Source organism: Notolepis coatsorum (genome assembly GCF_963971535.1).
Source record: "Notolepis coatsorum genome assembly, chromosome: 12".
Classification (NCBI taxonomy): Eukaryota; Metazoa; Chordata; class Actinopteri; order Aulopiformes; family Paralepididae; genus Notolepis; species Notolepis coatsorum.
This window is the reverse complement of record NC_140176.1, coordinates 60,963,929-61,036,017: the sequence shown is the minus strand read 5'-3', so window position 1 is coordinate 61,036,017 and position 72,089 is coordinate 60,963,929. Positions and strand designations below refer to the sequence as shown.

At 44.7% G+C, this 72,089-nt stretch overlaps 1 protein-coding gene across 1 annotated transcript; it reads right to left on the bottom strand.

The window, feature by feature from the left end:
- Positions 1-48,572: 48,572 nt before the first annotated feature.
- LOC311237868 (zinc finger CCHC domain-containing protein 12-like) lies at positions 48,573-49,646 on the bottom strand (the record flags this gene model as incomplete). The annotated part of the gene is made up of 1 exon (XM_084325845.1): positions 48,573-49,646. The coding sequence occupies one exon, from the start codon at positions 49,644-49,646 to the stop codon at positions 48,573-48,575; it is 1,074 nt and encodes a 357-aa protein (XP_084181971.1).
- Positions 49,647-72,089: the final 22,443 nt, after the last annotated feature.

The window sequence follows — 72,089 nt, the reverse complement described above, 5'->3', positions numbered from 1 at the left end:
AGATACCAAGAACATGCAAATTGACCTTGCAGAAGTGGAGCAATCTTCCATTTACTTAGGCATGTACCTTTAGGGCGAAAACGGTCTACAGATTAACAGGTTAAAGGGAAAGTTCAGATTTTTGGTAACCGAGTCATTCTACAGAAACACACACTTTTGGAATAGCAACATTTCTTAAAATGTAGTTAATTTTCCTACATTTAAACTTAAGTTACAATATTGGTTAACCCTTTGACTTTATGAATCCACATAAATGAGAGCTTAATGATTAAAAAATATATATTTACTTTGACTTAAAGAATGCTTGTGCCATCTTTTTGTCACTGGTGTTACCTCATGCCTTTAACAATATTAAAGTATTTTTAGAAATGTTTTTTCACAATCTATTCTGCACATATAGTCAGAGGCAGAGTAGGATAATGATAATGCAAAAAAATTGGAGATTATGTATTTATTTATTTTAATCAGGTTTGTGAAAAGTGTGATTGTGTGACGTTTGCTTATTAACACCATCATATCTTTGCTATAATAATAACAATATTTGAAGGACAGTCATACAAATGTAATGATAGTATCCTTAACATCCTAACTCTTGAATGAAGAAAAGGTCAATTGATATAAAATAATTTACAAGTCAAATGTGACACTTTTGATTTCATATGACCCAAAAAAAAACACAGTGACACCAGTGACACAATAAAACACCAGTGACACAAAGAACACTAAAGATTGTTTTATTCAATATCAATTACTTATTTGAGATATACAATGGTGTATTTAGTACAAAACCAAAGATTATCACTGACATTAAGTCAAATAACTTTAGTTATTTATATATATTTATATATTTATTTTATATATATATTATATATATATTTATTTATATAATTTATATTTATATTTAGTTGTGATCATGAAATGGGTACTAATGTGTTACTGTATATTGTATGCATAACAACTTATTTAAAATATTTTACTAAAGCTTATTTACACAAGATAGTCACTGGTGTTACTGGTCGTCACTGGTGTTACCATGACATTTACATTTACATTTAGTCATTTAGCTGACGCTTTTATCCAAAGCGACTTACAAGTTCTGTACGACAAGCCATCAGGAAGAGCACAACTCTATCAGCTGAGTAACAATGTTCATCAAAGTGTTGAGTGCTACAGTGTAGGTTAGTTTATTAGGACAAGTGCATGACAGTATGGTTAGTTAGGGTTAGATTTTTTTTTTTTTTTTTTTTTTTTTGAAGAGCAGTAACACCAGTGACGGTAACACCAGTGACCATTTTCATGAAATCTGTATTTTACAAAATGGCAGCTACAGTACCTCAAACCACATGTTGCTAATCATGCTAAACTCACTAAAATATGTAATTTTATCTATTTGTATTAATTATTGAGTATTGATATCTTCTTAAAAAATATGCCATACCAGTGACTCTAGCTAAATGTCTCGTATGAAATTATGAGATAAATGAGAACATTTCCAACATTTGAAAAAAGACAGCAGACTGACAATGTACCTTTCTTCACAGTTCTTCAGGAAGTAGGACATAGGAAGTAGGAAGTGATGTCACAAGTCTTTGGATTTTTTCAGAATAGGGATTTTTGTTAAGCGGTAACACCAGTGACATGACACCAGGGGACAGCTATTGCCATTGTATTATTTATAATATTTAGTTGGTATTTAATTTTTTTATGTTAGCCACTTCATACATGTGATAGTGGTGTATACATTCTTGCATTTAAAATGGGAGAGAAATATATTTGTAAACTCTAAATATGCCCGTAAACCTCAATACATGACATTGGGGACAAGCTCTTTTCTTGTACTTTGGAATTTCATATAATTGATAAAAACAAATATTGCCCAATTCTTGCCTCAAATAGGTATAATTGTTCAAAGAACATTTTACATTATTCAAATATATAAATTAAATGTGACTACAAAGTCTGTTTAAAGTGTATGCTTTCTGCAAAGGCTGGGGACAGAAAAGTGTGCGTTTCTGTAGAATGACTCAACCCTGGCCCAATTTCCTACTTACCGATGGTGTTGTCGATTGTTACAGTCCTTTCTCAGCAACGATGCTGTTCTTCATCCCGGATACCCAGCAGCTCCACTTAGTTAGCCACAGGCTAATGCAAAGTCAATGGGGCCAAGGTTCTGATTCTGACTGAATGTAAACAAAATCTACTTTGTGTTGCTCCACAATGGTGGAATGAACTTCCCACCACAGTCAGAACAGCCGAAACCCGCCCAATCTTCCGTTGTCGACTAAAAACACAAACTCCTAACCATTGTACTGTCTTTTACTACTATGCACTCTACTAAGGAATCGACCTTGCCTATATTACTACGTACTATGCTAAAATGTCTATATTACTATGCACTCAAGTCTATAGCATGTCTATAGAGTTGTACCCTTCCTGCTGACTTGTTGTACAGAACTTGTAAGTCGCTTTGGATAAAAGTGTCAGCTAAATGACTAAATGTAAATGTAATGTAAATGTGTGCAATCTGGAGAAGGTTTCGGTTCTGTCCAGTGAGCTTTCATTTGTGGCTAACTAAGCGGAGATGTGGGTATCCAATACAAAGAACCGCATCGATCGTGCTGAGAGAGGAACATCGCTGGGAAAATGGGGCGAGCGTTCCCAAAAAACTATCCCTTTATGGGAATCTCTGCTCCATTTCTGCTCTTACAATCATAGTCCCGCGACCCGGGATTTAAAATGATACCACAACAGCCTCGTATGTCTTGATTAGCCTGAGACTGTTGCTATTTCCCAGAGTCCATGATTGCATGAAGAAATTCTCGTGCAATCAGAAAATGGTCCATCAGGGGATATTGCACCTGGATACAGAATATTCATATTTCAGTGAGTAATTCCAGTCACAGTAAACACCTTTAGACCTCAGGCATCCATACTGTAAGTAGTTTCAAATGTATGTAAAACAGTTCTCTATCCTAGGCAAATACCATGCATATACAGTATTCTATATTGATTATATGCAAAAAGCACATCTATAATAGGTGAAATATTCAAACCTAAGATGCCATTTTTTTCATGGAGCAGCAAAAAAAAAGGGAAGAAAATAAAAGAACATCATCCTAAAAATGTTGCTGTTTTAATTCCTATTGTCAACATGTCCCAGTTAGGTCGCCTGTTGGATATTGTGGGGAACCTTAACTATAATTTAAAGATGGAACATATGGGGAAAGCCTGGCTATGTTAATCACATATTACCCTGCGTCGACATTAGACAGACTTGAAAGAGCTCGCTGATGAGACTGCAGAGAAAACACTTGAAACACTTCCAAGCTGTTAGGAAAAAGCAACGGGCAATGTACTTAACGTCGCTAAGGTCTATTCAGCATTCTGGTCTCAGTCCTAAGTCCTTGTCACCACACGGACGCAGTTCATGGACTATAACATTACTGTAGTATTACTGTTTCATGTAATCTCTATATAGCCTATATTCCAATTTATAAAACACCAGCATATTAGATTAGATTAGATTCAAATGTATTGTCATCATACAGCACACGTACAGTACAATGAAAAGAAGTTTGGCATCCAACCGGAGTGCCAACAGTAAGGTGCAACAGCAATATCATTTACATTTACATATACAACGTACAGGTGATTAAACTGGGTACAAAATATACAAATTAGTACTACTGAGTGTAGTGCTAATCAGATGTATGTACAGAGTTGTAGTGTAATATATACAGTGATACAGGTATAAAGACAGTATGGTAGTATCCATACTGGCTGGCAGCATAACTAGTAACTAGTATCTCAAACCTACCGAAGTCAGCCCATGTCACCCCACTTCTTAGGGACCTGCACCGGCTCCCCATTGCCGCACAAATCCGCGTCAAGGCCCTCGACCTGGCATGTCGTGCGGCGAAGGGAACGGCTCCCGCCTACCTCCCGTCATTTGTCTCTAACTACACACCCTCAAGGCATCTTCTGGCCGCCTCAGACCTACTCCTATCTAAGCTCCGGGAGTGTCATCAAAGAGAATCCACCTATTCTCAGTCCTTGCCCTACAATGGTGGAACAAACTTCCCTCCACAGTCAGGACAGCTGAAACACGTCCAATATTTTGCCGGCGACTAAAAACACACTTCTTCAACCAATATCTAAAAAAAAAAAAAAAAAAAAAAAAAAAAAACGAACCCTAACTAACCTTACTGTCATGCACTCGTCCTAATAAAACTAACCTACACTGTAGCACGCAACACTTTGATGAACATTGTTACTCAGCTGATAGAGTTGTGCCCTTCCTGATGACTTGTACAGGACTTGTAAGTCGCTTTGGATAAAAGCGTCAGCTAAATGACTAAATGTAAATGTAAATGTAGTAAGAGAAGGATATGTAGTACACATATAAATATAGTATTTACAGTCATGTAAAATGATTATGTGCAGGTAAGTACAGACAGGTGTGGATAGATATATATATACAGTGAGAATAAATACAGCATTATTGTACGCTATCATACAGAGCTATGGGTTATATGCAGGTGTATATAAGTATAAAGAGGGGTTATATGCAGGGATATTCAGACAAATATGTATACATTTATGTGTGTGTGTATGTGGTATACAACATATAAACATCGGAAAGGTGAGGTTTCCAGAGCCTATGGTATGTATTCCATCCATGTCTCACAACCGAGAGAGAAATGGCACGGATAACAAGCCAATGATGAAATTTGTTAACATTGAATTGGAACATGGAATTTCAACATTCGCCCCGAGGCCATGTTCTTCATACTAGTCGATTCTATTAGGACAGGTTAAGATTGGAACTACAATTTCCCTGTGAAGAGTGTGGGGCTTTCTAGTAGTGTGGCTAGAGGACCTCTTCACCGTTTGTTGGTTTGCCTTTGATGTTAATTTATACTGTTGGATATCTGTCTCCACTGAGCCGCAGTAATGGATTTGGAGCTGGAGATGGGATCACCACTGTGAGTTCCTTCTCCTGCCTTCCAGTGAGTAATCCGTGTGTATCTCGGGAAGTCGGCGTTTGGACAGACCGCTCGGTCACGTTATAAAAGTCAACACTTTAGTTGGATTCTCTACAAACTTGGAGAAGAAATCAGTGGAGAGAATTCATGCCTCGTTAAAGTGTGAGAAACACACATGCTGTGTGTTTATCTCTCAAGGTGGTAGATAAGTGATGTCACAAACAGGTAATTTATGACAAATAGGGAGTCCACACGTGATAACAATTTAACAAATAATGATTTATTTAAACCTATCTAACCACACAAAAACATAAGCACATGAACACTGGAATGTTTTGTATTAGAATCAGTGGTGAGTGCAGTGTGTGGATGAGTGAGTAGATATGCTGTGGTGTGTGTTTGGTGTAAGTATCAGTGTTACAATATGTTAAAGGATGCAGCTTGGGTGTTGGTACAACCTGTGCCTGGGAGTGGAGAAAGCAGACAGAGAGGGAATTAGACAGAGACACATATATTGAGGTGCAGGCAGCTCTGCACAGGTGAGTCTCATACAGTTAACGAGCCACCCACTCCATCATGCTTCCTGGTGAGTCAGACTCTCCATTTAGCAGGTAGATTGGGGGTCGTCACACCCTCCCCCTAAAGAAAAGGGTTCTTCCCTATTAACAAATTACATTTTTATATACAAGTGACTAACCAAACTAAATCCATACATAAACTCAAGTAACACAATATTTTGTCCCCTATATTCAAATAAAAAATAAACATTGTTTTACCCTTCACCCATTCCCCAAACCTGAAACAAGAGAAATGTTATGCACAGGAACAGGGAACACAGACATCCCCATCCCTCGAATCAAGATAACATCCCCTGTGTCAGAATCAACTGAAAAAGGCAACACCGACTCACACACAAACAAATCGATTGAGCCAGTGTCCCGCAGTATCTTGACCGGCACCCTAACGTCACTGCCCTGTAAAGACACAAAACCATCAGAAAGAAACGCACCATACTCTTCCAGGCACGTCTGTCCTCTGGTCTTAGCAGACGGTACCGATGGTGACACCATCCTTTGGGTGAGGGAATTGGCCAGCAGAGCAGGTTTTACTTGCGCTTTAAACCCACCCCTCGAGCCAAGAAGTGGGCACTCATCCTTCCAATGTCCAGAACGTTTACAGTAGTTACATGTTTTGACAGACGCCGGTGGCTGTCTATACCGTGTGTCAGACGCAGGTGGCTGTCCATACCGTGTGTCAGATGCAGGTGGCTGTCTATACCGTGTGTCAGATGCAGGTGGCTGTCTATACCGTGTGTCACAATCACCCCTCCTCTCCGATCCAAACTTTGGACGAGGAGAAAAAGTTTCTCTGCTATGAGCCTTTTCTATAGCTAAACCACCGAAGTTACCCTTGTGAATCAACACATACTCATCTGCCAATGCTGCAGCCTCCCCCGGCGTCACCGCACCCTGCTGTGTAATGTAAGTTGCCACATTTACAGGAACAGAGTTTTTAAACTGTTCTAACACCAGCAGATCAGAGAGTTGGTCAAAGGTATAGACACCAGACGCTACACACCAACGGGTAAACTGGGTACTTAAATCCCGTGAAAATTCAAGATGAGACTGTTTGTCCCTTTTCTTCCACGTACGGAACCGCTGTCTGTACGCCTCAGGTACAAGTTCGTACACCTTAAGCACTGCCGATTTCACCCGCACATAAACCTTACAGTCCGTGGGACTCAATGCAGAGTACGCTTCCTGGGCTCTACCAGTGAGAACACACTGTAACATCATACAACTATCCTCACTACTCCAGTGCCTTGCATCTGCCAAACGTTCAAACAATGAAAAAAAAACATCGGGGTCCTTTTCATTAAACTGAGGAAGCAAACGCAGTTCACGTAAAACGTCAAATTTACCCCCCTGAGACGGATCCCCAGTACCATCAGTAACATCAGAACCGAGCCACTTTCCTTCCCCGACCAAATCTAGCTTTCTATTCTGCACCTGAGCTTGCACCTCTACTTTGGCAAGCTCAGTCTTTTGCTTAATTTCCTCCAAAGCCAACTCCTGTCTGTGCTTACCAAGCTGCACCTTTGTATTGACCTCTGCCTGCAGTAGCAGAAGTTCCTTCTGCTGCTCAAAACGGAGAAGCGGTACCGCAGCTGGCTTGAGAACACCTTTCTCCACCAACTCTGCCTTTAAAGTGGCCTTGACTGCCACCTTTGACAGTCTAACAGGTATCTCAATATCATAATTCTCAGCAATCGCTAACAACTGCTCCTTAGTACACTGATCAATCAGTTCTACTGATGGTGACTGCGCAAATTCCTGCACAACAGAGGCCATAATGTACTGTACCAGTGGCTACAAACAAACCAAACTTATGTCGGGACCATGAAGCGTGAACACCAATAATAAGACAGTCTGATCCAATGAACCTCCCCACCCTGACTAACTACAGGTCCTAACTAACTAACTACCTCAAAACCTCAATCTTCGTGCCACTACTTGTAGGGGGTACTGATGCACTAGAACTCTCTGGGCAGAAAAAGTACCTGTTATACAGCCACTCCTCTGAGCCAGAGACGTGCTCCCGAGAGGACAAAAGCGCCCATGCCAGTGCCTGTCTCTGCCTACGTTTTTGCGGCCGCCTAAAAAAGAAAATACCAAGACAAGTCCCCCTATTGGAAACCTGCCCTCTTCGCCTACCCGGGGATTTTTGGTTCCCAAAACACACAGACTGGGGGAGCTCCAGTAGCTCACCACGTACCGCGAGTGCTATTTCAGCGCCGTGGACAACCGTGCTCGTCACGGATCTGGGGCTGAGCGCGTTCGAATCCCGGACGGCAGCCGTGCCTTTCCCAGAGTGTCTTCCCCCCCATCTGAACCCTTTCAGCCTGCTTCTGTCGGTCGAACTTGACCAAGTATGAATGCGATGAAAAAGCGATAAACGCTAAAAAGAACCAGCTGACTGGTCAAAGTAAAAAAAAAAAAACACACAGACTGTATTATTTAAGGCATCAAACCCCAAAGCCACAACACAAGCAATAACAAACAAACAAACTGTAACCAAAACAAAACAATAAAACAAAATAACAAATCTCTACTACAAGAAATCTGCACAAACAAACTGCTACTCTCTCCCAAATCCCACACAACAAACACCCCCAAGAACAAATCACGTGCTAACTCCCCAACACTGGCATACAAATAATTAGGCTACAAACAAACACTAGCCAACAGGCTACAAATACTAGCTGCAAACCTACAGGTCACAGACACTAGCCAAATTAAGCAGCCTAATCACCTTTCAAAATAGCCCTCCTGTACTCAAGACAGAGCCCAAACAAATTGTCCCATAGGAACCTAAACACAAATGCCAGCCAAATTACACAATACCAAATGCTAACCAAACTACAAATACCAAATGCTAGCATGAATCCAACCAAAATTCAACCACACTAGGCCAAATACAAACAAATGCACCAACTCCTACAAAAAGGCCCTACAAACGGACTGAGCCCCCAATTTGTCACAAACAGGTAATTTATGACAAATAGGGAGTCCACACGTGATAACAATTTAACAAAGAATGATTTATTTAAACCTATCTAACCACACAAAAACATAAGCACATGAACACTGGAATGTTTTGTATTAGAATCAGTGGTGAGTGCAGTGTGTGGATGAGTGAGTAGATATGCTGTGGTGTGTGTTTGGTGTAAGTATGAGTGTTACAATATGTTAAAGGATGCAGCTTGGGTGTTGGTACAACCTGTGCCTGGGAGTGGAGAAAGCAGACAGAGAGGGAATTAGACAGAGACACATATATTGAGGTGCAGGCATCTCTGCTCTGCACAGGTGAGTCTCATACAGTTAACGAGCCACCCACTCCACCATGCTTCCTGTAGCCTACTCATTGGCTACAAACCTGTGCAAAGATCTTCGAGATCGCCAAATGATTGACAAAGCTAGAGCCCCGGGAGTCAGGGGTGGTCATGTGTACTTTTGCGTACTTTGTGGCACGCCTCACATATTGGCATGTAACTCAAGAACCGCTGAACGGATTTTGTCAACTGAAAGGCCAATCGACATGCAACAAATAGGGCTTTAATTCTATCCATATATTGTATTAAAGGAAATGCACACCCGAGCCACTAGAGGTCGGCAAAGAATCGTCCACATGTGGGCCCTTGGATGTTAAGAGGTCAATGTTTTTAACACTTTCTTTGCCAGGCTTATGTACATCATTATACCCCTCTCTGCCAGCTCTATTTGTCTATGGAGAAGTTCCCCTTCTTTGCAGGGCTATAACTTTTTAAATTGTATTGCTAAATTGACATTACTATGGCCCATTCAACGTCAATTATCTATCGTTCAGGACGTAGGAACGTTATACTTTTTCATTCACATATTCATACTAAAATACGGTCTAAAGTATAAATATGTTTTTATCGTTTTCTGCAGCTTTCTCCAGAATGTGATTTATAGCCCTAAATGCATTATTTTGATGATCAAATACAGCAATCTGCGCGAGATAAAAAATGTCAAATGGACGTGCTTCTAGAAGTTACTACTTATCATCTGATGTTGACCGGATGGGGGGGGGGGTCGTTTATAATTCCGTGGCAAACGTTAGATGATTCATCTAGTGTGGGTGATATGATCATTAGAGCAGTTAGTATCGAACACGTTAAAAAAAAATGCTGAAACTCACCGTAGCTTCCTCGTAGCGTTGGGCGATGAGCGTGGAGCAAAAATATTCCTATTATGGGATGTTGAAATATGCCATCCATCTCCAGGTTGTATAATAGTATATACGTCCAAATCATGTTGTTTATCGAGTTATTGGTCACGGGTTGCTATCCATTGTGTCTAGCTCGAGTCCCGGGACTATTAGCGAGTGATCGGACCGAATTGGAATGAGCACCAGCTTCCGTTTCCGGTTTCCGGTTTGGGTGATCCGCCGATCGGCCATCAGATGGCGCTCTTGAACCGTTGGAGAGTTGAGAGGGGATCAACAGTAGATCTCAAGTCTCCGGGGGAGAAATATGATTGCGATCACAGATTTTTGAAATATTGATCTCAATGAGTCATTGGCATGCGTCATTGGCAGAATTAGCATGGCGGGGAATGACGAGTTTAGGCGTCCTTGGCAGAGAAAGTGTTAAAAAAAAATTGTAGCCAAGAGTAAAGACCATAACCCTATCAAAAACAGTAGTCAAAGTGTATATTTTCATTTTTACCGATGTTTTATACGATTTATCGGAAATACAAATTTATCGGAAAATACTAATTATTGTAAAAACCGCAAGGAAATTACTAAATCCAGATTCAACCCTCCCATTGGAAAGAGGAGCATTTTCCCTATCCATAGATGTATGATTTGGCCATAATAAGGTCAAGGTCAAGGTCAAGGTCAAATATGAATTTATAATTAAAATCGATTATCATTAATTACTGTATACAAATCCTTCTGTTTAATCATCTTCCCGCGGTTCATTTGCTTAGATCTCAATAAGGTGGTGAATGAGCTCAGTGAGCATTTTCTCCTACCCGTATACATTTTTGATCAAAGATGCAAAAATCATAAATCATAATTTATATTCTCCTTTTCTTCATTACAATTTACTCAAGCCTAGTAACAGACACAATATTTCTGACACTGGAAATACATACCCCCAGGCATGGCCGCCTAGTTATAGTTGAAAGTGGGGGTGCAAATTTTTTATTTTTTTCCTTTTCTTTTTAATTTTTTTTCTTTTCTTTTTAATTTTTTTTTTTTTTTTTAATTTTTTTTTGACAGGCAAGGGGTGGTTTGGAGGGGTTCCGGCATGACCCCCTTCATGGCAGATTTTTTTTTTAATTTAATGAACCTGTACGTGCAATTTCCTGCAATATAGAGCCTTCAATCTTGACCAATAAAGCTGCTCTTTTCACTATAAAACTCAGTTTATATTGCAGTATGATAGCCAATTACTATAATAATAATAATATATTAATATATATATATACTGTATATACACTGTATATTGATTTTTCGCTCATTCATTTTTATTAAATCAATCTCCATTCAAATAGGCCAAGTTTTTAATAAGAAAGAGAAAAAAGATATATTTCCATTACCTGTAAATCTTGTGTCTCTTTCTCTCCTTCTCTGCCTCCTCCCTGAGTCTGCAGTGCACAATCATGACATCGATCTCAAAAAAAAAAAAAAAAGGAAAAAACAAAAAAAAATGGAGGCCCCTCGTCACTATAGGCCCACGGGCCGTGGCCGTCGTTAATACGGCCCTGCTCGTCTGCCATATAGATAGCGTTAACGTTTGCAAATGAAGTCAACGTCATCCAGCTCACAGTGCCTCACACCACATATCTAGATAACGTTAGCTAGCGGCTAGCACTAAAGCTAACGCCAACCAGAGAGGGACACGTTATTATTATTTATTCGAGGAAACCGTATGACCAGATAGCAATTCGGGACCGTGAAACACTTTTATTGTATTGCGTGGTAGAACCGTAGTCCGTAGAAGTTCTACTACCACTCAATAGTAACTTATGTCTAACATAATCCTTTTATTTGAACAACTTACTGGAAAAGCCTGCCTGCCACCAATATTATGACACACTCTGTGGGCTTTGATTTACACTCACAGCCTACCCGCTGCAGCCGTGCAGCCAGACTGCAGCGCTGTGTGCTGAAGGTCTACGCGCTGGAGATGGGAGGTACTGGATCAAACCATAATGGGGCAGGGGGGGTGTTCGCAATCTTTGGAAACTTAAAAACTTGTTATTAAGTGTCATTGCGTATTATTAATTTGATTGAAATTACGTAGTTATGGTTAGATTTATATATATATTATATTATATATCATATTTCATATGATCAAAAAGTGGTGGAGCAAGATCATAACCTTGCTCCCCCAAGTTCAATAGTGGGAGAGCAGCCGCTCCCGGTGCTCAATGGGCCAGGCGCCTATGCCCCCAGGTCCCTAGATGTTCCTAGATACCAAGAACATGCAAATTGACCTTGCAGAAGTGGAGCAATCTTCCATTTACTTAGGCATGTACCTTTAGGCGAAATACGGCTTACAGCTTGGTTAAATAATGTTAAATAAATAATGAATAAAAAAACAACAACATGAACAATGAATCCCTCCCGACCTCCCCTTATACATCAAGTATTACCATTATGTGTCTGAAAGTATACAAAAATCACCATGAATTGGTTTAACATTAAATGGAAAATAATTGTATTGGTGAGTAGGCTACATTACTTAAGGTTATTATTATTATAATTGTTTTTCTTTTTTACAAATTAATGAATTAATTGTATTTGTTTAGCGCTTTTCCAAACAAAGTTACAAAGTGTTTTACAGACATGTTAAAAACAGCAAACAGCTAACATCAGCAAAGGCGAAGAAATTCAATAGAAAATAAAACAAGAGAAAAAGAGACAAAAAACCTTTCAAACAGGATGTGTAGGCAGATTGATAAAACAGTTTATGCAATCAGAGCTGACCTAAACCCATAACCTTAGGAAAAACATTTAAAAAACAGATGATGTTCTGATTCTGTATTACATTGCACAAAATGTGGGACCCTCTCGAAAGCGAGATACTGTATCTCAATGTGGTTTTCCCAATAAAGAATTTCAATATATGTGTTTTTAAAAGTGACTTAAAAGAGGACACTGCCTCTGCTAGCCTAAGATCCAAGGGTTCCAGAGCATGGGTCCCCCCGGGTGATCAGGCTAGTTTTGTAAGGAACCAGGAGGGCCTTACCTGCGGATCTGAGGCAGCGTTCCGGAACATGGGGTTCCAACAAGTCCACAATGTAGCTGGGGGCCAGTCCATGTAGGGCTTTAAAAGTAATCAATACAATCTTTAAATCAATTCTGTAGCTCACAGGCAGCCAGTGTAAAGCAGCCAGGATGGGTGTTATATGGTCACGTTTCCTTGTGTTGGTGAGAAGTCATGCCGCAGAGTTCTGCACCATCTGGAGACGTGATTTGGCTTTTTTGTTGATGCCTGCATAGAGGTTGTTACAGTAATCTAATCGCAAAGAAATTAAAGCATGTATGACCATTACAAGGTCTGCAGAGGACAAAAATTATTTTTACTTAAACTTAATGCCCCACCAGCCTGGTGAACTGGTGATTCCAGAGATGTGTGGCTGCCAGCCTGCCCCAGAAGTTCAAGACCAATCAAATCACATTAAAAGCTAAACATCATCGCCTTCGTTCTAGTAGCTAGCCCGTTGAACAAATCAACAACAATGAAAGGTGATGGAGATCTCGAGTATCTGATAGTAAAGCGAGTGAAATTAGTTAGCTGGAGAGTATTTTGTTTGACAAAGGTGAGTCTTTTATGACAGAGTTATTGACTGGTTTGCCAACATGAAAGAGAGAATGATTTTATACCTCTACAAATAGGATGGGGTGAGTGATTCCCTTTTTAATTTAAAACACACACACACACACACACACCTGTTGAGCCATCTTCGCTCATGCAAGATGATAATATTGTGTTGTGTTCTCATCAAGATGATAATATTGTGTTGTGTGCCTGAATGTCAACAATATTTATTCTAGCTAGCTATTAGCTATGCTAACGTTAGCAATCTATTATAAGTTAGTTCACTGCCAGCCATAGCAAGCTAGCAAGAGTTAGCTACCTTCGTAGTAAAAATTATTTCATTTTACAGCAATGCAAAGGGTGAAAAACAGCCAACATGGCTAGATTTGGTAATGGATGAATGACAGTAGAGCTAACGTTACGTTAGTCGACCAAAATCAGACAATCACCGGTGCTAGCTGGCTAACTAGCTAACGTTAGTTAGCTCCTGTCAAAATGAATGGTTTGGTATGACCGTCAAGTTATTTATATTTGACATTAGCTATTTATGGGTAGAATATTCTGATTTTAGCTCACTAGATTGATCAGTCACATTAAACTGTTTACTTTTTATAGCTTGCAGCAGTAGTTAACATTACTGTTACAAGGGAATGGGGCCCGCATTTTAGTGTCCATTATGTATCCTAACATTGTGAACAATTTTGTCTCTAAGACCAATAAAGTCCACCTGTAGAAGTGTGGTAATAATAGCACAGACGGAGTCGCTTTCCGATACAAAACAAAACAAATGTATTACACACTCTACTGTCACACTAACGTAAGGTTATGTATATAACCAAGTTCTATGAATTATGGTGACGCTCAGCATCATTCTGCACTGTACTTCACTTTGTGCACGAGCACTGAATAAAAAATTCCACCATGTACCTTTACATCCCAACATTCGTCTGGCCACACCCCCATCCGCTTACCTTCATAAGCAGGTGTGTGGTCACCTACTCGCCTCCTTCCCAAACTTTCACCACAAGGCGAGATCAAGGGCCGCAGCGGCGTCTGATGCTGAGCGTCACCATAATTCATAGAACTTGGTTATATACATAACCTTACGTTCTATTTCATTATGGCTTATGCTCAGCATCATTCTGCACAAGAGGAGCTGAGCGGGAGCCATAGCTCGACAAATGTACCCCTCTGAGGCCCCCCACAACCATCAGACCGGGGAGGACCGAGCCCCCCGACCCTCCCTAATGGAGGATACCCCCCCTATTGGAGGCTTACGGGAGGGAGACGGATCCGACCGTGCGAAGAGGAACTCAAGCAACCCAACGCACAGGGTGAGCAGACCGTGGCTTGACCCCACGACTACGCACACGCACAACCCGCATGCCACCAGGGAACGAACGCAAACGAACAACCCTCGTTACTGCCCCCAAAATCACGGGATCAAGAGCAAACCCAACCCCGTGGCAAGGCCGTAGCAGCGGAGCGCGAAGGAAGACCCAGACCCACTGAAGGGACTGGATCCCCTGGAAAAAGGGGGCCCGGAGAGGTCAAATGACGCCAGGCATCAAGACCCGACCAGGCGGTCACTTAGTGACACCGCCCCCCACATCGCCAGCGTATTCGGATAGGGCCCTTTCCCCCGAATAGCACACCGCCTGGCACACTGACCCTGCAGAACAGGTAGTCAGCGTGGCCGTAGGCACTCAAAAAGTCCAACCAACGGAAGCAGACAGCGCACCGGGGAAACCAGGCAGCAGGCTGTAACCTGAGCCTGGAGCACTGCGGACGAGACAGGCGCCAAAGGAGTCAACTGAAAACAGCCCCCCCCGGCGGAAGGGGCGTATGCTGGCGTTGTTGAGCACCATGACAAAGCCTCCATTAAAAAAAACCCACCCAGAGGGGTCGAGGCAGAGAAGGCTGACACGATTGGCAGACGTCATGAATGTGCAGGGGCACACTCAACCGGGTAACCCGGGAGTTGACTCTGCTCCAACATACCAGGGAATCAACCACCCTCTCGGTACACAGACGGTGGTTGTTCCTATAACCCCTCAAGAAAAAACTCCAAAACACACCTGCGGGTATTACACCAGCTATACCGCAGTACAAGTGTTTCAGTTTCCAAAAAAGGGTTATACCAGGCCTACGGTATTAACGAAACTTTACTTCAAGTTTCAAGTTTCTTTAATAGTTGTCATACAGAAGTACAGAATACTTTTATACAAAATGCTTCTTACTGTTACGCTCCAGAGACTGTGCTAGACAAGATAAGTGTGAAATAAAATAGTATAGCATGTAAAATAGAAGTAAAAATAGAGGTCACAGTGTTCAGTATAGACATATGTACAATGTTCGATGCAGAATAGAAGTAACTGAGTTACCATACAATATACAATATACTATGCAATGTACTAATATACAATACTATATAGTGCAAAGCAGAAATGGGATGAGGTACAATTCAGGTACAATTTACAGTAAGGTGTACGAGTTGTAGTGCAAATCCTTTACCAATAAATATAAAGTGTGTTTAGGTGATCTAAAGTGTGGAGAGTGGGTGCTGCAGTGTGTTGTTTGTTTAAAGTGAGTGTGTGCGTGTGGGTGTGTGTGCTGTGTGCATTTGATGGTTGTTGCATAGTGTTTATTGTCGTTGAGCAGCCTGATGGCCTGGGGATAGAAGCTTCTTCTGAGTCTTTCTGTGCTCGCCTTGCGACTCCGGTATCGCTTGCCTGACCGCAGCAGTTCAAAGAGGCAGTTGTTCGGGTGGCTGGAGTCCCTGATGATTCTCTTAGCCTTACCCCTGCACCGCTTGTTGTAAATGTTCTGGAGGGTGGGAAGCCCCCCTCCAATTGTGCGTTCGGCTGAACGTGTCACTCTTTGTAGTCTGCTACGGTCTTGTGCAGTGCTATTCCCAAACCAGGAGGTGATGTTGCCAGTCAGGATGCTCTCTATTGTACATGAGTAGAAGTTCTTAAGGATCTTCTGACTGACTTGGAACTTCCTTAGGCGCCTGAGGAAGTAGAGGCGTTGTCGTGCCTTCTTCACAACACTGTCAATGTGTGTGGTCCATGTCAAGTCCTCGGATATGTGGGCTCCGAGGTACTTGAAACTGTTCACTCTCTCAACCGGTGCCCCGTCGATGCTGAGGGGGCTGTAGTCATTGACCCCCGACCTCCTGAAGTCCACAATCATCTCTTTTGTTTTGCTGACGTTCAGGGAGAGGCAGTTCTCCTGACACCACTGTGACAGATTCTCTACCTCTTCCAGGTAGGCCCTCTCGTCGTTGGCAGAGATCAGGCCCACCACTACTGTGTCATCAGCAAATTTGATGATTGTGTTGTTGTTCCGCTGTGCCACGCAGTCATGTGTGTACAGGGAGTAGAGGAGGGGGCTCAGAACACAGCCCTGGGGGGCCCCTATGTTGAGCGTGATGGATGAGGAGGTGCAGTTGCCTGCTCTTACCACCTGGGGTCTGCCTGTCAGGAAGTCCAAGACCCACTGGCAGAGGTCATAGTTCAAGCCCAGGTCCCTGAGCTTGGCTATGAGTTTGGAGGGGACTATGGTATTGAATGCTGAGCTGTAGTCGATGAACAGCATTCTCACATAGTTCCCCTGCCTCTTGTCCAGCTGTGATGCTGCTGTGCGCAGCACATGGGCTATGGCGTCCTCCGTGGACCTGTTAGGGCGGTATGCAAATTGCAGGGGGTCCAGGTTGATGGGGAGGGAGGAACAGATGTAGCCCTTCACTAGCTTCTCAAAGCACTTCATTGCTATGGAGGTGAGAGCTACAGGGCGGTAGTCGTTGAGGCAGTGGGCGTAGATTTTTTTGGGTACAGGGATGATGGTGGACTTCTTCAGACAGGTGGGGATGACAGCCTGTTCTAAGGACAGGTTAAAGATGTCAGTGAATACCGGGGCCAGTTGGTCGGCACAGACTTTTAGGACGCGGCCGGGGATGCCGTCCGGTCCTGCTGCCTTCCTGATATTCACTTTCTTAAAGGTCCTCCTCACCTCATGTTCTGTTATTCTGAACACTGAATCTCCCTCAGCAGACCCCCCCCCCTCCCCATTGCCGTGGCTTGTAGGCTGGTGTTGTTATTCACAGCCTCAAACCTCGCATAGAAGGTATTGAGATAATTTGCTAAGGAGATGTCACTGTTCAGTTTGAGGGAGGTGCCTTTGTAATCTGTCATCGTTCGGAGGCCCTGCCACATACCTCTAGAGTCAACCTGTTCAAACTGAAGTTCAACTTTATCCCTATAACGCCGTTTTGCCTCTATTACTGCTCTCCTGACGTTGTATCTTGCCATCTTGTGTTCATCCATGTTGCCTGTCACAAGCCCGGTGTTGTAGGCTGAGGTGCGCACTTTCAGAGCCTCACGGACGGATTTATCTACCCAGGGCTTTTGATTTGGGTAAATTCTAATTGTGGTAGAGGGGATTGTTTCTTCTACCAGAGTACAGACAAAGTCAAGCACCGTTTCAGTGTATTCCTTAATATTGGCTATGTTATCACGTAATACATTCCAGTCTGTGCATTCCAGCGCAGCCTGAAGCGTCTCCTCTGACGTCACAGTCCAACGCTTAACCTCTCGCGATACTACCGGCGTTCGCTTAAGACTCTGTTTATATTTTGGCAAAAGAAAGATGGCGGCGTGATCGGACTTACCGAATGGACTAAGAGCCTGTGACTTGTACCCATTCTTAAATTGCGAGTATACATGGTCTAATATGTTCTCGCCTCTGGTGGGACATGTCACATGCTGATAGAAATTCGGCAACACCTTTTTAAGACACGCGCTGTTGAAATCACCCCGAACCAAAATGGCAGCGTCAACGTTAGCTAACTGTAGTTTGTTTACCTCGTCGTGTAGCTTTGAAAGTGCGGCCCCAGTGTTCGCTTGTGGTGGGATGTACACTCCGATCATGATGATGGACGTTAACTCCCTCGGGAGAAAGAAGGGTCGGCATTTGATGGTGATATACTCCAGGTCTGGGGAGCAGTGGTTAGACAATTCCTTTGCGTTGCCTATATCGCACCACTCCTTGTTTACCATGAAAGCTATGCCGCCTCCTCTCGTCTTTAGTGATTCTTCTGCCGTTCGGTCCTTGCGGAGAACGAAGAAGTGATCTGCCGGTTCTATTGCATGGTTTGGGACGTCTGGACTCAGCCAAGTCTCGGTGAAACAGAGGACGTTGCAGTCCCGAATGTCCCTCTGGAATTGGATCCGTGCTCTGATGTCGTCCAGTTTGTTTCCTATCGATTGCACATTGGCCAACAATATGCTGGGCAATGTGGTTCTGTGTCCCCTGGATCTCAATCTGTTTTGGATCCCAGCTCTCTTTCCACGTCGTCGCGCCTTTTCCTTGCTTCGGCCGCAACAAAGGATCTCCGCTGGCCACTGTTGTTGTTCAGCAATCCGATCAAGAGAGCAATCCAGTCGGTACGTTTTCCTTAATCCAATGTCAATGAGTGACTGACGGTCATACACATATAATGCACCAACAGTTGGTGCAAATAAAACTCTTAAAACTATAAGGGAAGCACACAGGATTACCAGAGGGGGTCCAGAAGACCACCCCAACAGCCCCCTCTTCGCCATGCGTGAGAGAGGAGCGAAAGAAGGAGAACCAGCCCCTTACAATAGTGCCAGGTACAAAAGAGTACCCAACAAAGGGTCTCCATAACGCCTAACCCTGTGACATCCGGGCCAACCCGGCATTTTCCCCCCTGAAAAAAGCCCAAGTCCCTCAGGGTACCAGAACCGCAGATCTGCATCCCCGGCGGACAAACGGGTTAACTGACCTGGACCAGCGTGACCAGAACCAGTCCTGTGCCCTAACCACGCCGACATGCCTACTCCAGGAGAAGGGGCAGATATGCGTGTTGATCTAAAACATGAAAAGAGGGCGCCACCCAGACGGGCCGGTTTGAACCGTGCTCGGTGGCCCACCCCAAGGGCGTGAGACCCCTCTACCTATGTTCTGATCTATTCCGTTAACATCCCCCAGATATGAACTAGAATCCGTCGAGACCCAGTAACAGGCTCTCGGAAGAGGGAAAAAAACCCATCCCAGTTGCTTTATAAAAACGCTGTTTTAATAACAAGTAACCAAGGCATACTAGCCACCCGCATGATTCTTATCAGAAACACCCCGAGCCAGCACTATGTATGCGTCGGGACACAAAACACATCAATGGACAGTCTAACCAGACCCCACATCGATCCCTCAAGGCGCCTGGGAGAACGACAAGAAGGGTGTGGTGCTTCATATTCTCCACACTCTTTTATTAAAAAAGAAAGAAACACCGACTGACATGAATCCCACTTGACGCAGCCGAGGATAAAAACTGTTTACATTTTTATATCCCGTCATCCCTACCACAGAGGATAGACGGAACTCCCCAGAGAGACTTCCCACGTGAGCCATAGATTGAAAAGCCACGGTAACATTGAGTCATGTGACCAACCGACTCAAGTTATGCGTATATCGAGCGTAGTGGAACCTTAATTCCTACGCTCTATCCCGACACTTGACAATAACAGACCCTACATATGGGTCTAACTCACGGAAGCCATCGTCCAATTGACTGGTCGCTCCAATATGCCAATGATTTCCCTTGGGGAACCGGCTTCCGTAACGGCTCCCACACCACCTCCGGACAAAGGAGCGCCGCCATCGGCCTATCAAGCCGTGGCACGCCCTCCTTCATACCGTTGACCAAACCCGCCACCCGCGTGACTCGCACGTAGGCAGGAGTAAGGCCTATGATGTGGGAGACCACCTGGCCCTGACGGACATATAGCCGCCATTGAGGGGAAAAATGGGTAGACAACGTCCACCCCTCTCACCGGGCGACGTTGCCATAGATGACCTATGAGATCATCAGGGACAGGAACAGGCAGTGGCTGCGGCAGCGGCACGCCGTTTGCGACTGCCGCCGCCGCTGCCATGAGCTCGGGAAACAAAGCATGCAGTTCCCCCTGCATACTTTACCGCGTCCCTCACATGCAGCAGGCTACTGGTCAAGGAGCCACATTCTGATGTGGCTGATAGCAGGACATCCCGCCGACGAGTCAGAGGTTCTACCCCAACATCTTCGAACGAGGAACCCCAAGGAGACATCTCACCCCCCTCCAGTGTTACCTGGACAGGCAGGGAAGATGTCTCCACCGGGCCTTCAAACAAGAACCCGTCCGCCTCTATCATGTAGTCCTCTGTCTCCATCGGGCATGTAGAGACCGACGCATCCTCATCTGGCTCCAGCAACTCACCAAAACCAGGCCGTTTTGCGACGGGAGCGAGCTGACGCAAAAAGTTTGCGTCTCAAATCCCCCGCAACCAAGGGAACCGGCCACCCAACAGCGGACGAATCCCCGGAAGCAGAGGAACCAGAGCCGGAACCAGGCCATCGCACAGGAGACGGCACTGGTGCACCAGCTCCTTGGAGAGGCAAACTACCCATCGGACGCCTACCGGGCGTGGCTGCCGACCACGAGAGAGGACTCTGCCCCGCTCCAAGAAGCACGACGGAGGCGGCAATGGAGAACTGCTGGTGAAGAGTGGCGTTGCGAGCGCGACCCTCCGAAGTAGACATTATGACTTAGTTATTTTCTGTCGAATATATGAGAGAAGAAAAAAACAAGCAACAATGTAAACACGTCTCAACTTTCTTCAGCTAACAACCTAGTCAAGTGTGGGATCTACCGAAGGCACTTCCTTGTGGTGAAAGTGAAGAAGGAGGCGAGTAGGTGACCACACACCTGCTTATGAAGGTAAGCGGATGGGGGTGTGGCCAGACGAATGTTGGGATGTAAAGGTACATTGTGGAATTTTTTATTCAGTGCTCGTGCACGAAGTGAAGTACAGTGCAGAATGATGCTGAGCGTAAGCCATAATGAAATAGAACAACGCTTCCATTCCTCTTTTATTCGTCTCTCTTAACTCATTGACTGCCAGTTATTAGCCTTATCCTGTAGTAGCTACTGCCACCGCTGTAAACGATGGGAGTCGCTCACCTTGTTTGCAGGGCTATAACTATATAAATATTATAGCTATGGATGCAATACTATGGCTCATTTGACGTCAGTATCTATCGTTCAAGATGTGAAAAAGGAATCTTTTTTCCATCCATACATTCCCGTTTTATACCGTGGTGAATATAAGTATGGTTTTAAAGCGGTTTAGGGTAATTCCTGAGAGGCTAGTAATAGGCCGCAACGCATATTATACTTAATCCATTGGCATTTAGTCCCTATACACGCTACAATAAGAAATTCAAATGCATATGATTGGTATATTATGTTCCATCATGAATGCATGAAAAAGGGGGGGGGGTCGTTTCTGATTAATTGATTGTCAATAACGGCATTTGTTAGTACAACAGCATACTCTGATCAGGGCGATGGCTATGAAAACAATGCACAACCAAGCTGAAATTGACGTTAAATTGCTCTTACCTGTGGCCAGTGAGATTCCAAAAAGAATATTCCAATTATTTGATTGCCATCTGCTAGATCGTATGTCCATTTGGGCCACGACATAACCCATCCCAGCATAATGAATCGGGCGTCCCGAACTATTCAATGCGATAGGGTAGAGCCCTCGGTCCAGGCTACTCGAAAACTCCGCCCGGATGAATTTCATAGACACACAGAGAGATACACAGTCTCAAAGGGAGTGCAACATCGGCCGCATACCACCAGGTGGCGGTATTGGACCTTTGCGATCTCAGACTCATTCCCTATGGTTACATAGCCTTCCTGGATGGATTATGAATGGAAATAGCGAATAAAAGAAATAACGATCAAATAACGAGTATACTCGTTGTTGGCGTCCAACGATTATGACTCATTAGCCACTACACACCTATAATTTATTTCCCACCATTTTTAATGTTTTGAAAAAGGTCCATAAACCACAAGTCTAAATGCAGCAAGATTATCAGGATATGTCCTTCTTTAAAATATTTGACAAAAAGCCATGTTATTTGCCGCTAAATCCTTAACACTTTCAGTGCCGAGCAAGGGGCGCACGATTTAGTGCTTGAATGCCCAGCATCCACTTCAATGTTACCGTTAATATCGCCTAATCTATGTTTTAAATTATGGCTATGTGTCTAATCTGCCCGTCGCTTATCAATGACTAATTGTCCAGTCAACATTGTCGAAGCGGATTGTTTTTTTATCGGTTCATTTCCGTTTTATAGCATCTTGAAAAGCCCTCGTTTTCAAGGAAAATAAAAATATTCCATAATAAACGGAATATTCTAGAATACACAAAAAACGTTCAAATTTTTCGGCTTATTTATGAATCGTTTTCAAATAAACGCTAGATTATCGATAGTATATGTGTACGTATGCACGCTATACAGGCGATCTGATATCTGCTCTGATATATTTCCTGATCGCTCGCACAGCCAAACAGCCATATCAAACATAGGGGAAAAGCTTATATCTCCGTGAAAACAGGTCTGATTATCCTAAGACTGGTAAAATAGATTTCTTACCTGAGATCAGATGGTATCCAAAAAGATTATTCCAATTCCTGATTGCCATTCCAAAAATCGATCCTTTTATTGATCCAATGCTAGATACTGTAAAGACATATTACACGCTGTTCTGAGGCTCCACAATGACTGGGATCATCTCCGGTTACATGCGTGAGAAGTAAAATGTGGATTCCGGAGTTTTTTTTTCTCATCCATTTTCATTGAGTCGATTCCAAAAGGGTGCATTACCATCTGGGAGATGATAGGGGGCGCTTTTTTAACATCTGAGCTCCTGATGAGGCTGGTTTCCCAACGGTACACTCGGTTGATGAAATATGAATTCAGATAGCTAATAAAGAAAAATTCACGCAAATTGTCGTGCTGGGCATTCAGGCGGCGGGCTATTAACACGTGTTATGTCGTGGCTGGCATTCAAAGTGTTAAAATGTTGTAAAATGTTTTTAAGTGATGCCACTTTAAATGTGTCAGTGCCATCAGAAACAGGGTTCAGGTTTCAACCTTTTGAGGCATTATGACAATAGCAAACACTCCATTTCCCATAATGCCTTGCAAAAAAGGTGCAGAATAGACCTCTCATGCATATCATATTTCTGCCCAAACAAGGCAGGGTTGAAACTGCAACATCCGGTAATTTAGTGTTGGCAATGTGGCCGTTAAAATTTGACTACTTAGCAAAACATACAATCCTTTTCACTTTACCGTACCTCTCACCCATAGGCAGTCTTAGGCACACAAATGACAGAGAACAAATCTAAAGTTGAAGAGCCTTTGGCTATGTGCAAATCCATGCACATCTTGACGTGTGCACTAGAGTGCTTTTTTTGCATTTTTTCCCCATCCCCCAATTTTGTCATTATGCCATGTCCCCCCTGGTCGTTGCGCTTCCATACTGTCAATCTGGGGAGGGTATAGACTACCAGATGCCTCCACATACACATGGACTTGCCAGCCGCTTCTTTTCATTTGACAGCTAGGAGTTCCCCCAGATCCCCTCCCTGCTGAACAGGCGCAACAACAAGGACTCATACAGGCCACTGGCTTCCCGCCCCGCGGACACTGACAATAGTGTTTGTAGGGACGACTGACCAAGCCGGAGGTGCTGCTGCTGGCAATTTAACCCGGGTCTCTGCGGTGGTAGGCGAGTGCTTAGACATCTTTATACAACGGCATGCAAATTTCTCGATTCTGATTGGCCATTCACACGTCTTTATTGGCAACAATCCACGGTCCTGGGCTCAGGACCCGCCCACAACCGAATCACATAACCCTCCCCGGCTCACTCCGGGAGAAAACAAGATCGCGGACAACAAATGGTTATGTTGAAAGCACCATAACGACTAAATATGAAGCGATTCTGTCAAGGGGAATGTGTTAGTCCTTTAAACAATGTTGGATGATGTAATTGATGGGTCTTGACTCAATCTAGAACAAAAGAAAAATCGCGGTTTGATTGATAGATTAATTGATTGATTTAAATGTCTTCCTTCCTACTTTCTACTGACTGCAGCGTTCTCTCTCACACTGTCCGACGCTGGCGTACCCACAAACACACACACACACATACACACACACACACACACACACACACACACACACACACATACACACACACACGCACGCACACACACACACACACTGTGACACACACACACACACACACACACGCACACACACACACACACACACACTCCTGTCTGCAACAGCGGGGGAGTCAGACTGAGAGAGAAGCAGCGCTGTTTTAAGTGAGCATGGTCTATTGAATTGATTGATTGGTTGATTGCTAATTTTATTACTGTACCCCTGGTTTCCAACTGGTTAAGTTTAGGCTAAAAGAAATAAATAAAAAAATAGGGCGAAGAAAACGTTTTTTTCCTATAGGGCAAAGAAAACGTTTTAATTTGTTTTACCTACTTTATATAGAAGCATCTAAGAATGAAGTTCTATGGAAAGTAGGTCTGCATTCCCTTAACAATTGTGTGTATTGAGCCGTACTGTATTGTACCCATTCTGCATCTGGTAATAAAATTTTCAATCAATCATTCCAATAATACACAGTTGGATGTGTTAGTTGGTTGGATGCACTTCAAGCTGCTTCCACATGAGGCAACTTCTCTCAATCATTCCAATAATACACAGTTGGATGTGTTAGTTTGGTTGGATGCACTTCAAGCTGCTTCCACATGGAGGCAACTTGTCTTTTTTGTAGTTGTGGGAACTACTTTTTCTGGCGGATGGTTTTTTCAATAAATCTTCGATTAATGTGTGTTTATTGTATAGAAATAAGGTTGGATGAATCTGGCAGTTGTATAAAAGCTTTACACCACGTGCAGTCGTGATTTGTGACCAATAAACCATGCCTAGGGGGGTCTAACGACCCTCGGCTGCGCCTCGGGCCTAACGACCACCCCTAGGCATGGTTTATTGGTCACAAACCACTCCTGCGTGTGATGTAATGCTTAAACACTACCCAGCCTCACTGGGGGCAGCTTGTTAGCATCGTGCAACCAGCGCAGAAGAAAGTTGCTAGAAGTGTGTACATGATATGTGCATGCGTTCGAATAAATGTCCCTCGCGGAACATCCATGAGTGAGAAACCACACTTGCCATGCAGAGCCCATGGCAGCCGTCCTGCTCGCCGTGGGGAAAAGGAACTGCAGCTTTTTTTTTAAATGACGAACACTTAATGGGTCTATTTGTTTTTCCCACAGGGGGGCGCTATAATAAGCAATACATTTTGGCGCAAGCAATACGCTCTGTCCATTTTGGCACACAGATGGACCATGCATAACCAGGACACAAAGAATTGCACTGATTGGTCCTTAGGGGGTGCGCTATAATAAGCACTCAAAGTCCGTTTGGAGAGAGAAAGTCGTTTGTCCTACAGAGGTGGAAATTGGTCCAGATGACCTAGATATATTGAATAATTTTGCCTCTAGGATCCGTTTTGTCCAAACCTTTTCATGCAGTCGAACCCGGTCAACGTTTTGGGAGGAAACACAGTCTTTATCACCAAGGATAGTAACACATTATTGTGTTAGGGGTTAGTGTGACCATGGGTAAAACAAAACAAGAGAGACAAAAGACCCCTGGTGGTTTAGACCACAGACACAGCAGACCGCTGGTGGTTTAGACCACAGACACAACAAACCCCTGGTGGTTTAGAGACAACATACCCTGGTGGTTTAGAGACAACATACCCTGGCGGTGTAGAGACAACATACCCTGGTGGTTTAGAGACAACATACCCTGGTGGTTTAGACAACATACCCTGGTTTAGAGACAACATACCCTGGTGGTTTAGAGACAACATACCCTGATGGTTTAGAGACAACATACCCTGGCAGTGTAGAGACAACATACCCTGGTGGTTTAGAGACAACATACCCTGGCGGTTTAGAGACAACAGACCCTGGTGGATTAGAGACAACAGACCCTGGTGGTTTAGAGACAACAGACCCTGGTGGTTTAGACCACAGAGACAACAGACCCTGGTGGTTTAGAGACAATAGACCCTGGTGGTTTAGAGACAACAGACCCCTGGTGGTTTAGACCACATAGACAACAGACCCTGGTGGTTTAGAGACAACAGACCCTGGTGGTTTAGACCACATAGACAACAGACCCGGGTGGTTTAGAGACAACAGACCCTGGTGGTTTAGACCACATAGACAACAGACCCTGGTCATTTCTCCAAAGTTGCCTACTGCAGCTTTAGTGTTCGCCAGTTTTCTCATAACATTGGGAAGATATCACAACTTTTCAAGTTAATGTTAAAAAATGTCATCAAACATTGCAAGGGATACAAAATTAGGAGGGTTCCAACGCTCGTCCGAGAGGACATACACTACCGCAATAATCGAAGAGAAACGTTGGTCGCATACAGCATTTTGTCGGGCGCACGCATCCTTTCCCTCGGCGTCGCATATATTTCATGGGATCCTATTCCACATTCTGATTTATGAATCCCAATTAAAAGCGATGGAATTCCTGAGTCACCAGTTTGCCTCTTAGGTCACTGCAAGCGAGCACGGTGGGTCACGGCCCACGTGCCGCACCGCTACAGGGCATAAATGTGTTAATTCCTGCTAGTATGGCAGATAAAAATAATGAAGCAAGCAAAGTGTCTCTCAGCCCTGGGTGTCCATCTAAATCATATTTTAATCAAGTGAGTGCTGTCCTCTAATAAACAGCCCTGCCGGGAAGTGGCAGATTGTGTGTGACCTTGTGTGGTGATGTATCCTTCATAATACCCTTATTTATGCACCCATCTTGTGATCAGGCGCCAATAAATCCCAGGTTAAACTTTAGAAGCACTCAATATCCAATGGACTAAACGGTCACCTGACAGGGGGGGGGGTGTTTATGAGCATGTGGAACAAACCCCTATAAATAGCCGTTCATTTCATCTCAATAGGATGGAGGAGGAGGCGTCAATATCGCTATTACGGTTCTCACCGGGCAAGAGCTGCCATGCTGACTGATAATAAATCAATAAACGGCCATATACTGGCAAAACCCTTCTAAATTATAATAAATATAGAACAATGCAACAAACCAAGCTACACAAATAACACTTTCTGCCTAAAGGTTTGTTACTAAGCGAGGACAAGATGTGTTCATATTACGTGTGTAAATGTCACGAGTGCTGAGAATCGGTACACAATATATCTTAAATGTCAGAGCAGGTATCACGAGAGTAAACAGCTTTATCTTTCCTGTGTCCCCTCTCCTAAGAGAGCCAACTCGCCAAGCTTTATGCAGACGGAAGACAAAGACGCTAAATTTAGATGTTTTAAACTTAGCATTTACATGTACAATCTATGTTGTAATAAAATAAAATAAAAACTAACACACTTAAATCATGAAAACATACAGTATGTAAGCGTATAACCATTCAGCTTGCCTTGTGCTGTTTGGTTGACATCTGATGGTAAAAAGAGTCATGGCTAGATGTAAGGAAACAAGATTGATTCAGATCAACAACCTTGTTAGAAAAAGCTCAAGGTCAGACTCATAGGCAAAGAGGTCCCGAATCAAGATCAGATGGATCTGACTCATAACCTTTGCAGTCATTTTGGGACTACATTCTGTCATTGAATGCAAAATATTGCACGGGTGGCAGCTGCCAGTCCACCTGGAATAATACATTATTGAAGGAGATCAAAATGCCAAGTTTTCCATAAAGAGGCTAGACTGTTGTTGAACAGTATAGTGCTGGGATGCTGTACTTTATTCAAAGAAAGGCCACTTTGAAAAATGTATGTTGGGGGCCAGAGCATGGGTCTGTATGCAAGCTTGTTTCTGTGCTGCATATCTTTTTTCTTTGACTTTATGGTGATTCTGTGGTTCAGTATATAAACGAGGGTATGTAAATAGCAGTCTCAGTTAGGTAAAAAAGAAAATACCCTTAAACTGCAAGGAACTAGCATACATTGGACATAGCTGAAGACATCGTATGCGCCCAATTACATTTGGATATCTTAAGTTGAGAGGTCAAGGGCCCCCATTATAATTGGAGTTACCGACTTTTTCCTCTTCAGAATATTGCAAATTTGATTCCATCCCTTTCCCAGTAACTTAGCATGACCCCTGGTATGTGCACATGGTATGTCTGGATTCCACAATGTGTTTTTTTTTGTCCTCCTATAACATTAGATTACATTTATACTCTGTCCTTGGTAGATGATGTGTGCGCGGGCCACGTCGGCTACTAGCCAAAAAGCAGCATGAAGAGTGAAGAGAGGTAACATTGCGCATGCAATGGCTGTCTGATGTAAACTATGTGGGGGTTAGAGAAAAGTTTGCAAAAATACAACATCTAATTTGATGAAGCATCTGACACGGCAAACAAACAAAACAACAGAAACTGGATCTAGGATCAAGGCAAATGTAGCACTTGTGTCACATACTTGTAACAGCTGTTCGCCACAGGCACAGTTCTAGGTACGAAACGAGGAGAGGAGTAATATGCACAATTTAAGAATAGTGGACCAGAGACAGAATTATAACAATAACCGGTTTATTAATTAAATGCGCGCTAGCTAGACATACAGACATATAGACGTAAAGTACAAAGTAGTTTGAAGTATCCCTTTTAGGTTCTTTCAATAACCTCTCCTTTAAGGAGGGTTAGTTTGATATAAAGTCCTAGATTGATTAGATCAACACATGATTAGGTTTGGTTCAGACGTCTCTGAGGTTATCTCTAGCTAAAAGCTAGGTTCAAGGTTGGATATTGGATGTATCCTTTTATCACCAGTAAACTCTATTTCAGTTTATCATTTCACTAGGTAAATGTCTAAACATATTAATTTAAACCTTTAAATGTGCAGGGAACGCAAATACCTTACTAGGTGAAATGCTCCTTTAAACTCTTCCTTTGAAGGTGCAACACAACAAAAGTACCAAATGGAATATTCTAGGTTATGGGAATGCAAATACCTTATTAGGTGAAATTACCCTTTAAACCTTCTTTCTTTACAGGAGAATCATCAGTGATTCAACTATAATCAATGTCATCAATGGGTATATTTACCCTTTAAGTCTCCCTTCTTGTAGGAAAATATCAATGGTTCAAGTAGCTTATCAGTGGTTCAAGTATCTTTAACTCATCCTCTTTACAAGAGAACATCAGTAGTTCAAATAACTTACTGGGTGTATTTACCCTTTAAGTCTCCCTTCCTATAGGAGAATACCAATACCCATATATCAAATTAAATCAAATACAAAATACAATATCAAAGTAACAAAAGGTGAACGGGGTCGAAGCCCTTGGAATGTCCTTGTGTTCAGGCCAGTTCAAGCCGTGGAAGTTCTTATGATTCAAGTTCAGTCAATTCAATCCTACCAGACTGTTGAGGTAACAGGAGTTGGGCAACAGGGGTATTCGAATCAGGCTGGCATTAGCCTTGAGCTATATCAGAGGTTCAGTGGGTTGGCTCGCCATCTTGTATCGTCCGGCACACCGCCTCGTCCCCTCGTGGGCACACGTGGTGATGGAGGTGGTCTGGAACTGCTTCCAGGGTGGAACGGGGTGCTGGAAAAATCTGGCCTGCTTGTGAGCAGGCATTCAGAAAATAAAAGCTATTTACCATCTTTTATCGCTTCATCATCTTTTCATTGCTTTCAGAATGAATAATCAATCAGGCTACTTTTAGCTAAATGCTAAGCCAAAGTAGGCCGTCTCATCCCAGCACGTGGGATCATATGCCACATGCTAATTTAGGCTAAAGTGCGCTAGCATGTGGAACATTCCCATCCCCACTCATATAAAACTCTCAAAAACGTTCAAAATGTATATAGACCTTGTTCTTAACGTACAGCATATCAATACAATTATAAGTACTTCTGAAATGGTTCATTCCTAGTTTTCATTTAACCAAATTGAGCTTGGGGCAGTTCGTGTATGACTCGTTATTAGCTTGTAGCATGAAGCTAACCATTTTTGTACACTCGACAATTGAATAGCACACAATACCGGAGCTCACGCTAACACTAGCGAAGCAAACAGTTTGAATGCCGGAGCTCACGCTAATGCTAGCGAAGCTAACAGCCGGCACATCGGAGCACACGCTAATGACGAGACGACGAGGAAAACAGAGCCACGAGCGACACGGCTAGCAAACACGACCCAGACTGAGCTAACGGCTAACAGCAAAGAGACTACCATGCGCCGAGGAGAACGTCGCGGTAGCCAACGCCGAAGGTACGGGACCAGCATTAACATGCCGGCTATTGAGAAGGCTAACAAGGCTTCACCAAGGCCACAGGACTGTGGTAAGAACCGGCAGACTAGGCCTAGCCCAAAAACAAACGGCCCCAAAACTGTTCGAAAGAAAAATGCTAACCTCACACAGAAAATAGACTGCATACTAGGGATGTCCCGATCCGATCACGTGATCGGGATCGGCGCCGATCACGTGCTTTTCAGAGGATCGGGATCGGAAAGAAAATTTAATAAAAATCTGCAGTAAAAAAAGATTTTACATTTTTTTTATTCAACAAACATGACCATGTTCACGTCTTAAACTCATACGGAGGCCTTAGTTTTGGTTTTAAATTACATATAATATATCATTAATGTATAACATTTATTGTCACACAGAGCAGACTAATTGTCCACAACAAACACATTCCCTTTCATTTACACCGTTGCAACAAACACATTCCCTTTAATTTAGACCGGCTACACGCTCACATAACAACAACAGTACAACACGTCGCTCCCGAAACACTGTTATCCACTCACTTGAGCAGCTAGAGGTTTGGAAGTTGGAACTAAGCATTTTAAAATAGAAAGTCAAGCCAGTCCAACAGCAATTGCAATGTTTGCAAGGACGACATTCCGTGTTGAGGAACAACTCATGAAGCAGCAGGCTGGAGCCTGGAGGCGGACTTTTCAGACTAACTTTTCACCTGGATAACGTCATTTATTTGCTGTAACTTAAGGATTATCGTCAGCGTTTCAGACCGTAAGTCGAACACTGAATGTATACTAATGTGCAAACATATATTGAAATTTTTAATATTTCTCATGAAGCACATTTCTCAGGGTGAATGTAACGAGCCGCCGCGCTCGCGCCCCTCCAGGGACTATAGCCAACAGAGGGACTTGTCTTGCTCCGCCAGTTTCTGACAAAAATGCGTCAAAATTGATTACTAATGTGAAAGATCGGATCGGGAACGATCGGAATCGGTAGATATTTAAAATCACATGATCGGAATCGGATCCGGAGCAAAAAAAGGCGATCGGGACATCCCTACTGCATACTGATTGGAGATTCCACAACAAGGTATGTGGAGATGGCAAACACAGAAAATATCTGTCTAGACAATACATCTGTGAAAGAGCTGGCCGAAATACTTCCAACACTAATCAGACCGGGCATAACAAAAATTGTCATTCACTCTGGATCATTTGACATCCTGCGAAAGAAGACTGGCACAGAGACTTTGAAAGACGATTTCACACGTTTAATGAACACACTAGACAAACATCAGTCTGTGTACATAGACACATCAGTGGACCAATTGCATGCTTTCGCAGAGGACAAGAAGCCTTCAGTCGAATCCTAAATTTGAATTCATGGTTAGGGTCTGTGTTGTGAAGGGCCAGATTAAACCGAATATATATATTTATTTATATATATTTAATTGTATTTGTATATTCTCTAATATTCCCTGATATCCCTTGTATATTCCTTGTACAATATGCATTGAATATCCATTCTAGCCTACTGAACATCCCATAATAGTCTCCATTCTACTATTGGTCGAGACCTTGGTGCCAGGCTGCCATACCCCTCAGACCCAGTTCAAACGTACCGCTCGACATGTACGAACAAGTCCTAGTTCCGCGTAGGAATTTGGCTACCGCACCACTAATGGGACCATTTGTTCATAGTGCGTATATATACTGCGCTACTAAAGTAGGACTTTCTTTTCAGTCCAGTTTCTTACCCTCCAATAGAGTCACAGACGTAAAGCCTCCCCGCGACGCCACGTGTGGGAGTAAGGCCAAGTTCGCCTACCATCGGTATTGAGACATCGTGTATATTAATATTTGAATAGTCATATTTGGCACTATATCGTCGAGTTGGACGTAGTCTATTAAGCTAATAATAGTCTGTTAATATATAGTGCTTCGTGCGGTGAGAATACTACCGTAGTCAGTACCCCATCGTTTCGGGCAGATAACTGGCTGCTTACCCAGGGTGGTTGACCCTATGTGAAGCTGCACCCGAGGAGCCCCAGAGCCGACGAGCGAGTGGACCTGTATACCGGATTATTCTACCGACGACAGCCCGCCTCCCCAGGCACGGATTATGCTTTGGATACTTTGATTATTCCATGGATAAAGACCCCCGACACTGCCGTGTGTTGGAACCCCCCCCCCCTGGAGAGGACGCACGGTGAGGAGACGCTCTGCAAGACGAGGTCTCTTCACGTCTCTCCCCCATGGACCGGAGAGAGCCGGCCCACAAAGAGTCCACCTGCTTTCATCTGTGGTCCAAGGATCGCCGGCGCATTGAACGGCACTACAGTGGGTTCACCTGGGATACCCTTGGCCGGACGAGGCAGCTGGATTCTACCCCCCCCCCCCCCCTCCTACTCCTGTCGGCTTACAAGCGACCGGATTAACCCCCTCTAGTGTATCCAGCCTATAATCATTAAAGTATCATTGCTGTTATTCCTTAACTATTCCAGGTCGTATATTTACCACCTGCGCCTTCAGAGACATTCTCTATTGATATACCGACGAATACTCCTTGCCATAAAAGTGCATACTATTTCAATTCATAAATGTAATTAAGTGATTAAGTGTTTATTCTACACACCATCGCTGTGTAGGAAATAAAGACCTGTTTCTAATTCGTACATTTGTGTTGGATCCGTTTCATCTACGTGAGAGTGTTCATGATAATATATTTATGCCGTGTACTGGGTGGCCGAATATTAAGTACAAAGGTAGTGGTAGTAAGTATCATATCTAGTAATACAGTCAGCGAATTGTACCCCTCAGTTACAATTGGTCCTTCGAGCCGGATGGTAATTAGTGTAATATTTATATAGTGTTATTAATATTGAAATGGCCTATGATGAACACTCCACGAAACGATCCTCCTAACCAACGCCCGCAGCGCGAACGACGGCTCCCTCAGTACTTAGAGGCTTACGCTGTCAGTCAACAACCTAGTCTTCTACTAACAGTAAACGCGGTAAAACTAGAAAGTAAAAGTATGTCTAACCCCAACGCCCAGACTACCCCGACCATAGAGGCCCCTACGGGCTCTAATGTAACTGACCAAGTTCACGGTGGGGACCAGTGGGAACCAGACATGACTTCACACCCCGGCAGTACTGAAGAAGTAGTCCCCGATGAGTCCCGGGAGGAATACAACGCTACCGAGAGAGAACTCGGCACGGAAGAAGACGGGGAGAGCACCGTGGAGATAGAGCTCCAAGGCTCCGCAAGGAGTACCCCGAGGGAAGGCTCCCCTATACAACCGCCTTCTCCCAGCGAGGCAGAGAGGACCCTACAGCAGGCATTCCTCGTCAGCCTGAAAGCCTCTACTGAACGCGATAGACTCCAGGGTGAACGCGATCGATTGCAGCTACAGCAACGGAGCGAAGAAGAGCACATACGCCTGGAAATAAGACGCATTCAGATGGAAGAGAATGTGGCCCGAGACCGAGCAGACAGCCAGCGAGCAGCTGCTGGTGCTCTACGGGACGCAGAGCGCGACAGACAGCAAGCGCAACTAATAGAACAGCTGATCAGACGGACAACACCCTCTCCCTCCGCCAGAGGCTCCAGGAACTCGTCTAGACACACCTCCAGGGCGGCATCCCCTAGCCGAGTAAACAACCCTGAACTTGACCAACAGACGAGGTCTATACCCCCCACAGACCACCTCCCCCCACCGGTCCAAGCGAGACCTAGCAACCGGGAAGGAGCAGCATATCCTGTGGAGAGGCTAAACCAGAGACTACAAGCACTGGATGACCTAACTGAAGACGAAGAGGAAGAGGAGGAGAACCACGCCCGAAGACAGCACAGTACTCTACCGGACCAGGAGGTCCGGTACAGCCCAGGCTATACTCCCGCGGAGCTGCGCTACAGACCCCCGACTCTATACACGGGTGAGCACGACGCACGACCCGCACCGAGGAACAGCACCTGGACAAGCGGGCCATGGTACACTGCCGGTACCAGCCCATACCAAGGAGCGGGAGGAGACTCGCCTAGGAGGCCTCTCCCCCAACGCTCGCCGATGTATCCACAGTCAGCGTCATACATTGGCACGCCTATGGTACCCGACTTCACCCAAGAGAACCGGGCCCAGTATACAGAACTCCGCATGTGTCTGGAGACCATGTTGGTGGATGTATTGGATGAACGCCACAAATACGCCATCCTACTGCAGCACTTAAAGGTGCCCCGCGCACATAATATAGCGCTCGCCTACGCGACTTCCACCACCCCATACACAGCAGCGCTGGTAGCATTGGACCAGAGGTATGGGCGCATATGGGATTACGTGATCCAGGAGATCCGACACATCGACCGCTTACCCCCAGCAATAGACAATCGAGCACTGGACGACCTGTCCATCAGAGTGCAGTCCCTGGTAGGGATGTTGGGAGCGCAAAGAGAGAAGGGGAAGTATGAACTTTACGCCAACTCAAATGTGGAAAGGATTCTGGAGAAGCTGCCGCCCGCTCGTCAGGAACGCTTTAGGCGGCAGAGGGACCACAGAGACCCGAATGGCCCCGAACCGAACCTCCTCGATCTAGCAGACTTCCTGGCGAGAGAAGTCAGCAGCCTACGGCTAGATACATTCGGACGGAGCACCCCTGGCTCCAGAGAAGGAACCAGACGACTAAATGATGGAAGAAGATCGGTGACTGTGATGCACCAATCGGAGTCAGTACCGAGCAGCAGGAGCCACAGTACCCCCTCCAGAACGGAGAAGTGGAAGATAGTGTGCCCCTACTGTGAGAAAGAACACTGGCTAGCGCAATGTGACTCCTTCCCCAAGCTGAACGCGGAGGAAGCAGGTCAATGGATAAAGTCCAACAAGCGCTGTTTTCGCTGTGCGCGCTCACACATGGCAGCCGAATGCCGCTTAAAGAAAAGGTGCACCAAGTGCGATGGAGCCCATCTGGACATACTTCACGACAGTAACAGACGGCGCCCTTCACCTGCACCATCCAGCCGCAAAGCGAGCGTCATGTACATCGATCCCGCCAGCAGCAGTGGAGCCCGAGTACTCCTAAAAGTAGTGCGTGTGACACTAAGCTACCAGAATAAAGTCCTGGACACTTACGCCGTCCTCGATGACGGGTCAGAGAAGACCCTGCTGCTCGCCTCCGCTGCGGCCCAGCTAGGGCTGCGGGGAAGCGAAACCCAAATGACAATTCGGACAATAAGACGAGATTTGAAGACGATAAAGGGCGAGAATGTCTCATTCTCTATCGCAGCAAGCGGCCAGCCTGAGCGACGGTACCAGATTGCAGACGCTTTCACCAGCCAAGAAATAGGACTGTCGCGGTACACATACCCCGTCGCCAAGCTGATGGAGAAATATGCACATCTGCGCAAGTTACCGATCCCGCTCATAGACAATGCTATGCCGACCCTGTTGATAGGCTCCGACCATGCAGATCTCATTGTCCCGATAGACCGGGTTCATACCGGACCCCGAGGCTGTCCTGCAGCAGTCGAGACCCGTTTGGGATGGACTCTCCAAGGCCCGCTCGCCAAATCTCTCAACCGAAGTACAGCCACTAGATGTCTCCACTCCCGAGTCACAGAGGGAGAAACCGCACTCCTGCAACACGTAGAGCGGCTATGGACCCTAGAACAAATGCCCTTTAAGAACGGAAAGAAAGACATTCGCTCTAAAGATGACATTTACGCAATTCACCTCCTCGAGACAGGGACCAAGAGAGTCCCGGTCAACGGCGTGTTGAGATACGCCACGCCACTCCTGCGGCGAGAAGGAATGCCTACTTTCCACGCCAAGACAGACGCCACAGAACGGTACCTGCTGAACACGGAGCGGCGCTTAGCCAAGAACCCCGCCCAAGAGAGTGTATACCGCGCTGAGATTGAGAAGCTCATCACAGCGGGACACGTCACAAAGATGGACATTAAAGAGGCTGACCAGACCACTGAATCGTGGTACGTGCCCCACCACAAGGTCCATCACAACGGTAAAGACCGCATAGTATTTAACTGCAGCTACCAGATCGGATCCCAAAATCTGAATAAAGAGTTACTGCCCGGTCCCACACTCGGCCCCTCCCTACTCGGCGTTCTACTCCGCCTCCGCCAGGAAAAGGTGGCCATCAGTGGGGACATTAAAGGAATGTTCCTGCAGGTGAGATTAGTAGAGGCGGACAAGCCCCTGTTACGGTTCCTATGGAGAGAGAAGCCAGGAGATGAGCACCCAGCCATCTACCAATGGGAAGTCCTCCCCTTCGGAACGACGTGCAGCCCCTGCTGTGCGACATTTGCACTACAGAAACATGTAGCAGAGGATCCAGCAGCGGACGAAGAGGTCCGACACAGCGTAAAGAACAGCTTCTACGTAGACAACTGTCTACAAAGCCTTTCAACCCAGGAAGAAGCCGAGGCTCTCCTGATTAAACTCCGCGCCTCATTGATCAAAGGCGGCTTTGATCTCAGGCAGTGGGCCAGCAGCGATCCGCAAGTACTGCGCAGCCTCTCCTCCGAGGACAAGGCAGCCAGCAGCGAGACCTGGATGGCTACAATCCCGGGAGAAGCCCAGGAGATGACCCTGGGATTGGTGTGGCGATTCAAAACAGATTCGCTTCACTACAGACACAAGCCCCTGACTACGGAGCAGGGAAGGCCGGCGGCGGCGCCGACCACCAGACGGAGTGTGTACACAACACTCGCCCGACAATATGACCCGCTAGGATGTATTCTACCGTACACCACCAGGGCAAAAATGATTGTACGAGCATTGTGGGACAAGGACCAGGGCTGGGACGACCCCATTCCCGCACACCTTGCATCCACCTGGAGAGAGTGGGAGATGGAGCTCCACTCACTCCCAGGCGTTAATATGCGCCGAAGCTACTTCCCACCCACGGTGAGGCCAGAGACATGTAAAATGGACTTACACGTCTTCAGTGACGCCTCAGAGGTCGCATACGGATCAGTAGCCTACTTGCGGGCCCAAGACCAGGGGGGAGAGATCTACACAGCATTTGTCCTCGCCCGCTCGAGAATAGCCCCACGCAAGCAACAATCTATCCCACGTCTAGAGCTCTGCGCAGCCCTAGCCGGAGCGCACCTAGCCACGCTCATCCAACGTGAGCTCACCATACCGGTGTCTAGAACAATCCTGTAGTCAGATTCCACGACGGTACTCGCCGGGATCAAATCGGACTCATGCAAGTACAAAGTCTTCGTGGGAGTCAGAGTCACCGAGATTCAAGACCTAACCGAAGAGTTAACCGGAGAAACAGAGTGGCGCTACGTTGATACAAAACAGAACCCAGCTGACGTCATCACCCGGGGGATGCCCCTGGATGACCTCACCCGTCGCAATGTCTACAGTGACGGCCCCGCATTCCTAAGACTCCCGGAAGGACAGTGGCCCATGCCTATCCCGAGGGAAGCAAGTCCAGAGGAGGTGGAAATTAAGAAGTCTGTGTTCTGTGGATTGAGCACCGTAGCCTCCACCGACCCTAACATAAACGATTGCACGTCCATAGAGAGTGCACAACAAAGAACATTCCTGCGGTACCACCCGGAGTGCAAGTCCCCCGCTGATATGTCAGCAGCTAACTACGAGGAAGCAGAATTGCTTCTACTGCAGCGAGCCCAGAGAGACTCGTTCCCCGATGAATTGGCCTGTCTACAGGGAGGAAAGCCCGTCCCATCCGACAGCAGATTAATTCATCTGGCCCCCGAGAGCGACGCTCATACCCTCATCAGAGTGGGTGGTCGCCTACGCAGAGCCCCCAATCTACCGGATGACATTAAATACCCGATCGTATTGAACAGCCTGTACGCAGTACTTGGGGCCCAGACTGTGGCGGAAGAAGTCCTAATGACAGTCCTCACGGAGATTGAGGGAGTACTTAACTCGAAGCCCCTCGGATATGTCTCCAGTGATGTGGCGGATATCGACCCAGTTACCCCCAACACACTCCTGATGGGGCGGCTAGATCCTGCATTACCACAGACAATGTACCGGCCTGAAGAAGCGAACGGCCGACGAATGTGGAGGTACAGCCAAGTATTAGCCGACAAGTTTTGGAACAGTTTCCTACTGCACTACCTACCGTCTCTACAGACCCGCCAGAAGTGGGTAAAGGAGAGAGACAATTTGACAGAAGGAACAGTCGTCATGATTATTGATCAATCACTGCCCAGAGCTATGTGGCCGGCCGGCCGCGTAAGCAAAGTGATCACCGGTGCCGACGGCAAGGTCCGAGCAGCTGAAGTGCTCGTCCAGGGTCGCACTTACACCCGTCCCGTGGCAAGGCTCATAGAACTGCCCCGACTCCCAGACACAATCGATGATGACCATGACCCTACAACCCTATGACTTTGTGAAGTTGACTGACCCCTACGGCAAACCCTTATGTGTAAATAGACGATGCGATTAATCTGTCTCTGTTTAACTGATTAGGTCTGGGACCTATTCAGGGGGTGGCTGTTGTGAAGGGCCAGATTAAACCGAATATATATATTTATTTATATATATATATTTAATTGTATTTGTATATTCTCTAATATTCCCTGATATCCCTTGTATATTCCTTGTACAATATGCATTGAATATCCATTCTAGCCTACTGAACATCCCATAATAGTCTCCATTCTACTATTGGTCGAGACCTTGGTGCCAGGCTGCCATACCCCTCAGACCCAGTTCAAACGTACCGCTCGACATGTACGAACAAGTCCTAGTTCCGCGTAGGAATTTGGCTACCGCACCACTAATGGGACTATTTGTTCATAGTGCGTATATATACTGCGCTACTAAAGTAGGACTTTCTTTTCAGTCCAGTTTCTTACCCTCCAATAGAGTCACAGACGTAAAGCCTCCCCGCGACGCCACGTGTGGGAGTAAGGCCAAGTTCGCCTACCATCGGTATTGAGACATCGTGTATATTAATATTTGAATAGTCATATTTGGCACTATATCGTCGAGTTGGACGTAGTCTATTAAGCTAATAATAGTCTGTTAATATATAGTGCTTCGTGCGGTGAGAATACTACCGTAGTCAGTACCCCATCGTTTCGGGCAGAGAACTGGCTGCTTACCCAGGGTGGTTGACCCTATGTGAAGCTGCACCCGAGGAGCCCCAGAGCCGACGAGCGAGTGGACCTGTATACCGGATTATTCTACCGACGACAGCCCGCCTCCCCAGGCACGGATTATGCTTTGGATACTTTGATTATTCCATGGATAAAGACCCCCGACACTGCCGTGTGTTGGAACCCCCCCCCCCTGGAGAGGACGCAAGGTGAGGAGACGCTCTGCAAGACGAGGTCTCTTCACGTCTCTCCCCCGTGGACCGGAGAGAGCCGGCCCACAAAGAGTCCACCTGCTTTCATCTGTGGTCCAAGGATCGCCGGTGCATTGAACGGCACTACAGTGGGTTCACCTGGGATACCCTTGGCCGGACGAGGCAGCTGGATTCTACCCCCCCCCCCCTCCTACTCCTGTCGGCTTACAAGCGACCGGATTAACCCCCTCTAGTGTATCCAGCCTATAATCATTAAAGTATCATTGCTGTTATTCCTTAACTATTCCAGGTTGTATATTTACCACCTGCGCCTTCAGAGATTGGACATTCTCTATTGATATACCGACGAATACTCCTTGCCATAAAAGTGCATACTATTTCAATTCATAAATGTAATTAAGTGATTAAGTGTTTATTCTACACACCATCGCTGTGTAGGAAATAAAGACCTGTTTCTAATTCGTACATTTGTGTTGGATCCGTTTCATCTACGTGAGAGTGTTCATGATAATATATTTATGCCGTGTACTGGGTGGCCGAATATTAAGTACAAAGGTAGTGGTAGTAAGTATCATATCTAGTAATACAGTCAGGGAATTGTACCCCTCAGTTACAGTCTGCATGTCTTGTACACGGCCTGAAATTCATTGACAACTTCAATGTTTTCTGGAATAACCCAGAACGTTTTCAAAGAAATGGCTTCTTCCCAAATCGCTTAGGTTCAAGGCTCCTAGCAGCAAACATGCGTCATGCCTTAATGGCCTCCAAGAATATCAAACTCATACCAGCACGAGAGATAATCACGAAGGACACAATCTCACCACGAGGTGCAGCAGCAGCACAAGGCGTCCCCCCCCCCCCCCCCCCCCCCATATCACACAAGGCCATCTCGTCTGATCAAATGTCCCCGAAAGCACAGTACAGTCAGTACGGTGCAGTATAGCACAATTGCCATGCCATCTCTCAAAACATACCGGTAATCATAACCAGCCAATGGCATGGTGAAAAATATACGCCATCAATGCGTTTACCTGCTATTAACCTCAGGGCCATCAAGGTCAAGCCAAAGCAGATCTCCTCTAAAGAAGTCCAACAAATAAAATTAGCTTTCCTAAATGTCAGATCACTGAATAATAAAACATTCTTAGTAAATGATCTGATTAAAGAAAATAACTTAGATTGCATCTGCCTAGTAGAGACATGGCTAAATAATGACACAGCTACATCAATAATGATAGAAGCTTGTCCACCAGACTATAACTTTTTTCAAATACCCAGAAAATGGAGAAAAACAAAAACCACCATATGCTGTGATATATACAAAGATGCTTTAACTGCTTATAATAAAACCATCCGCTTAGCAAGGAAAGATTACTTCTCTAAAATCATTACAGAAAATGCTGGAAACTCCAGAATCCTTTTTTCCACTATTAATGTACTACTCAACACTGCCCCTACACCTCCTCAGTCATCAATGGTTAAGTGTGAAGAACTTGCACTATTCTTTAACAACAAAATAACCTTGATCAGGGCCAGCATTACTCATGGAAATAAAGCTGATTGCAGCAAACCGTGCAATGTAACCATGAGAAGTTTCACATGCATCACATTAGATGTACTCTGCAAAACTGTCTCAGAATGTAACTCCTCCACCTCAGACATTGACCCTATACCTACAGCTTTCTTCAAACGGGTGTTTAATAGTGTTTCAAGCCCTGTGCTAGATATCATAAACACTTCCCTTAGGACTGGTATTTTCCCAGATGCCTTTAAAACAGCAGTTGTAAAGCCATTACTAAAAAAAACTAACTTGGATAGTAATGAAATGGCAAATTATCGTCCAATATCCAACCTACCATTCATTAGTAAAGTAGTTGAAAAGATAGATTCAGTTCAAATAAATTCCTTTTTTGAAGAAAACAACATCTTAGAAGAATTTCAGTCAGGATTCAGAAAATATCATAGCACTGAAACGGCCCTCACCAAAATAATCAGTGACCTCAGACTAAACTCTGACGAGAATAAGATCTCCATCCTTATCCTGTTAGATCTCAGTGCAGCATTTGATACAATCGATCACTATATTCTAATCGATCGTCTTGAAAACCATGTCGGTTTCTCAGAACATGTGCTGGGCTGGTTTAAAACATACATCAGAGGGAGGAAATTCTATGTTAAACTAGGAGATCACATGTCTGATATATACGACAACAACTATGGAGTTGCTCAAGGGAGTTGCTTAGGTCCTTTACTCTTCTCCCTTTACATGTTACCGCTGGGTGATATCATCAGTGAACATAATGTAGATTTCCATAGCTATGCGGATGATACACAACTGTACATATCTGCTGAAACAAATGATACAGCGATTAGCTCCATTACAGACTGCTTACTGGCAATAAATAAATGGATGAGTAAGAACTTCCTGAAACTAAACGAGAACAAAACTGAAATTCTAATTATTGGCTCCAAAACTAAAAAAGAAACATTAATAAAGAACCTGGGGGGACTAACCCCTTGGATCAAATCTGAGGTCACTAGTCTTGGGGTTATCATAGATTCAGAACTGAACTTCAATTCTCATATTAGCAAAGTGACGAAAACATCGTTCTTCCATCTCAGAAATATAGCAAAAGTACGACCATTTATTTATCAGAACGATGCTGAGAAGCTTATTCATGCATTCATATCTAGCCGGTTAGACTACTGTAATGCACTTTTCACAGGTCTCCCTAAGAAAACCACAGAGAGGCTTCAGCTAATCCAAAACTCTGCAGCCCGACTGCTAACTAGAACCAAAAGGAGAGAGCACATTAGTCCAGTCTTAGCTGCTTTACACTGGCTTCCTGTAACATTTAGAATTGACTTTAAGGTCCTTCTCCTTACATACAAAGCTCTAAATGGACAGGGACCTAGCTACATCGCCAACACTCTAATAGATTACACATCAGCAAGAACACTGCAATCATCAGCTTCTGGACTACTAGAGGCTCCCAGAAGCAGTCAAAAGAGGATCGGTAATGCAGCCTTTATCAACTATGCCCCAAAACTATGGAACAAACTACCCCAAAACATCAGGGAAGCCAACTCGCTAGACATCTTTAAAAGACAGCTTAAAACCTATCTCTTTGCTCAGGCATTTCACTGATATATATCTGCTACCACCTAGTGGCAAGAGGAAACATCAGGGATATCCTGACACAACTTGTATTTACCTGCACTATTCTTACCCTGCCTACTCTTATACACTGCCTATCAAATTCACTGCAACGCTTCTTCGGTTTTGCAACTGGGGGAATCTTTTATAACTGTTTGATAACTGTTTTTATCATGCTATTATCTATTTCGTTCAGCTGCGTGTCGGTCTCTGTGGATGTGTGTCTGCATCTGCGCAGTAGCAAGACTCGCAAACGTGGTTGTTGCGACATCTACCTCACTCACGTCATCTCACGTCATGACGCAATTAAAGGGCAATGCTGCAATTCAAAGGGACTTGATACCCAATAATATTAACTACTTATGTTCCTACATAATAGCCTTAACTATTTATGTTCTTATTCAATGGCATTAACTATTTATGTTCCTACAACTTAAATAGTTATGAATCTGAAACCTGGGTTACATCCTCCCCTTCTATCCTAATGCACGTCCCTGTGCATATTATCCCAGGACTACATTATCACAATCCTATGGGGTTCTGGGGAGTCGGAGTCATCCAAAAAGTCTGTGATTACTGAGCTTAGACTCTGGAATAGTGACTGGATTATCGTTACTAGTGGGTTTCCTAGTCGGGGATAAGTCAGGATTTTTGGAGGTTCTCTATGTCTTGTCGACCTTCTTGGGGGTTCATCTCTGACATCTCTTTCCTCTTCTCTTTCCACATTGTCTTGGACATTCTCCTGTCCATCTCTGACATCTCTTTCCTCTTCTCTTTCCACATTGTCTTGGACATTCTCCTGTCCATCTGGTTCGGTTTCTGGTTCATTCATGTTAGTATTGTTCTCCTCTGAACTCATAACTGGTAAGGTCTTCTCAGGTAGGTTGTTCTCTTCCTGATCCATGTCAGGTAAGTGTTTCTCCCGATCTGCTGTATCTGGGTCAGGTAAACTGCCTTCAGTAGGTCTCACTGCGGATGGGATAGTCTTGTTCAGTGTCGTCGGGTCATCAGTTGTCCCTGGAGCTCCCTCAGGAAGAATGACTGCATCTGAGGGGTCTTGCTCGACAGTGGGCACTGGAAAGGGTTGTTTTTCCACCACTAGACCTCCATGGTCATAGTGATAAGTGAGATCAAGATAGTCATCATCTGGGTCTTCTCCCTCTGATTCGTTCGAGCTTTCTTCTCTTGGGCTCTGTCGAGTTCTTGGTCGCTTAGGTTTGTCTTTTACAGTAGGTCCATCTTCCTCAGGGGTAGTAGGAAGGAATCCACAAGGTAGCAGTAAGTCTCGGTGGAGCGTTCGTAGTGGACCATCTCTGGTTTCAGGTCTCACTACATAGACTGGGACATTTCCAGTCTGTTTCACTACAATGTAGATATCTGCTTCCCACCGGTCTGCTAGCTTGTGCTTGCCTCTGATGCGGACGTTTCTGACGAGAACCCTTTCACCTTCCTGCAGGGTAGACTCAACAACTCGTTTGTTGAATCTTGCTTTGTTACGGTCCGCCGTCTTCTTTGCATTTTCTGTAGCTACTCTGTAACTTGCTTCAAGGTGGGATCTCAGACTGCGGACGTACTGCGAGTGTGCGCCTGGCTGGTAGTTGACAGGTAAGTTGAAGGCTATGTCCACAGGCAACCTTGGCTGTCGCCCGAACATCAGCTCATACAGGGTGAATCCAGTAGTGTCGTTCTTAGTACAGTTGTAGGCGTGTACTAGAGGTTTGACGTAGTCTCGCCAATGGCTTTTCTTCTGATTCTCCAGGGTGCCCAGCATATTAAGGAGGGTCCTGTTGAAGCGTTCAACTGGGTTTCCCCATGGATGTTGAAGATGCTGAAGATAACATGGAAGGATAAGATCAAGAATGAGGAGGTACTGAGAAGAGCGGATATGCAAGGAGGACAGCTGCTGGAGAGGTTGAAAAAGAGAAAGATGGAGTTGTGCGGGCATGTTCTGAGAGGATCCAGCGGGGAGATGTTCAAGAAGGTGGTGATGGGGAAGGTGGATGGAAAGAGAGGAAGTGGAAGACCAAGAAGAGGCTGGGTAGATGACGTCTGTGATTGGAGCGGAGTGAGAGGCGGAGTCACGGAGTTGGAGAGAAGAAGTTGGGATAGAATGGGTTGGAGAGTGATAGGCAACCTTCGGAACGAAGAAGCCACCTAATGATGATGATGGTACGGGGTAGTTCGTATCTTTTTGATGCCGGCTAGCTCACACAGCTCTCTAATTGTGCGGGACTGGAAATCCGCACCTTGGTCGCTGTGGAGTTTCTCCGGGATACCATAGTGGACAATAAAGTGATCCCATAGGCATTTAGCGACTGTCCGCGCTTTTTGATTTGCGGTAGGGATCGCTATTGTGTAAAGTGGTCCGTAATGACCAAGATGTCTTTTGTGTTACTGGAGTCTGGTTCCAAGCTGAGAAAGTCCATGCACAGCAACTCGAGTGGTCGTGTGACTGTGATGTTCACCAACGGGGCAGCTTTCTCTTGTGGAACTTTACGCCGTACACATCGGTTGCAGGTCCTGATCTTTGTCTCTACTTTAGCTGACATTTTGGGCCAATAGAATCGCTTTCGGACGAGGTCTAGGTCCACGCCCATGTGGCCCATGTCATCGTGAAGGCTCTTTAAGACCATAGGTCTCAGGTCCTCAGGCAGCACAAGTTGATGATGGGTCTGTGCGCCTTCTTGTCTCTTCCGGTACAGGACTCCGTCCAATACTTCTAACCGGTTCCACTCTCTTAGTAGGAGGTAAAGTTCTGGGATTTCCTTTCTGAGTGTCGGTGGAGGTTTCTCCCCTGACTCCACAAGCTGTAGTACTTGACGGATACAGGTGTCGGCTCTTTGCTTTTCTCTCATTTCGGCTGGAGTTATCAGCGGAACGATGGGTAAGCCACCCAGCTGATCTTCTCCTTGGAAGCTATCTGGGATTGCACTTGGGTGGAGGGCAAGTGATACCACCGATGCAATGCTGGATGGTGTCTCTTTAGAGCTGTTATCGATCACTTCGCGAACTAAGTGTCTTTCGCAGATGGCTCTAATGATGTCTTCACTCATGTTTGCGTGCTCTGGTTCAGGGATGTGTCTTTTCGCAAACTGTTGTATTCTTTCCATCTCTTTTCTCGATATTGGGTCATCAGCTGGTCTGCTGTGTGGTCGTCTGGACAGCCTATCAGCATCTTGATTCTGTTTTCCAGCTCTGTATTGTAGCTGGAAATCGAAGGTTGATAGATCGGATAACCATCTGTAGCTTGCGGCATCAAGCTTAGCAGTGGTAAGGACATATGTCAGTGGGTTGTATCAGTGACAGCGAGAAATCGTCTTACGTAGAGGTAATCCTGGAACTTCTCAGTTACCGACCATTTTAAGGCAAGGAACTCCAATTTATGGGCAGGATACCTGGTTTCACATCTTGACAATCCGCGGCTTGCATAAGCGATGACACGCTTCTGTCCTTGCTGCTCCTGGTAGAGGGCGGCGCCGAGACCTAGTGTGCTTGCATCTGTGTTCAATATGTAGGACTGTTTGGGGTCGGCGAAACCGAGAACAGGGGCAGTTGTCAGCTTTTCTATGATAGCGTTGAAAGCTGTCTGGCAAGCGGGGGTCCATCTGTCATTGAAGGGATCTTTAGGGTCGTAATACTTCTTGGTGTTCACTGTAGCTTTTCCGTGCTTCTTCGTTGGAGGGTATCCGGCAGTAAGTGCGTTGAGGGGTTTCACTATCTTTGAATAGTCTTTGACGAATCTACGGTAGTAACCGCAGAATCCTAGAAATGCTCTCAGTTCTTTCAGCTTGGTGTGCTTTGGCCAGGTTTTGAGTGCGGTTGTCTTTTCTGGGTCCGTTTCGACTCCTTTCTCAGACACTATGTGGCCTAGATACCTTACGGAGGTCTGGAAGAATTTGCACTTTTCAGGTGATAGTTTTAGCCCATACTCTTTCAGATGGCTCAGGACTCACATGAGTCTCTCCTCGTGTTCCTCTAGCGTTGAAGAGAAAACGATCAGATCGTCCAGGAAAACGAGGGCTTGCTTCAAATTCAGTTCTCCCACACACTGCTCCATAAGCCTCTGGAACGTGCTTGGGGCATTTGTTATTCCTTGAGGCATCCTATTGAACTCAAAGAATCCCAACAGGCAGACAAATGCTGTCTTGTGCTTGTCCTTTTCTTCCATTTCGATCTGGTAAAAACCAGATTTGAGATCTAGCACTGAGAACCATTTGGATCCAGTCAGTGCTGAAAAGGAATCCTCCAGGTTGGGCAGGGCGTATGAGTCCTTTACTGTTTGGAGGTTCAGTTTCCTGTAGTCTATGCATAGTCTGACATCGCCGTTCTTCTTCCTGACGACTACAATTGGCAACGAGAAGGGTGATTCAGATTCTCGGATGACTTCAGTGTCGAGGAGCTGTTGAATGTGGTTGCGCACAGCTTCTATATCTTGAGGGTGTATAGGTCTCGCTCGATGTTTGAATGGTGTCTTGTCATTGAGATTTATGTGATGCTTTATCTTGTCAGTGCATCCGAAGTCGAGATCGTGGTGTGCGAAAACTTCTTGCATGGAGTTCAGTTGTTCAGTTATCCTCTCTTTCCACTCTTGGGGTACTGGAGAGTGTCCAAAGTCAAACTTGAGCTTTGATTTTTGGTTAGGGTCTGTCGATAGTTCTGCGTCAAGTGTCTTGAGGGACTGGACACTCATGACTGCATGTATCTCAGCTATCACAACCTTCGGGGACAGGGTGATATCGTGGTCGGACTCGTTCTTGAGGATGACTGGTATACAATGTGTTTTCGTGGTAGCTCTGCTAAGCCATCTGATACCAGTATTCCACCTGGCAAGGCCGTTGACCTTGGGGACTCTATCATCACCCATCTTCCTGTGTTGGTTGCTCTGCAACTCACTAATCCCTCGAGGACTTTGGTCTGACCTGGAGCGATAGTTTCAGGGTATTTGCTATGTAGTTTCACTTTGCCCATGCTGGAATCCGCAGACTGTTTATGTCTGGCTCCAAGGGTTTTCAAGACTACCTTGTAGCCGTATGGCAGGGATTGGTAGTTCTGAGATGTGGTGTCTGCGTACTGCTTGTACAGGATATCTAGGGCGTTTGTGCCTATCAGCGCTGATGACAGAGAGGAGCGCATATCAGGCACAATCAGCGCTAGGGTGGGCGCTTCGATGTCTACTCCGAACATGCTCTTGGGAAACTTGATTGTAGTTTCGACGTAGCCGAGGTAGGGAATTTCCTGACCGTTGGCTCATTCCACTTCAAGCAGGTCGTATAAGGAGTGGATGGGTAGATGAGGCATGTTCTCTTGATAGAAGGAATTCTGGATCGTGGTCACTTGGGAGCCTGTATCGAGTAAGCAGCTGCACTCTTTACCTTCTATGGTTACTTGTGCAGTGCATTTAGCTCCAACCAGTCCTTTTGGTAGGGCTACTTCTTTGGTATGGGAGGCCGAGCACATTATTGGAGGCTCGCCACTTCCGTCTGGGACGTCTCTCTCGTGACTCAGTTCCCGCCTGTCCCTCAGCAGAAACTGTCTTTAGTTTAAATCAGGCTTGGAGGCTTTGTTTTCAGCGTCCCATGCATGCTGTTTCTCCTCTAGTAATTTCTTTTTCGAGACCACCAGAGAGGGGTTTGGTTCACTCTCGCAGTGGGGTCTTATGTGTCCATCTTCTCCACATCTGAAGCAATACCAGGGTCTTGGTCTATTGCTTGTGTAGTTCTTTGGGTTTGGAGTCTCTGACTTTTGGGACTTAGGAGTACCTCTGTCAGTCGTCGGCTTCGGTTTAACTGATGCCGGGGCTTCTTGCTTGGGAGCTGGCCTCGCTTGTCTTTTCTTGTTGTCGTTTGGTATCATTCTTGTGAGCTGTGTCTGTAGGTCTGCAACTAGAGCCTTTAAACTTTGGCCTTCGGAGCTGGTGTCCGGAATCGGCTGTGAACTGCATTCCTCTTCGCATTGGTTCCAGATGCCCTGGTAGTTACTCGATACCCTTGGCTTTGAAACGTTGAGGTACTGTCTCATGCTGCATTCTTTGGAAGAGCGCTTGTCTTCTGCTGTGCGGAGTAACAGGAGGAACTCTGCAAAGGTAGGTGGGTTTCTCTTTCTCTGTTCTAGCTGCAGCTCGGTTATCATGGTGTTATCCCAGCAGCCTCTGATGAATTGTCTTAGAAGTTGCTGATCAAGGTCGGTTCCAGCTACTCCTCCTTTTCTGTAGGTGGTGTTCAGCATCACCTGTAGTTGTGGAAGGTAAGCTGAAGGTTTCTCTCCATTGTTTTGCATTGTATGGAGGAACTTTGCAAAAAGGTCATCTCCATCTTCGACGGTTCCGAAGGCGGAGTCGAGGATCTCCAGGTACATTCCTGGGGGACATTCAGGTGTCAGATGTCTTATGATGTCAATGGCGGGTGCCATGCGGCTATCTAGGAGTTTCCGGGACTTGTGTAGATCAGACAATTTTGTGTCTTTGAGAAGAAGCCCCACATTGGAACGCCATGTCTCGTAGTCTACTTCTCTGTCGGGCCGAGGTCTTCGCCCAGAGAAGAGTCTGAGTCTCAGTGATGCTTGGCTGTGCATGGCTGAGTCTTTGCTTCGCACTACATGCTCCACAATCATCTTTTGCACCTCAGGTGGGTTGACATCGGAGAGTCTCAGAGCAGGTTGTGCATTCTCTTGAGAGAGAGCTGGTGAAGGAGACCGGCTGTGCTCTTGTCGGACTTGCTGCCCCGGGATTGTTCTGGGTGAGGGGCTAGCTTGTGTTGCAGCCTCTGGAACATGTTCAATCCAATCCAATCCAACTTTATTTATAAAGCGCTTTAACAGCCACAGGGGCACAAAGTGCTGTACAGGGGGAGCATATTAAAAACTATTAGCAGCACTAAAAATAGAAAAAAAAACAAGAGTACCAAAACAGAGATAAAAAAACATTAGGTAAATATAGGCAGCAATACAAGTTTAAATAGATCAGAGTACTTAAAAAAATATATTTAAAAGCAAGGGAAACAGTAACAAAACGATACAACAACAACACAGTAAGACAATAAGATCATAAAATCAACAAGCTACATGGTGTCGAAAGCCAGAGAGAAGAGGTGGGTCTTAAGGATGAGGCCTGCCTAATCTGCAGTGGCAGCTCATTCCACATTTTGGGGGCGGCAACGGAGAAAGCACGGTCCCCCCTGAGCTTACGCCTAGTTGTAGGCACTACTAGGAGCAGCTGGTCAGCTGACCTGAGAGAGCGAGAAGGTGTATAGACCTGCAACAGCTCAGAGAGGTAGGGTGGAGCAAGGTCATGAAGGGCTTTAAAAGCAAATAAAATAATTTTAAAATGAATCCTAAAGTGCACTGGGAGCCAGTGGAGTGAAAATAAAATCGGTGAGATGTGGTCGTATTTACGAGTGCCAGTTAAAAGACGGGCAGCGGCGTTCTGCACCATCTGAAGGCGAGCCACTGAGGATCCACTCACCCCTATATAAAGTGCATTGCAGTAATCCAGCCTGGTAGTCACAAATGCATGGATTACTGCTTCAAAATGCTGGGCGTGCAGGATGGGCTTAATTTTGGCCAGCTGCCTCAACTGGAAAAAACTTGTTTTAACCACGGCCTTGATCTGGCTGTCAAATTTAAGGTCTGGGTCGATCTTTACACCTAGGTTCTTTACTATTGGTTTGACATGTTGTGCCAGCGAACCCAGATCTAGCAGTGAGGTCACAGCGGGGCCACCAAAAACCATGACCTCCGTCTTTTTGTCATTAAAATTTAAAAAATTCAATGCCATCCAGGATTTAATGTCATCGAGGCATTTGGTCAGCGGGTCTATGGAAAAAGAGCCAGACTTTTTTAGTGGCATATAGATCTGGCTGTCATCAGCGTAGCAGTGAAAAGGAATGCCGTGCTTTCTGAGGATGGAACCAAGGGGCAATAAATAAATAGAGAACAGGACGGCGCCAAGTATCGAGCCCTGGGGTACACCGTACAATAGGGGGGCAGTAGAGGACACAGAGTCCTCGAGCTTGACACAAAAGGATCTATCTGCCAGGTAAGACATGAACCATTCAAGGGCTATGCCTCTGATGCCCACCCACTGTTCAAGGCGGGCAATTAAAATGTCATGGTCCACTGTGTCAAAAGCGGCCGACAAGTCTAAAAGGACCAGGACAACACAGTCACTGGAATCAGTAGCTAAAAAGATGTCATTAAAAACTCTTAAAAGTGCCGACTCAGTGCTGTGCAGGGATTTAAAACCAGATTGGAAAACCTCAAGAATATTGTGCTCGTTTAAAAAATTCATTAGCTGAGTATAGACAATTTTCTCAAGGATCTTTGATAAAAATGGCAGTTTAGAGATGGGCCTAAAATTTGACATGGCTGCAGGATCAAGCCCAGGCTTCTTGATCAGGGGCTGCACAACCGCATGTTTAAAAAGTGCCGGGACCACACCAGAGGACAGGCTGCTATTTATAATGTTAAGTACAGTAGGCCCAACAGCTGGGAAGACTTCCTTAAAGAGTTGAGGTGGAACAGCATCATCTGGGGAGCCCGATGGCTTCATTTTGCCAATGACCTCCTGTAAGGAAGACAGCGTCATGGGCACAAATGTGTTAAAAACAGCGGGGCTGGGGACAAAAACGGAGGGGTCATAAACAGGAGGTAAAATAGAAGCCCTAATGGAGGAGACCTTATCAATAAAGAAATTAAGGAAACCTTCACAGGCAGCACGAGAGGCCTCCACACAGGTAGTCAGTGGTGCATTCAGTACATCATTGATGGTCTTAAACAAAACACGGGGCTTATGGCAGTTTGACATGATAATGTCCGCAAAATATGTTGGTCTGCCATTTCGAATAATTCCCCACCTGCTTCTTCGTCGAATAATTCCCCACCTGTTTCTTCGTCAGTTTGGGGTTCAGGATCGTTCAGGGTGAGGCCGTCGCCGATGGTGGAGAGTTCTCTCCTGAGGACTTCCGCGAGGTCTTCGCCACTCAGTTTCGCTATCTCTTTTAGGTCTGAGAGATAAGTCTGTGTAGCCGTCTTGCTGACTACAGGTCCATATACGCTGGCTAAGTCTCTAATGAGGTAACTAGCGTTGGCCGTGTTTAGTCGCTAATTGGAAAGTGCTTGCACGGCTTCGCTACTTTCGTATTCTATAATAACACGTGGTGCTGGCTCTGACTCGGAAGGGTCTACGAGGAGCTTTCTCCGAATGGAGCCGTGTTTCAACAGAAAGTCATTCAGTTCATCGTCAGTGGTAATATCGGTTATACCGCTGACTATGACCGAATTATGGATTTTCACGCTGCTAGTTTGAACTACGTCCATCGCTACACGTTATTTAAGTTTCTGATTTAAAGACTGGTCCTCTTAATTGTGATATACTCCTCCTGGCTGGCTCGCCAAATCTATGTAGCACTTGTGTCACCTACTTGTAACAGCTGTTCGCCACGGGCACAGTTCTAGGTACGAAACGAGGAGAGGAGTAATATGCACAATTTAAGAATAGTGGACCAGAGACAGAATTATACCAATAACCGGTTCATTAATTAAATGCGCGCTAGCTAGACATATAGACGTAAAGTACAAAGTAGTTTGAAGTATCCCTTTTAGGTTCTTTCAATAACCTCTCCTTTAAGGAGGGTTAGTTCGATATCAAGTCCTAGATTGATTAGATAAACACATTAGGTTTGGTTCAGACGTCTCTGAGGTTATCTCTAGCTAAAAGCTAGGTTCAAGGTTGGATATTGGATGTATCCTTTTATCACCAGTAAACTCTATTTCAGTTTATCATTTAACTAGGTAAATGTCTAAACATATTAATTTAAACCTTTAAATGTGCAGGGAACGCAAATACCTTACTAGGTGAAATGCTCCTTTAAACTCTTCCTTTGAAGGTGTAACACAACAAAAGTACCAAATGGAATATTCTAGGTTTTGAATGCAATACCTTATTAGGTGAAATTACCCTTTAAACCTTCTTTCTTTACAGGAGAACCATCAGTGATTCAACTATAATCAATGTCATCAATGGGTGTATTTACCCTTTAAGTCTCCCTTCTTGTAGGAGAATATCAATGGTTCAAGTAGCTTATCAGTGGTTCAAGTATCTTTAACTCATCCTCTTTACAAGAGAACATCAGTAGTTCAAATAACTTACTGGGTGTATTTACCCTTTAAGTCTCCCTTCCTATAGGAGAATATCAATACCCATATATCAAATTAAATCAAATACAAAATACAATATCAAAGTAACAAAAGGTGAACGGGTCGAAGCTCTTGGAGTGTCCTTGTGTTCAGGTCAGTTCAATCCGTGGAAGTTCTTATGATTCAAGTTCAGTCAGTTCCATCCTACCAGACTGTTGAGGTAACAGGAGTTGGGCAACAGGGGTATTCGAATCAGGCTGGCATTAGCCTTGAGCTATATCAGAGGTTCAGAGGGTTGGCTTGCCATCTTGTATTGTCCGGCACACCGCCTCGTCCCCTTGTGGGCACACGTGGTGATGGAGGTGGTCTGGAACTGCTTCCAGGGTGGAACGGGGTGCTGGAAAAACCTGGCCTGCTTGTGAGCAGGCATTCAGAAAATAAAAGCTATTTACCATCTTTTATTGCTTCATCATCTTTTCATTGCTTTCAGAATGAATAATCAATCAGGCTACTTTTAGCTATATGCTAAGCCAAAGTAGGCCGTCTCATCCCAGCACGTGGGATCATATGCCACATGCTAATTTAGGCTAAAGTGCGCTAGCATGTGGAACATTCCCCACTCATATAAAACTCTCAAAAACGTTCAAAATGTATATAGACCTTGTTCTTAACGTACAGCATATCAATACAATTATAAATACTTCTGAAATGGTTCCTTCCTAGTTTTCATTTAACCAAATTGAGCTTGGGGCAGTTCGTGTTATCATGTATGACTTGTTATTAGCTTGTAGCATGAAGCTAACCATTTTTGTACACTCGACAATTGAATAGCACACAATATTGATTTAACTCACCAAAACCGCAGGCTACAGTTACTTTACTGCAACGCTTCTTCGGTTTTGCAACTGGGGGAATCTTTTATAACTGTTTGATAACTGTTTTTATCATGCTATTATCTATTTCGGCAGCAGCAACGTTCAGCTGCGTGTCGGTCTCCGTGGATGTGTGTCTGCATCTGGGCAGTAGCAAGACTTGCGCGCCGTAAAGCAAAACATGGCTGTCGCGACATCTACCTCACTCACGTCATCTCACGTCATCTCACGTCATGATGCAATGAAAGGGCAATGCTGCAATTCAAAGGGACTTGGTACCCAATAATATTAACTACTTATGTTCCTACATAATAGCCTTAACTATTTATGTTCTTATTCAATGGCATTAACTATTTATGTTCCTACAACTTAAATAGCTATGAATCTGAAACCTGGGTTACACAAACACCACCCCGTGAGTGGAGAAGGTCAGAAGAAGCTTGCCACTGGGTATATCGTCGAGGAGATGTTACCTATTTCCACGGTTGACTCACCTTCATTTTGACACATCATAGAGGAAATACCGACAGAACAATGTCAAGCTGCCAACAGAGAACGTTTGTTTGCTGGCTACGAGAGAGAGAATAATGTGGTGATGGAAGCTAATTTGAAGGCCACACTCAACGAGGTAGACTTTGTTTCCCCCACAGCTGGCATCTGGACAGCTAACAACAGAAGCTACAGAAGGGGGATACAATAACTCATAACCTTTGCAGTCATTTTGGGACTACATTTTGTCATCTAATGCAAAATAATAGTAAAAGTAATCAGTAAAGTAATTTGTATTAAAGGAGTGATCAGTAATAAGTAACTAATTACATTTGATTAGTAACTTGCCCAACACTCTTCAAATGATACCTATATCTTCACTCTAGCCTTAAAAATGAGCTTGCAAGAGGCTCCGAAGAACACAGCGCTTCAGAGGGTTCAAATCAAATGTGGTTTTGGAATAATGTGAAGTGATAAATGACCTCACGGACCGGATGTGGCTCGAGGGCTGTGGGTGGAGTATCACCGGTACAGTGGCTGGAGGGTTGAGGAGAGGCCATAGGAAGTAGCCTTGAGAAACAGGTCGTTACTCAAAGCCAAAATCACAACGTGGGCGCATGAGTCGCGTGTGCCCTCTTGGTCTGTTGAGTCATAGAACGGCCCTGTAGAGATTAATTCCAGCGATACCGCCATGCCTCTCATTATCACTAGAGGTCACTCGGGGTCATTGAGTAATGGCAGACAGGGCAGATACAGAGTGCTAATGTCATCAGCGGCTATGCATAGGCTTACTGATTCGATCATTTATTCAATAATTTGTATTTGATTATTTGATTACAGTTGACAAGGATATGTTGGGAATGCATGTGACGCTAATATACAAACTGCGGAGGAGGGCGAGCCGTGCAGGTTTACATTCTTCAGTCTCAAACACTGACTGTTGCGTGGCCTCTTTTTGTGGGGGAGATATATGGTAGAGATATACTGTGTGAAGGCAGTGGCTCTCGGCGGCTCCTGCCACTGTTTCTCCACTCAGCCTAAAATGGAACACCCTCGTGCTATTCATCATATGCTGCTACTCAATTATGAATGTTTGCAAACTTGGAACGTGCCGCAGTAATATATTTCTAGAGGATATGGGTGAGAAAGGGCCATGCTCGCGGAGCCAGAGTGGCTTTGGTTTGCCGCTAGAATGCAAAGCAGATTCCCCGGGAAATAATTTTCTCATCTGTGAAATGCGGTTGAATCCGCGGTAACTATAAATCACACCATCATCTGACCGATCCGATGTTATTGATCGACACTCCGGAAGAATATGCAAGCTATGAAAAACTGGCCCGGCCGGTGGGAGAGACTGATGATGCATGTAAAAGCTGATGCGCTATGATATTTACAGGCCTCTTAATTACTTTCCGATGGCTCGACATATGGTTAAATAATCAAGGCAGATTTATCATTCATCAGTGTGAATCATTGTTCCCCATGCAGGCTTAACTGATAATGATGAATCAGCCGAAGCCAACGGGGTTCCCGTACAAAAAGATATTACCAGAGCTCCCTTTTGTCTAAAGGAGCTCAACGGAAGATAGAAAAGATGTGAAGCCTTGTGTCTGATCTGATCTTCAAATTTGTTACGAGGTCTTGCTCCCTTTATGGCTGTAATTATTCAAATGAGATTTCTAGCACCTTTATGGTTCTAATTACTCAAATTATATTTTCAGCAGGGGAGCCTACTACTGTATATAGCTGCAACAGGTAGAGCACTTAGGTTTAGGTTTATGTTTACTTTATTTGTTTAAGGGGGACAGCGTACTAATTAATAAAACATTTTAAAAACGTAAATGCACCCAATTTTAGCCAAAAGGCTAATTTCCATTGGCAGTCCTTCTGCCAGAAGGTACAGGCAAAAATCCTGTGTGAAAAAGGGTTAGCAATACAAACAGAATAAAGATAATAGATAAGATAAATAACATTAGAAAAAAAACACAAACAAAAGCACATAGAACATACGATAGGGATACAGGGCACAATACAGTCATGGACACAAGGACAGAGCACATCATGACATAATTAGAAGACCCAGGCAGAGACAAACGCACCATATCCACACACACACACACACACACGCACGCAAGCACGCACGCACGCACGCATGCACGCACGCACGCACACACTCACACACACACACACACACACACACACACACACACACACACACACACACACACACACACACACACACACACACACACACACACACACACACACACACACACACACACCTCAGTGTTGACAATGCTGGTTTTCAATGAGCCATTCCTTAACCCTGCACTTGAATGAGTGATATGATGTGGACACAATTGTTTGAGGTATTGTGTTCCATTGGTGGGATGCTCTAGTCTAAATGAAAAGACGGGCTGGCCAAATGCACTTTTTTTTCTGTGAAAGGAAACAATGCCTCTCCTGGATGATCTAAAAGAAGCCTTGTGTCTGATCTGATCTTCAGACTTGTTATGAGGTCTGATTCCCTTCACGGCTTGAATGACTGAGATTTTCGGCAGTGACGCCTACTCTATAGAGCTGCAACAGCAGGAGCACTTCATGTGAAATAACACACTTTCTCTTCTGGAAGATCTAAACGTGTCTGACTCTTAACCTGCACAGACTATGTATGACATATATCATGCCAGTTAGAGTACCTTGTGTATACGGCACCTGTGTATACTGTTTACTTTACTTTACTCATAGTGTGATTCTAATTATTTATTGCCCATATTTATTGTAACGTATAATGTAACTGATTAACTGAGCATACAGACACTCATCTGCACCTTTGATTATATTGTTTACTTGCTCATATTCTTATATTCAGAGTTAATTATATCGTTTACACTGTTTATTTTTTTATTGGCTATATTTATGCCTTTTGGCTATTACATTTATATTTTGTCATTTAGCTGACGCTTTTATCCAAAGCGACTTACAAGTTTAGTACGACAAGTCAGCAGGAAGGGTACAACTCTATCAGCTGAGTAACAATGTTCATCAAAGTGTTCAAACTTGAGTGCTGCAACGTCGAGTGTATGTTAGTATATTAGGAAGAGTACATGACAGTAGAGGACAGTAAGAAGGTTAGTGTTTTAAAAATGTTCCTTTTTTTTGTCTTAGAGACCAAGTCAAGTCAAGAGTTTTATTTGTCACGGCATACAAGTATACAGTGAAATGCGGGGGGTCTTGCCCGCAACGATTGTGCATAATACAATAATAATAATATAATAAGAATCCAATAGAACGACATTGTGCAATAATACAAGTAATCAAAGTAGGGCATATGTACATGAGTTTTTACAGAGCATGGTAAGACATGCTAGGTCCTGTGATAGTGCAATACACTGTTAGCTACGGATGAGGCACTGGGTCTTTATGTACACTGCTATACAATGCCATATTATACAATCTCAAGTTATACTATACTATTTTTAAAGTGACCTTTCCTTTTGTAAAGTGACCATAAGTGTGAGCGTGTGCAGCATGAGTGTGTGTGTGCTCATGTTAAAGTGGCTGCTAGTGTGTGAGCGTGTACAGTGTGTGTGTTGTGTGTGTGCTCATGTGTGCTTGTGTGTGGAGAGTTCAGTGTTCAAGGCTCTGATGGCCTGGGGGAAGAAGCTGAGCTGAAGTCTCTCTGTCCTAGTTGCTGGTGTTCGCAGGTGTTTGCTTGACCGCAGCAGCTTGAACAGGCTGTTGTTGGGGTGGTGAGGGTCTTTCATTATTCTGCAGGCTCTGGATTTGCACCTCTTGTTATATAGGACCTGCAGGGGTGGTAGTGCAATACCCGTGGTACGCTCGGCTGAGCGTACCACTCTCTGTAGGGCCTTCTTGTCCTGTGCCGTGCTGTTTCCATACCAGGCAGTGATGTTTCCAGTCAAGATGCTCTCTACAGCTCCGGAGGACTGGAGTATCTTCCCCGATACTCTGAACTTCCTTAACTGTCTCAGGTGGTAGAGATGCTGCTTCGCCTTTTTTACGACTGTGTCTATGTGTGTTGTCCATGTCAGATCCTCTGAGATGTGGACCCCGAGGTACTTGAAGCTGTCCACGGTAGCCCTAGCTGTTTATCCTCAGTGGTGTGTGTGTCCGGACCATTGACAGGAGTTACGAGGGAGCCGGTCCCTTTGCCGTGCGATATGTCAGGTCGAGGGCCTTGAAGCGGATTCGTGTGGCGATGGGCAGCCAGTGCAGGTCCCTAAGAAGTGGGGTAACATGGGCTGTTACAATGCTATTACCATGCCCATACCTGTACCGCCCCTCCCCCATGCTGCTACAGTATGACATCCGAATTTCCCCAAGGGGATCAATAAAGGAATCTCTTAAAGTGTGAAGCCTTGTGTCTGATGTGATCTTCAAACTTGTCATGAGGTCTTGCTCCCTTTACGGCTCAAATGACTCAAATGAGATTTCTGGCAGTGAAGCCTACTGTATAGGGAGGTGTAGTCTGACGTCACTGGTTGTTCCACCCGTATAGGGATTTATCATTGGGAAAATGGATTATCGGCTATTGTAACAATTCTGCCGCATGGAAATAGAAAAACGTTCCACTTTTGCACAAAATGAGTTCCCTTCTATCACTAACATTATTGTTGAAGCATTTTTGGTTGAAAGAAATTCTGTGATTTTTTTTAATGATTAATTGCGAATATTTTCATGTTGAGCTATAGATTGTGGATGAATAAGCACAGCAAGGTACACCCAGGGGTGCAGTCGTAATATCAGAACTGCCTGTATGCTGTTTAAATGACGCCGCGCATGCGCATACATGTTCCTTCGCGTGCGCACAGAACAGATGATTATTATGCATAAATAGTAGGAAACATGTTTGTATAGGAAATTACTAGTTTTAGTTTAGTTTTTGTAAATATTGCCTTGAAATAGAGAAGCTGAAAAAGGTAGCAGGATGTAGCATTCAATATATAAAGAAATTATATTGTCAACAGATATGGTTGAAAAACAAACAATGTTTTAAATGTAATTGTAGATACAATATTGTAGTTACAATTTCTTTAATTGAATTAACTTAAACTAGAAAAGTAAATACAAACTAAATTAACAATGTAATTTACAGTTTACAGTTTCCTTCAGAAGCACAACGAAATGGCTCATACTTCCAGTCGGGGACCGTGCGCATACTTCTGCTCAGAAAACTGCTTTATTTGTTTTAATCAAGACGATTTAGAAATGGGCAATGGGGAAATGCATTGGGTTGGACAGAGGGTGGAACACGAAAAACGACAATGACGTAACCACTACACCTCCCTATAGAGCTGCCATAGGAAGAGCACTTCCTATAAATATGGAATAAAACAATGCCTCTTCTCCCCCCCCCCCCCCTCCCATGCCAGTAGAACAAACCCAGGTGTTGTCAGACCCAAGAAGGGTTGATCTGTATCTGTCATTGCAATACAACAAACTAACTTCTCTCCTCCCCCCAACAAGTTGAGAATAGGTTCTAAGAGTCATCACACACAAACAGGAAACTACATTTGGGTAAGAAGAAACATATCCTTGTTACTTATGACAGGATGATTGAAACTGGTACTTATTCTCACACTCATTCTCTTGAGTTCCAGTTTGTTCTACTTTGCTATGTGACTAATAGGGTGGAAGTACTTGAACTAGTTGTCTGAGCTGGTTGTCAGCAAATGAGGACTCCTTGCCCCAAATCAGTCCTTGACTTCAGGTAGTAAAAACCTTGCCATGAGCTCAATCGCGGGGTCTCATTATCTTATTATTAATTAAAAACCAAATGCCCCTTTCCCCCTAATAGGTTCGTCCTTGGAGGTTTAACGTTTCAACAAGTAGTGATGAGGAGCATGGTCTCTGTTGAGTTAATGTTGTGTCCAAGTTTTTTTTTTATCTACTTTTTCTCCCATTTTCTATTTTTCTCCCATCCCAATTTCGTATCGTCCAATTCTACCCTCCCCTGTCTCGAACGCTGTTAGGCCATGCCTCCCACAAGCCGGCTGCAATGTGGACTAAGCCTTACATCACGTGTCCCGTCCGGTACTCGAGGAAGCAGCAGTCGCATCTTTTCACCTGCACAGCGCGATCTCTCAGCGTCGGGGGTCTGCGTTTTGAGGGCACGCCGCCCCCGTCGCTTCCTGATTCTGCTGCGCAGGCGCACCAACCGACCTGTAGGAGTCGCTGTCCACAACGTACGATCCCCACCCATCAGCTTCCCACCCCCTAATACTGCCAATTGTATTAGTATGAACGACCAGCCAAGCTGATAGCAATGCGGAGAGCTGGGCTCGAACCCAGTGTCTCCTTCATTGGTGGTGAGCGCCTTGCCCACTGCACCACCTAGCCGCCATGTTGGGTCCAAGTTTTACGTGAAAATGTTTTGGTAATTTTAGGTATTTATGAGAATGTTTTGAATTGGTATTAGGCCCATTATATATATATATATATATATATATATATATATATATATATATATATATATATATATATATATATATATATATATATATATATATATATATATATATATATATATATATATATATTGTGACGAGCCTGGTGGTGTTCAGGCTCTTCACGGTTAAAAAACAAACAAATTCAATTGTCCACACAAGTGAAATATCAATCAATAAGAATATTTATTGATTAAAGGCAGAATATAGTCCGATGGGCAAATAGAATGGTCGTAATACAGTCCGATGTCCAAAACACAAAAACAGGCTCTCGTACAGAAAAGGGATTGTCTTCTGGTCCAGGGTCAGTACACAATGTAGTTGTTTCCAATGTACATTCTAAATGCTGTATAACATTTACATTTTACATTTTAGCTGACGCTTTTATCCAAAGCGACTTACAAGTTCTGTACGACAAGGCATCAGGAAGGGCACAACTCTATCAGCTGAGTAACAATGTTCATCAAAGTGTTGAGTGCTACAGTGTAGGTTAGTTTATTAGGACTGTTTATTTCGGCTGTCCTAACTGGGGTGGGTAGTTCATTCCACCATTGTGGGGCAAGGACTGAGAAAAGGCAGGTTCTCCTTGATGACCCTCTCGGAGCTTGGATAGGAGTGGGTCTAAGACGGCCAGAAGATGCAGAGCGTAGGGGTCTTGAGGGTGTGTAGTTAGAGACCATTGACCAGAGGTAGGCGGGAACGGTTCCCTTTGCCGCACGGTATGCCAGGTCGAGGGCCTTGAAGCGGATTCGTGCAGCAATGGGGAGCCAGTGCAGGTCCCTAAGGAGTGGGGTGACATGGGCCGACTTCGGTAGGTTTGAGATCAGGCGAGCTGCTGCATTCTGAATGAGTTGAAGAGGCTTGGTGGCAGTGGCTGGGAGGCCAGCAAGCAGTGCGTTGCAGTAGTCGAGGTGGGAGATGACTGTTGATTGGACGATGAGTTGGGTGGCTTCTTTTGTCAGGAAGGGGTGGATCCTTCTGACGTTGCTCAGGAGGGATCTGCAGGTTCTGGTTGTCGCTGCGATGTGAGCGGAGAAGTTCAACTGGTCGTCGAGGACAACACCAAGGTTCAGTTTGAGGTGGTTGGTCGTCATCCAGGCAGAGATGTCGGACAGACAGGCCGAGATCCGCTCAGAGACGTGGATATCTGAGGGAGGGAAGGAGAGGAAGAGTTGATTATCATCGGCATTATAAAGATACGAGAAGGCATGAGACGTGATAATGTTACCCAGTGATTTAGTGTAGAGGGAGAAGAGAAGGGGTCCTAGGGCCGAGCCCTGGGGGACACCCATCCACAGGGGGCTGGTGGCCGACAGGGTCCCTCTCCATGACACTTGGTAGGACCGGTCATTGAGGTATGATGTCAGCCATGTCAGCGCAGAGCCAGCCACTCCCATTCCTGCGAGGGCCGCGAGGAGGATCTGATGGTTGACTGTGTCGAAGGCTGCAGATAGATCTAGGAGAATCAGGACAGAGGAGAGGCCTTTCACTTTTGCTAAGTGAAGTGCCTCTGTGACCTCAATGAGGGCCGTTTCTGTGGAGTGGCCAGTCCGGAAGCCAGACTGATTAGGGTCTAGGAGGTCATTCTGTAAGAGATAAGCAGTAAGTTGGTTGGATAAAGCACGTTCAAGTGTTTTAGAAAGGAAGGAGAGAAGAGAGACAGGACGATAGTTGCCTATGACGGTGGGGTTCAGGGTTGGTTTTTTTATGAGGGGCATGACTCTGGCTTGTTTTAGGTTGAGTGAGGAGTTGATGGTTGCAGTTAGGAATGGAAGGATGTACGGTGCTATGGTCTGGAGGAGTGGGGAGGGTAGCTGGTCCAGCTGGCATGTAGTCGGACGGTTCGACGTTACCAGTGTCAGGGTCTCGGCTTCTGTAATGGGAGAGAAAGATGACAGAGTGAAGGATGCGGTTCTCTATTCAGTGTTTGGAATGGGTGGGGGTTGGGAGATGGAGCTGCGGATGTTCTCCACTTTTTCCTCAAAGAAGATCGCAAAGTCTTCGGCGGAGAAAGATGAGGGAGGAGGGGGTGGGGGGGGGTAAGGAGGGAGGACATGGCAGCATGCAGTTTGCGAAGATTCTTGGCAGAGGCCTCGATCCTATGGTGAAAGAAAGAAGCTTTGGCATTAGTAATGGTTATGGAGAATGTTAACAAGAGGTTGTGATATGTGTCGATGTCAGCAGTGAGGCGTGACTTTCTATACTTCCTCTCAGCCACTCTCAGGACCTGTCTTTGTTCTCTCACTGCATCTGTCAACTGTCTGGGTGGGGAACGGCGGGCAGGTTTCTCAACGAGGGGACAGAGCTTGTCGAAGGAGGTTGCAAGGGCTGAGAGGAGGGTGGAGGTTGCCATCTCTGTGGGGAGAGCAGAGAAGGTGTGTCACTCAAAGGTAGAGCGTATAGTATGTCAGAGGAGAGGGTGGACGGGGATAGGGAGGGCAGGTTGCGTCTGAGTGAGACGGTTTGAGTTGGGGTGAAGACCTTTCGGTTAAGGATGAGAGTTAGTGAGAAGGATATGAAGGAATGGTCAGATACATGTAGGGGAGTTACCGTGGTAATTAACCTTTAGTCCTACTTTTGACAGCGATGTGAATTGTCCATTTTCAACACACTACTTGTATGCTCTTCTTGCCAACAATAGACTTTCATTTGATAATTTTTTTTAAACAAATGGTTCAACTCTACCGCCACTGTTGTATGACGTCAGTTAGACAAAATGTGGATACCTCTTTGCAATTTGTGTTAACATTAGTACGTAAAATGTTCGGCAATGGTTCCTCCATTGCATTAGCCCAGCGTTAGCAATGCCCTGAAGCACGACTGCTGAGGTCTAGATATCATGTCCATGGTGATGATCTTGAGTGAAGCTTCTTGTAGGGTTAGTATTAGTCTTTGAACCAGGGTGCTCTGTTTGGTGCACGGCTTGTATCTTTTATCACTCTAGCCACCTAGCCCTCCCTACTGGCTTCCAGCCGCAGCAGCATTGATTGATTGAACATTTTATTAACAGATTGCAGAATGGGTACACAATACAGCGGTTCTCAACAGGGGTGCTGCGGCACCCTAGGGTGCCCCAGAGAGCTGCCAGGGGTGCCTTGAGATTAAAAAAAAATTTATACATTTTTTTTTATTTTTATTTTTTTTTTTTTTGGATTACAGAAAATTATCACTAAAGTGCTATCTGTTGCAGCTGCACTGTTTTCCATGAAAATACCATATTTGGATAAGTTTGACCATTTCTCAAAATCTGAAAATCATTATTTAATTTAATAAAACACAGAAAAGGATCACCAAGTTACTCTGGATAAAAAAAAACTTTACAGACAACATTGAGACAAAGCTTCCTGACACATCTCCATCCAAACTCTTGGAAGAACTCATTGAAATCTCATCTGATACCACCTGGAGAGCTAGTTTCAGAGTGTGGTGCTGAGTACCAAGTATCTCATGATGCAGCAGTTAAGGTGTTGATACCATTCAGCACCACATATCTGTGTGAAGCTGGCTTTTCATCCATGACAGCTCTGAAAACAAAATATAGGGCCAAGTTGAGCCTTGAGGATGACATGCGTGTTGCCTTGTCAAAGATCTCCCCACGTATTGCCCGTATTATTAGCCAGCAGCAGCAGACCTCGCATTGAGCTAGAAATGTCCACTGAGTGAACGATTTTCTGTATTTATTAATATTTTTTGAGAAATGGTAACTTGGTGATCCTTTTCTGTATTTAAAAAAAATACATGATTTTCAGTTTTTGAGAAATGGTCACACTTATCCAAATATGCTATTTTTATGGAATAAAAAAAAACTAGCGCTTTAGTGATAATTTTCTGTAATTTTATTTAAAGAAATATGCTATTTGATTTACTACTACAAGCAGTGTAATGTCAACAGTACTAAGCTATTTAGACGTGAAACACCTGTTAATAATGCATTATATAGCCTGCATATACACACAAATGTGTTTCCCGGTTTCTTAAATAAACATTATTTTGAAAGCAAGCACCTTTATCATCATTGTAGCAAAAAAGACAGGACCGGAAAAGTCTTTATCGTATGTAGGGGTGCCCTGGAATATTTTATTGAACACAGGGGTGCCTGTTGAGAACCCCTGCGGAATGCTCAATACACACAATTGTTAAGGGGATGCAGACCAGAGAAAGACGTTCGTCTTGTTTACATCAGGGTCCCCCATTTTCAATTCATCATAACAACATGACATACATGACATACAGATAGACAGTACTGTTACATCTAGACACTTATGACATACCAGATCTACAAATATACAGGCCTACTGTTTGTGAGTACAAAAATGGTCTAAAAAGAGAGTATATACATTTGAGGGGGAAGAAACTGTAGGCTACATTGGAGGAGGTTGGATAGGTGGGGGGTGGGGGGAAAACTGTACATTGGAGGTGGTTGGGTGGGGGGGGGGTGGGGTAGGCGGGGAAACTGTACATTGGAGGGGGTTGGGTTTGGACATTTACAGGGGCCAGTTTCGAATTCCAGTCTCCCGCACTGGCTACTTCCGTCTCAACTTATTTGCCCTCTAGCACTGCGCTGGTCTACTGCTGTCACTGTATCTTAAAGGTGCTGTAAGTGGTATTTATTGTTAAAATACATGTTAAGGGTCCCACATAGTTGGGCGTACTGTGAGCGGACTGGACTCTGCATGGCATGTCTGCAGTCGTTTGAGGTTTCATAGTTGAGCGTACCACCGCATACCAATTTCCTACATTTCTCGTGCCAGTTTACTACATTTCCCACAATCCTTGCGCGCTATTTACACACTCTGTCATGGCGGCGGCTTCCACCGATGTCAAAATAAAGAGTCTAGGTTATCTCTGTTTCCAAGATTTCGAAATAAAACCTACGGTTAAGCTATAACCATATTTATATGAGTATAGCGAGCGCTCTGCTCTATTGGAACCCTATCCCTTGTCAATCTAATACTGAATAAATGTATTCACATGTACACACCCATCCGCCTGGCCAGCCACACCCACATCTGCTCCTCTACATAAGCGGGGACGTGGCCATACTAACAGCTCCTTCCCAAGTCTTTCACCACCGAAGGCAAAGACCACGGGGTCCTCAGTGAGTCAGAGCAGAGCGCTCGCTATACTCATATAACTCACTGATTCTTGAGAGTTTGGACAAAACATGTCCTACATAGAAAAGTCGAATTTATATAAAAAATATTCATAATGATTGACATACTCACAAAGTTACATCTAAAGGTATTGTGTATACTGATGTTATGTTTTAGCACATATATTTGTTTTTTGGGGGATATTTGTTTAAATGTATAATCTGTGGTTAGAAGCTCCCATGTTAATTATCTTGTCCTCAGCAAGGGGTCACATTATTGACCAGCCGAAAAAAGCTTGAAAGACCTCTCCACTTGTGAAAACATACATATCAAATCAAAGATAAGGGTTATACATGTATAAAACAATGCATGCCATGACACTCAAATAATATTGTCCATAGAAATCTACCTATCAAAGTTGTGTCCTCAGTTTATGTCAACTCTGTCAGACCTTTTCATAAACCTAATTAAATCAGGCAATAGCATGGCCAGCTCTATCCCTGAGGACCCCTTTTCCCCTGCATGTGGTGAATGCAACACTACCACACATGGTCTGGTAAGTTTTACACTTTTTGATATTTTAGACAAATGCCGTAGCATCTGTCTATTTTAGACAAATGCTGTAGCATCAAGACCCCACCAGACAGTCACTAGTGACACCACCCCCCACATCGCCAGCGTATCGGATAGAGCCCAATCCAAGAGCAGGCCCTTCCCCCCACAGCACGCTGCCCTGAAGCACTCTACAGAGGCTACACCCCCATAACACTGTGGGGCCAGTCAGCGCGCCGGGGAGACAACCCCCAAAGAGGTTGATCCCTCAATCCTGGTAAAAAAAACAGGTCAAGAGCGTAACTCGACCCGTGCCCGGAGCACTGCGGACTAGTCAGGCGCCTAAGCGGTCTACTGAGAACAGCACCCCGGCGGAAGGGGCATTCGGTATGCTGTGCACCATGTTGCAGCCTCCACAAAACCCGACCCCCTAGAGAGGCCGAGGCAGAGAAGGCTGACATGATTGGCAGACGTCATGAAAAGTGCGGGGGCACACTCGCAGGCAGACGCGGTCAAGCCCGGCCTAAATCCGAGAGTCGACTCCGCTACCAACACACTAGGGAACCAACCACCCCCCTATGTTTAGTTTAACAGGAGGCAGTTGTTCCCTTAACCCCCCCAAGAAAAAACTCCGAAACACAACTGCGCGTATACACCGGCTATACAGGCAGTATAAGTGCTTCAATTTTCAAGAAGGGGTTAACCCAGGCCAACAGGTCAACGAGAACGAGTCCGGACCTGGGCCCGGCGGACCGGGACGTACACAGGGATGCCAGAGGGGTACAATAGAACCACCTCGACAGCCCCCTCCCAGCCCCGCCAAGCAGGGGAAGGGAGGGGCGAAAAATAATGGAGAAGGACCAGGCTCCTTAGCACAGCGCAATGTACAACACAATATGGACCAAGCAACTGCAAAGGATGACGTAATCACGAACACACACCCATAACATCAAACCCTGCGACGCCCGGGCTAACCCGGCACTTTCCCCCCGGAAAAGCACAAAGACCTTCAGGGTACCAGAACAGCAGATCTGCGCCCCGGCGGACAACGGGTTAACTGACCTGGTCCGGCGTGACCAGAACCAGTCCTGTGTCCTAATCACGCCACCATCCCCAGTCCTAAGAGGGGGGTAGGTACGCGTGTCGATCTAAAACATCACAGAGGGCGCCAACAAGACGGTCAGAACATGAACGCAACATGCCCGGTGGCCCACCCCATGGGCGTGAGACCCCTCCGCCAATGTTTCGATCTACTCCGTCATCTCCCCCCAGAGATGAGCGAGAATTCGTCGAGACTAACCTAGTACACTGGCGCTCGGAAGAGATACAATCTCCATCCCAGTTGCTCTACAAAAAACGCTGTTTCTATAATGAGCAACCAAGGCGCGCCAGCCCATGCGTGGTTCCACACTGAAGCACCCAGGGCCAGCGCTATGTACACGTCGAGACCCAAAACACATCAATGGTAATTCTAACAAGAACCCAGATAAAGTTCCCTCCATGCAGCCTGGGACAAGTGGTAGGAAGCTGGCCAAAAGACACAGATATGGGCCCCATATGACGCGTGTGAGGGAAAGAAACCCAGCCAACACTGCTCTGTATAAGAGAGGAGACAGGGAACCCCCAGAGAGACCTCCCACGTGAGTAATAATTGAAAAGATATATGTAAACATTGAGCCACGTGACCAAAAGCTCAACACATATGCAATAGAGAGCAGGGCAGAAAACAAAGTTTCCACGCACCGCATAACTCAATCTTGACAATAACAGCGGTCCACAACATGGAGTCTGAAAAAAACTCACGGAACCCTCACGACCAATAGAAACGCGCCCAGTGACGTATTCTACGGCCAGGGAAATTCCGTGACCCACCTGCCCAAATATGGCGTGGGACCAGGGAAATCCCTTCGCCCCCCCCCCCCCCCCCCCCTCTCCCCACCCTGTGACGCGCTGACCAAACAGCGTGACAGGAAGACCAAAGAACAGGAGTCCAACCCCCTGGCCAATCAGAAAAAAAAGTGGGGGAGGGGTTTATCAGTTCACCCCCTTATAACCCCATACCCCGGATACGATGAAAACAAACAAGCAGCGATGATACCAGTTTACCTAGCATGCTACATGAAAAGCGTATATCCACTAGGATAAGCTCAACCATCTCACCGCCAGCCACAGACGATAAACTCGTTTGCGAAAAATGGGTTTTTATACAAGGCTTTAGGCTCATGTGCGACCACGTCACCCGTGTTTATATACTTCACCAAGTAAAGACAAAACACAGACGTTTAAAGAGAGGGTCAAACGACCTCGGTACAAGCTACATATCGCTGCTGTCGGGACAAAACCTCATAACTCCATTTTTTTTATTTTTTTTTATTATATAAATCAACTCCGTAGATCATCCTCCATATGTGTGTGTGGGTTTTACAATGTTTAAACAATGGGAAAGCATTAAACCGATCATCTGTCTAAACCTCCTAACTCTATTCACCCTCAAATCTGTGTTAGTTTTTTTCATCTGCTGAAAAGTTGGGTTTTTGGAGTTATGAGGTTTTGTCCCGACAGCAGCGATATGTGATTACTTCTGTAGGCTAACACTCTAACCTGGTTGTGGACTCAATGCCATGTTTCCCAAATGTAACAGAATACACACAACCAATGGCGGCTGCTGTGACTTTACTTTGGAGGGGCGCTCGCTTATGCGCATGTGCGATTTTTTTTATCTTCTGCTGTGCTGCGCTGCCTGCGCACCAGTGTGCAATAATTACTGCAATACCACATTTTCCCAGGCGGTGGCGCCATTGCTCCATGTAAATGACAGAACATGGAGATGAAGTGGAGAGACCTGGGACTGCTGGGAGACTTGTCGTCGTCCTCCCTGGATCAAATCAATGAGGACAGGACACTTGACTTGTCTTGGTAAACAGGACAGGTCTATGTATTGTGTGGAGTCGACTAGTATATTGATATTGTAATTTGTACAGGTTGACACTAGTGACTTGTGTAAGTAACACTCAGACTCAGTCATTTATACATATAATAAAATATGTATTGTACAGAGCTAATTAAATAAAAATAAAAAACGACATGATATAAACCTCACTGTTACTCTGTATATAATGTATATTGACTGAACATTCCTTTACTTACTCCTTTTTTTTACTGCATGTAGCACAATCTCAGGGGCTCATACAGAAACAAGCATTTCATCATAAAGTATTCTGTATTTTGTTGTGACAAATAAACAAACTTGAACGGTTTAAGGTGAAAGAACATTTATTATGGTGCTTCAATGACCAATTATGAACATATACCTAGTAAATAAAGATATAAAGATAATAAAGTAATAAAGAAAAAAATATGGTCTTATATGAGAAGGACTACCCGTGACATTTTCTTATGTGTTTAAAGTGACCTGTGGAGAGATCAGTGTTCAATGTTCTTCTGGGGAAGAGGCTGACCAGCACAATATTTGTCTTACAAAAATCTTAGATTAGAAATAACCAGTGCCATCAAATAAAAATAAAAATTAACTCAAAGTGAAGTGGGCTGGCTCACAGTCACAGCCATGCCACCTTGTGGCTTTACTATTTGTACATAAATTTGGCCCTTCTCTCTTTGAGAGATGCAAATTATGAACATATACCTAGTAAATAAAGATATAAAGATAATAAAGTAATAAAGATAAAAATATGGTCTTATATGAGAAGGACTACCCAGTGTGCAAATTGTGCAAAATAGACAGTACAAGACAAGTCCTGAGATAAAATGCAATACAAATGCTACTACTAACTATATATGTACATACAAGAAGAACCACAACAAGTGACCTTTTTCACCTTCCCGTGACATTTTCTTATGTGTTTAAAGTGACCTGTGGAGAGATCAGTGTTCAATGTTCTTCTGGGGAAGAGGCTGAGCAGCACAATATTTGTCTTACAAAAATCTTAGATTAGAAATAACCAGTGCCATCAAATAAAAATAAAAATAAACTCAAAGTGAAGTGGGCTGGCTCACAGTCACAGCCATGCCACCTTGTGGCTTTACTATTTGTACATAAATTTGGCCCTTCTCTCTTTGAGAGATGCAAATCTCTCAATGACTCTATTGTTAAAGTCAGGGATGTCTTTTATCAGTTTCTTCTCCATGGAGAGCATGGCCAGTGCATTGAGACGATCCTGTGACATGGTGTTCCTGAGGAAGGTCTTGATTCTCTTCAGCGTTGAGAAGCACCTCTCTGCTTCAGCTGTGGTCATCGGCGTTGTAATCATGATCTTCAGCAGAGTCACAGTCTCTGAGAATGTGTCATGGAGGTTGTTCTCCATGAAGAGCTGGTATAGAGTCACAGCTCCAGTGCAGCTTTTGAAGTCATCATTGCCGTAGATGAGTGACAGTTCAGTTTTCAGCTTGGTCTTGTTCAGCATTGGGTATGCCTCAACGGTGGTGTTCAGTGCTGCTTCAGGGAACCGTTTGTTGTACTGCTGGAATTTGTCTCCGAGCAGCAATGTAGCACTGATCAGGTGCTTGGTAAAGGAGAATCTCTCCTTTGCATGGGCTAAGATCGTGTCGCAGACCTAGAAAATAGAATAGAATAGAATAGAAATACCTTTATTATCCCGTATGAAATTTGACACTGCAAATCGCTCAACATTTAAACATTTAGACAGGACAGGTCACAAATTAGAATAATAACACAAATCAAATCAAGTTGCCTAGGATAAGAGTAGAGTAAAATAGAATAAAATTAAATGAAATAAAATATACAGAAATAAATACAGTAAGAATATACTGAGCATACTGAGCATGGGGGAAGCAGTGTAAACAATTTGGTCAATATAACAATGATCATAACAATTTGGCCTCCTGCCACTATTGAGCTGCCGCTCTGTGCTCAGTGAATGAATACACTGATTTAATACAATGTGGAGGTGGGGGAGACTCGTCCTCCTCCTGATCAATGAGGACACTAAGTGTCAGGTACACTTGGTAAACAACAGGTCTATTGTAGGTATTGTGTGGACTAGTATATTGATATTGTAATTTGTACAGGTTGCAACACTCATTTATTTCCTGTCGTTAACAAGAACAGAGCCTGAGGGGGGGGGGGGGGTGTGAATGATCTCAGGGGATCAAATCAATGAGGACAGGACACTTGACTTGGTAAACAACAGGTCTATTGTAGGTATTGTGTGGACTAGTATATTGATATTGTAATTTGTACAGGTTGACTTGTGTAAGTAAACATTTATCTCCTGTCGTTGACTGTTAACAAGAACAGAGCCTGAGGGGGGGGGGGCTGCCATCTGTGTGAATTATTATTAAAATTAATTAAAAACATTATTTTATAAAAGACCCAACAGTACACCATTATATTCTATCTCACCTCTGTATAGATCCTCTGAAGTTCTTCTGGGCTCATCTGTGTTCTGCGTCTCTCGCCCGGTGGCT